The sequence below is a fragment of the Kogia breviceps genome, chromosome 8 (assembly GCF_026419965.1).
Source record: "Kogia breviceps isolate mKogBre1 chromosome 8, mKogBre1 haplotype 1, whole genome shotgun sequence".
In the NCBI taxonomy this organism is placed as follows: Eukaryota; Metazoa; Chordata; class Mammalia; order Artiodactyla; family Physeteridae; genus Kogia; species Kogia breviceps.
The window spans coordinates 1,204,007-1,264,954 of record NC_081317.1 but is presented as its reverse complement, the minus strand read 5'-3'; the positions used below and the strand labels follow the sequence as shown (position 1 = coordinate 1,264,954).

Genomic DNA, 60,948 nt, shown 5'->3' with positions numbered 1-60,948 from the left:
ATTCCACTTCCCAGAACCTCCTGTCCCAGGAACGAAGCATCCAAACTCAGTGAGGAAATCTTGGGTTCACCTTTGTGCCTGGATAGGCCAGGCCCAGGGGCAGGCGGCACTTTGCAGTGGAAGGGGGTCACCGGACTCTCTGTTAAGCTGGTTTGGGGACTTCCCCGGTGGCGCAGTGGTTAAGAATCCTCCTGCCGATGCAGGGGACACGGGTTCGAGCCCCGGTCCGGGAAGACCCCACGTGCCGCGGAGCAACTAAGCCCGTGCGCCACAACTACTGAGCCTGTGCTCTAGAGCCCGCGAGCCACAACTACTGAAGCCCACGCGCCTAGAGCCCGTGCTCTGCAGCAAGAGAAGCCACCGCAGTGAGAAGCCCGTGCACCGCAACAAAGAGTAGCCCCCCCCCACAGCTAGAGAAAGCCCGCACGCAGCAACGACGACCTGACACAGCCAAAAAATAAATAAAGTTTAAAAAAAACTTTTTTTAATTAAAAAACCAAAATCTGGTTTGAAGCCACTGGCCTGGGGGTGGGGCCAGGTAGAGAAGGGGTGGGCTCAGGTAGAGAAGAGGCGGGGCCAGGTGAGAGGAGGGCCCAGGCCAGGTGAGAGGAGGGCCCAGGCCAGGTGGGACGAGGAGAGGCCCACGTGGGCGTCTGATGGCCCAACTCAGGATTCCTGAGCCGATGGTTCTGGCCAGCCTGCACCCCTTGGGGTCACCCCCGTGGTGCCCCTGCTCGGCTGTTCCAGTGGCTCCCCCCCTGACCTCACGCTAGGGTCTGGACTCCTTCCCGTGGCATCCCGGCCCCTCCCTGTGCCCCCCTTTCCCGCAGCGGCCCCCGGGCCGTGGCCCCCAGCCTGGTCAGTGGTGCCTCGCCCTGCGTGGCCCAGACAGTTGGGAGAGCCCAGAGCCTGGTGTCGGGCTGTATGTGCCCGGCTCCCTGCGGGGTGTCTGCCTCCCCGTGGTAGGCAGGGGACACTGGACACCTTCCGAGCGCACAGAGTGACACCGGCGCCCATGGGCCAGGGCTGGGCGGTCTCACCACCGCTCTCCCATCAGGAGGTACTTCGGAGCAGATTGCCCCGTTCTTCCTCCCTCTCAGAAAGCAAGCCAGCACCACAGCCGAGTTTAGCAAAATCTGGACGACCGTCAGAATCATTTTTATTGCAAATCAGCTAACAAAAAAGATGAAAAAAAATACATCATTTTCATCACCTGCAGTTTTGCATGTAGATAACTTTTTTAAAAAGTTTCCTTTTCATGTAAACTACACTCTATTTTATAAAACACGGTAAGAAGCAACATCTTAAGAAGTGTCTGGTCATGCCCACCAGGGGTGGCCCAGCACTGCGCCCGGCGAGGCCTGCGCAGCTGCCCGAACACCGTGGGCGGCCGGACCCTCCCTGGCTTTGCTCTCAGGAGCTACGGTTCGGCAGCTGCAGGTCCGGTCGGGGGCCTGGGTTCTGACATCCCTTACCAACATGACCCCTGACAGATTTGTTCAATCAGATTTCTTAAACAAAATCCCCCTTTAGAAATGTATTTACAGACGTTTACTCTGCCACAGGCTTATACTTGACAATGTAAGAATCTGCTCCCTCCCCCGGGCGCACGCCCCACCCCGAACCGGGAGGGGCGCCCCAAGCGCCCCACTGAGCCGCGCCGGGGCCCTGGCACGAGGGTCTCTGAGCAGTGAGGCTGCCCACGTTTCTCCAACTCTCCTATAACGACAGGGCCCATCCGCGCTCGGGCCCCAGGAGCACCAGCCCATCTTCCGCTGAACCCGGGAGACGCAGTTCAAGTCGAGACGCCTCCAACGGGGTGGCCCAGGCAGTGTCTTTCCCCAGAAAGGGGTAGGCCTCCCCAACGTGGGGTCCAAGGTGGGTACCACACCTCTGACTTCTCACTCCGCACGATGCTTAAATATCAGCGGGGGCCCGGGGGGGCCTGGGAGCCTCCAGAAAGAACAAGAACTCACAAGACCATTGAACAACTACATAATACTGAACCCGAAACAAAGATTCATGATTGGTACCATGAAATGTACCCTTGGTATACCCCAAGAACACATTTTTAAAAGCATGTTTTAAAAAAGTCATTTAAAAGAACACCGAAACGCATAAACCACATCATTTCACGTTACTTTCCTATTTTAGATGCAAATTAACCCATGTGCCAAAGGAGCAAAGGGTCTGCTTTTCTCTCTCTAGATGCATCTTCTCGCAAAACGCAGGTGGTCCCGGGAGCGTGCGTCGGGGGAGTGGTCCGGCTTTGGAGGAGGGCTGAGGGAGCTGTCTGGGGAAACGGCAGCAGGCCCAGGCACCCCCGGAGCTTTTTGAACAATGCTGGCTCAAAAACCTCCCTTCTCTGACATTTCTTTTCGGAGTAAAAAAAAAAAAGAGGAAATCAATAAATAAATGGCATTTGGAAATCATGAATCTTTGTTTATATTTTACAAACACCTAGGAATCTTTATCCTAAGCCGGGCAATCATGATTGAGAACTAGTTTATTTTCTTGGAGCAGATAAAAGTTGCTACCTGGTGATATACAAAACAGTACATATAAATAAAAAGACAGTGTTTCCAGGTAAAATAAAAGTACATAAATAAATACTAAAAAAAAAAAAAAAAAAAAAATTAAAAATCCTTGTCCTCTTATTTTGTATAAAGACACATTTCTTGAAAAAAGCTCCTTTGGTCGGCCCCGACATCCACGGAGCGCACGCGAACGTCCAGCAGGGCTTGGGAAAGGAAGCACAGGGTCCCTGGGGGCAGCCGGCTGTTTACTTAAAGGCCTCAGGAACGTGGGCGATCTGGGACGGCATGCTGGTGGGCGGGCTGGAGATGCCCTCGGACCAGTCGGAGATGTTGGAGCGCGGCGACGAGCTGGACCACTGGTCGGGGGACTCCGGGGACGGGGTGAGGAAGGGGTGCTCGGGCACCTGCAGCTGGTGGCTGGGGGTGTTGTCCACGGGGGAGGAGTAGCTGTGCTGGGAGGGGGGCGTCAGGAACTGGGCGGTGGTCATGGGCGGGGCCAGCGCCGCCGGCAGCGACGTGGGCAGGACCTGGCTGTCCTGCGGCAGGACGGTGTGCGCCGCCAGGCTGCCGGGGCCCAGGGGCTGCACGTCCGCCTGGCTCAGCTCCCCCGCCAAGAAGCTCCGGCCCATGTGGCCGCCGGTGGCCGAGCCCACACCGAGGTGTGGCTGCGGTGCCTGCGGCTGCATGTTCGGCGGCTGCATCTGTAAGTTCTGCTGTTGCTGCTGCGGCTGCACCAGGTGAGGCTGGGCGGCCAGCCGCGCGTTGGGCAGGGCCTGGTAGCTCATCATCTGGGACAGGGCGGTGGCAGACAGGCCGCCGTGCAGCGGGCCCACCACGCCGCGCTGCAGGGCGGGGGCCTGCGGGCTCAGGGTGCCCGGCGCCACGCTCCCTCGCAGCGGGTTGTACTGGTTCGGCACCAGGCCGTTCTGCAGCCGGGACAGCCACTCGCACTGGCCGTTCAGGCCTGCGGCTCCCCCCACGGTGAAATTCACGGCCCCACCACAGCTCCTGCTGCCGCCGGCACCCAGGACCGTGCTGGTGCCGGAGGCCACGGGCAGGTGGGAGAGGCGTGGCGGCCCCGCCTCGAAGGCCAGCCGGCCGCCCCCACTCAGCGCTGCCACCTCGGGCTTGGCCGCCACGCTCAGGTGACCGACACCCAGGTGGGCGTCGGGCATCCCGGGCAGGTGGTTGAGGGGCACAGAGGGAGACTGCTGGAAAGGGGAGGGCAGGAGGGGCGGGGAGGCTACATCCGACAGGTAGCCGTGGGGGGACTCCAGGGAGTCCACGGGCGACAGCGCGCTCGAGCCGTCCAGCAGGCAGCCCTTGCCGTCCTGGGACTTCTTCCTCCGCGCCTTGAGGTCCTTGGGCTCCTTGCCGCCGCAGGCCAGGCCCTTGGTGCTGGGCTTGCGGGCCTTCTTGCCCTGCACGGCGGGCTTCAGGTTGCCCAGGTAGCCGCCGGGAGAGCAGAGCGGGGGCGACAGGGTGGGCGCGCCGTGCAGCGGGGGGCTGCGCACCAGGCTGTACTCGTCCAGCAGCCGCACGATGTCGTGGTGCATGCGCTCCTGCGCGACGTCGCGGGGCAGGCGGTCCATGTGGTCCGTGATGTCCCGATTGGCGAAATGGTCCAGCAGCACCTTGGCCGTCTCGTAGCTGCCCTCCCGGGCGGCCAGGAACAAGGGCGTCTCCTCCTGGGGAAGTGGACGGGGGGCAGGTGAGGAGGTCACCTGTCACCAGAGGGACCGGTGGTCGGGGCCCCTCCTCCCGGCCACGGGGGCGTGGGGGGGGCACTTCATCTAGACCCTCCCCAGCATGCTACCTTTACCTGGCCTGTTAAGTCTTAACACAAAAGGCTTTAAATACATCTTCTGAGACCCACCCGGAGTCGGTCTGCGGGATCCTAGATTCTAAATCAGTAAAGCTTCACCTTTCCGGGGGTCATAGGCCCCACAGGAAATCTAACAGACTGTGGCCCCTCTTCCCTCCCTCCAAACCTGCACAGACGCAAACCCTGCCACAATTTCAGGGGCTCGGCGATGCCTAAAGTGCATCCGTGGGCACCACACGGTGCCCCAGGGACCCTGACATCTTCGCTCTGTCCCTGGGTCTTGGTTTACTCATCCGTACGGCGGACGTGCCGCGTATGCCCCCGAGGCTGCTGTTGGGCGGGGGTGGTGGGGGGGTGAGGCCTCGTGGCGCCTGCCTGGTACACACAAGGCCTCGGCCACGGTCGCTGCCTCGCCACAGCAGTCCCTTCGGCCACAGCCCCTCCGTCTCCGAGGCTGAGTCTCCCCAACGGGAGGTGGGATCACGTCTCTGCCCCCCGCAGACTCAGGAGCTCCTGGGCCCAACACCGCCCCCTGCGCCCCTCCCCCAGCACAGTCTGAAATGCAACCAGGGCTCCGTGAAGTATGGGGTGGGGCTGGACACGCAAAGGAGCCCAGCGACAAGTTTCAGGAGACGTGGGGTCAGACTGGGCTGGGGAGGAAGGCAAGCGCCTCCTTAGCCTCAGGGCACAGACTGCGGCAACGCTGAGGGAGACGGGGGTGGGGGTCCAGGCGCAGAAGGTGGCCACTCGCGTTGACACCCGGGCGCCTCCCAGCACGGAGTCCCCCCATGCCCACCAGCCTCCTGACTCAACGTGTACCATCTGGGTCACCCCACCCCGCCCAAGGACCGACAAGGACAGGGGTGGGGTCCAGGTCGGTGACAGAGAGCGGACAGCTGCGGCTGCTTCCTCGCTACGCTGGGACGCACGCCCTGCGCTTGAGAGGGGACCCGTAAATACGGCAGGAAGGAGGGCGGGAGAGCCAACGACACACAGGCACTCGCTGAGGGGTCCCCATCTGTGTGCCAGGGGCTCCTGCTGGGACTTTACAGGTTAGGGAGCTGAGGCCCAGGAGCTGAAGTCACCGGCCTGGGGGTCTGCCAGTTGGAAAAGAGTGAGGTTGGGGGATGTGACTCGCCAGCCCAGCCCACCTTGTTGTTCTGCATGTCCTTGTTGGCCCCGTTCTTCAGGAGCACGACGGCGGCCTCCACGTTGTTCACCGCGGCGGCCCAGTGCAGGGCGGACTTGCCTGCGAGGGAAGCAGAGGGCGGGTCAGGAAGGAGCAGGTGCCCGCAGGCACCCCCGCGGGCTGGGCGCCGCCTGGCTCACCCAGGTCGTCCACGGCGTTGACGTCGGCGTGGGAGTTGATGAGGTCCTCCAGCATGCCCTCGACGGCCAGGCGGGCGGCCAGGATCAGCGGAGTTGTGCCGTCGTGCATGCGGGCGTCCAGGTCCGTGGCTCGGTTCCGGATCAGGATCTAGGCGACAGGGAAGGTCTCAGGCTCGGCCAGTGTGAGTGCGAGGCCCCCACCTGGGACAGATGCTTGGGATCCGATCCCTGACGCGGAAGCAGCCCCTCCTGGGGTCTAAGTGGCCCCAGCGAGACTGGACGGCCATGGAGTTGGGGAGGAGGGGCACCACCGGCCGCCGCTAGAGGGGCCAGGGCCAGAGCATCCGTGAGGACGGTCACCGTTTGCTCGTGGGTGAAAGGAGCTGGGGACCAAGCCACGTGTGGGACGGGCCTATAACTCCTGTGAAACGAGCGCCTGTGGGAATTCATGTCTCTAAGCGCCAGAGAGACTCTGCCAGAGCAAACTCGCCAGGGCCTGCCTCCAGGGGCTCGTTTAAATCGTCCTTGATCTCTTACTTCCATAGAAAGTCGACGCATCAAAAATTACTAAATTCAAACCCCCATCTGTGCCCTATTTACCTGCCCGTCTGTGCAGAGCAGCACTGCCCAGAGCCTGGTTGGTCTGCGGCAGGGGGGCCAGCCGGCGGCTTTCAAAGCACCCTCTGCCAGTGACACTCCCCAGAGGCCCAGGCATCCAAGTCCCTAATCCACCCTGGTCCTGGGACCCCCAGCAAGGCCAGAGCTCCCGGTCCACAGGCAGCAAACAGCAGCCTCCAACCCTTCTCCCCACCGCCAGAGGCAACGCCTCCAGCCAAAGCACGGAGGGAGGGGCAAGGCAGGTGGGGGGGCAGACGCAGGGGACGGAGCCTGTCTTGGGTGAAGGCGAGGAGGCCCCGCTTCCCGCAGGCCCCCACGGCCTCCTGCTGGACCGCGGCTAGCCGGGCTCCCCGGCGAGGACGACACGGGGCTTTGATGCCCTACCCGGCCTTGGGCCCCCTTCAGGGTGCAAAGGCTTGAGACAGGGAAGAGGGGGAGACGCCAGCTGCCCCTGCTCTGGCCACGCTTGGAACGAGGGCTCCGGGGCCCGCCCACAAGGAGGGAAGGCGGGCGCAGGCTAGCAGAAGGGCGCGGGCACGGCTGCCCACCTGAAAGACCCCCTGCGCGTCGGCAGCCACGGCCGCGTGCAGCGGGGTGCGCCCCATGTTGTCCTGGATGTTGGCGTCGGCGCTGGCCTCTAGCAGGCGCTTGGCCGCGTCGGAGCGCGAGTAGCGGGCAGCCAGGTGCAGGGCGGTCTCGCCGGTGCGGTCCGTCTGGTTGTGCAGGCTGGCGCCCTGGTAGATGAAGTCCGAGATGACCGCGGGCGCGTCCTCCTCCTCCTCGCTGTTGCCCGTCTCCAGGCCCCCTCCACTGCAGGAGGCTATCATGAGGGGCGTGAAGCCGTCTGCAGGGGCGGGACAGGGGCGGGACAGGGGCGGGGCCTGGTCAGGAAGGCCGGCCCCCAGCAGCTGCTCGGGGACTGTGACAACGGTCCGCAGCGGGCGGGCGGGCAGCCCTGTGGACACGCGGCCCACGGAGACCACCCTGCCCGGGGCCAACGCAGTCCATCCAAGCTCCCCGAGGGCAGAGCCAAGTCCAGCTCCAACGGGCCGGTGGGCGACAGAGACGCCCGCCGCTCGGCTTCCTGACCCGCCCGAGAGCTTCACCAACAGCCCACCCAGGAGAGAGGCCGTGTAAGAAATGGGTGGTTAGGAAACCAACACCTTGGGGTCTCAAAAGAAGCGTTTGGATCAAGAAATTAACTCGGAGGGCAGAGTGAGTTTTGAGACCGTCACCCCGAGAGGGGGGAGCCAGCGAGGAGGCTGAGCGACTCCCCGGGGTCCCCACCCCCTCCAAGGTCTCATCCCCGCAAAGCTGCGCTTCCAGGTACTGAACCCGAGGGCTCAGGGGAGGGGGGCAGGCAGGTGACGAGGTCAGGGAAGAGCAGGCTGCCCGAAGCGGCTAGGTGCCCCAGGGTGGAGCCCCGGAGGGCGGTGCGGGGGGCTGGCGGCACCTACCCGGCCCGCGGACATTGACGTCCATGCAGTCGGTGTCGGCCTCGCCCTGCGGCGGCGTGGGGGCCATGGCGGACACGCGGAGGTCAGCGGCGTCCAGGTGCTGCTGGGTCCACTGCCGGTGGTCTGTCTGGTCATCCGGGTCGGGAAGGACCACGGGCTCCTCGAACTATGGAAGAGGGTCGAGCAGAGGGCCACGTCCTAAGGGGCCGGGAGGGCTGGGGGCGGGGGGGGGGGCCGGGGGCGGGGCCCTGGAGCGCCAACTCACCCGGAACTTCTTGGCTTCCAGGCCCTCATCGCCCCACGCGTTCTGGCTGTCGTCCATGAGGGCGCCGTCCGAGGTGTTCTTCAGGGGCCTGGGAGTGAGGGGGTGGGGAGGCGGGGCTGAGCGGGGCTCCCAGGAGACCCCCGGGGCCCTGCCCGCGCCTGGCGTCTGAGGCGGGGCCCGCGGGTCCACAGGAGGCAGCCCCGCCTCCCGCACGTCCCCCAGATGCCGCGGCCACGTCCACTAACTTGAGGCCCACGGAGTCCTCGCCGAGGGGCTCCCGCCGCTTCTTCTTGCTGGCCTCCGACACCTTGAAGCCCTCGGGGAACCAGAGCTGGCCATGCTGCCGCCGGCGCTTCCGCGACAGCAGCACCCCGCAGCCCACGAAGAAGAGCAGCACGAAGGCCACCACGGCCACGTACATGAAGTGCAGCGGCGGGGGCGGGGGCGGCTCCACCGTCTCACCTGCGGGCACAGGGGCCGCGGGCGGGCGCCCGGACATCAGGCCAAGCTACCAGGCAGGCTGGCGGCCGGGGGCAGCGCACTGGCTCCGCGGCCGGGCGCCTCCTCGCCCACTCTCCTCCATCCCGCCCCCCAAAATAAGGTCATTTTCTACGCGATTAATCAGAATTGCAAACTATCGCTAAATTCTCTCCTGCACCAGCCGGCTATCTGGAGACGGCTTTTACTTTTTTCTCCTTTAAGGGAGAAGGATTAGCCAACTTCAAATCACTGCACTTGCATTGAGCTGTTAAGACAAAGGATTTAGGGGGATTTTCGAGATACAAACTTCAACACTTCACATGACACCGATCAATTCTTTTCTCTCTCCCTCCTTTTTTTTTTAAAAAAAAGCTGTAATGATTTTGAAATAATACCCAACAAAGAAAAATCAGGAGGAACGGGTGGGGCGAGAAAAAGGCTCCCACTTTCTGGTGGATGTGCTGGTTCCCCTGGGCCAGCCTCGCTGACAGCTGTCACCGTGGGGAGGGAGAGAGTGCGGGGCGGAAAACGCCAGCAAAGCACTCCCGAAACTCTGGATGGCGTGACACCCCCGTGGGTGGCAAATGGCACGGAGACGTGAGCATCTTGGAGGAGAGCTGGGAGGCAGCCCCTCCCAGGCGGACCCCTCCCAGTACACACACAAAAGCTCCCGAGGGAGGGTGGCTGCGCGAGCAGGGCGGGCCACTCACTCTGCACGGCCTCGATCTTGTAGGGGATGTTGAGGCTGCCCAGCGAGGCGAGCGCGCCCAGGAAGGCGGCCACATCCGTGGCGCTCTGGAAGCACTGGGAGGACGACTGGACGCACTGCCGGTTGTCGATCTCCAGGTAGACGATGGACCTGGGGGCACACCGGGGTCAGGGGGCTCGGGCCCCGGCCTCCTCCCTGTGTGTCCACCCAGCCCACTGCCTCCAAGGACCAGCTCTGGCTCCGGTGGCATCACCCTGATGGCCGGGGTCTGAGGCACTCCCAGAAGCCGAGGGGGCAGCCTGGGGCGGCGGGGAGCTGGGTCTGGACGGGAACAGCCCTGGAGGTGGACAGCGCCGCTGCCGGCCCACCGCGTCCGCCCCAGCAGGGCACACGTGGCTGCTCATCACAGACTCTCCTCAGAGAGCTTGCGCGCCCACCCCCGGCCCCGTGGCTCCCTTGAGCGCCACGAGCATTCCTGTTCCTCATCTCGGAAGGAAGGAGATGTTAAGAGCCTGATCCTTCCCCGAGAGCTGCCCCCAGGCTCCAGGGCATGGGCCATGGGGTGAAGAGGCCCCCCAGGGGCAATGCTGTCTCTGCCCCTCACCCCTCACGGGCCCCGTTAAGTCCTGGGTCTCTTTCACCATGTAGTGGGAAGAGCGCTACGCTCGGCGTGGGCGTGGCGTGGCGTGGGGGGCGTGGTGTGGGCGTGGCGTGGCGCCGTGGGGAGGGCCCTGCCGGTCGGTCGGGGCGGGGCCTGGCCTGCGGGGGTGGGAGGGGCCCCGCGGGAGCGCACTCACCCGCGGATGTCCATGGGGTCCAGCTCCCTGCGCCGGCGCCCGCCCCCACTGCCCGGGAGCAGCGAGGCCCCGGCGTCCACAGAGCGCCTGATGGGGTGCTTGCGAAGCTCCTCCTCGCGGCCGTAGTAGGGGAAGATCATCTGCTGGCCGCTGGCGTCGCGCTTGAAGACCACGTTCGTGTGCAGCAGGCGGCTGAGCTCGCGCAGGAAGTGCAGGGAGTGGTTGCGCAGCTGTTCGGGCGGCATCAGCACCACCAGCACCAGCGTGCCGGCCGCCAGCCGCTCGGGCATGTGCTCCGCGCAGTCCAGCCCGTCCCACTCGCACTCGGCGCTGTTGCAGCCCTGGTCGCAGTGCCCGTCCCTGAAGTGGTCCTTGCAGTACTGGTCGTACAGGGGGCTGTGGGCACGGGCACGCTCAGGGCTCCCTCCACGCCGGGCCCCCGGGGACCCTCGGCCAGCACCTGCCCGCCCGCCGCCCTGCCCGCGTGCTCAGGGTCCTTCCTCCGCCCGCGCCCCGGGCCCTCCCCCTGCCCGTGAGCGGACGGCTCCCTCGTGCTGCCCCGTGAGCCCCGGGGCCCCCGCGGTGCAGAGCGGCCGTCCCCGTGGGCCTCACTTGCACTGGCCTTCTGCGCGCTGGCAGTCGAAGCCGTCGAAGAGGCAGCCGGCCGAGTTGCACTGGCTGTCGCAGCGGCCGTTGCTGAAGTACTTCCAGCACTGCAGGGACTGAGTGCAGTTCTGCCAGGGGTCGTTGAAGTTGAGGGAGCAGTCGCCGCCGTCCCAGCCGCAGGCGTGGTTGTTGCACTGAAGGCTGCAGGCCTTGTTGCCGGCCTCCTCGCGGCAGCCGGGCAGCTCGCAGGCCTCCTCGATCTGCGGCGGGGGGATGTCGAGGCCCACGCCACCGCCGAAGCTGTAGTCCAGGATATGGCACAGGAGCCCGTTGAACTTGGCGGGGCACAGGCAGCGGTAGAAGGGGCTCTCGGACGTGGGCTCGCAGCTGCCCTGGTTGTAGCAGGGGTTGCCACCCATGCAGGGGCTGCTGACAGGGAACTGGCACTCGGGGCCGGTGAAGGGGCCCAGGCACAGGCAGGTGGGGCTGCGCGGGCCCGAGATGCAGGTGCCGCCGTTGAGGCATCGCAGGCTGCCGCAGCTGCGTGCGTCGTTCTCACACGTGGCACCCTCGAAGCCCTGCCGGGAGGGGGCCACACGGGGGGTGTCGGGGTGGGCCGGCTCCCCAGATGCCCGGGGACCCGCCCAGGCCTGGCCGTGCCTCTGCATCCCCCCATCCCCCTTTCCCCGGGGAGCCGGACCCTTTAAAGAAAGTCAACATAAAACGCTCAGGGGTTCCCAGGGGTTAGGAGTGAGGGAAAAGGGAGCACAGGGGGAGCGTGGGGCAGTTTTAGGGCTCCGACAAACCCACGTGATCCTGCAGCAGTGGACGTGTGACACTGCACGTGTGTCAGACCCAGACACCACAGGAGCGCAGACTTGACTTAATGTATCAGTGTGGATCGTTTAACAGTGTATCAATGCTGGTGGTAAGTGGTAACAATGTTCCACGTGAGGGCAAGTAGCTAACAAGTGGGAAACTAGGTGTGTCGAGGGAGGGGGTACGTGGGAACCCTCCTTCTGCACGATTTTTCTATAAAAGTGCTCTAAACGTAAAGTTTATTGACACAAAACACACGGTCTCGAAGGGAACGAGGAGGCTGGAGTCCAGACACTCAGGCCACCCTTTGTCCTCCGGCACGTGTGTGGGACGGGGGGAGGCGGGGTTCTCTGGCCACCTCGGTACCCCAGGTGCGCCAAGCGGGCGCGTCCTTCTGTGACCTTCAGAACAGGGAGCCCTCCTGGCCGCACAGGACCCTTCCCACCGCCTGCCCGGCTGTACCTACCGCTGGGCATTTGCAGATGAACCCGCGGGCGGTGTTGGAGGCCACGGCACAGCTGCCCCCGTTCTTGCAGGGCCTGTCCTTGCAGCCGTTGATGACCGACTCACAGCGGCGCCCTGGGGACGAGAGCAGGTGTGAGGGGCTGACCCCCACCCGGGCACGGCTCCCTGCCCCCGGCCGGCGGCACCCACCGGTGTGGCCGGCGCGGCACTCGCAGTGGAAGGCGTTGACGCGCTGCACGCAGTTCTGGGTGCCGCGGGCGTCGCAGGGGTTGGACAGGCACTCGTTGACGTCACCCTCACAGCGCTCGCCCACGAAGCCGGGCGGGCAGGTGCAGCTGTAGCCGCCCACCTGGTCCACGCAGGTGCCGTTGTTAAAGCACTTGGGGCCCCGGGACACGGGGTCGATGGGGGGGTTGCAGTCATCCACGTTGATCTCACAGTGCACGCCTGCAGGCCCAGGCACCGTCAGACCCCGTGCGGCTGCTGGCTGCTCCCCGCCCCCGCCACAGGTGCGCCCCCCGGCCAGCGGTCAGGACCAGGGAGCCTGGACGCCCAGGAAATGGACGCCGGCCACGGCCCGCACGCTCCCTCCCGGGTGCGGCCTTGCCTACCCTGAGTGCCCCGGGGGCAGGAGCACTTGTAGGTGTTGGTGAGGTCGATGCAGGTGCCCCCATTCCGGCACGGCTGGGACAGACACTCGTTGACCTCCTCGGAGCAGTTCACCCCGTGGTAGCCAGCCACGCACTGCAGGGGGACGGCGAGGGGGCGGGCCTGTGGCTCAGTGAGCCCCCCGCTCCCTGTGCAGGCTGATGGGGCCCACGAGCTGCCCTCTTGCCCAGCAAAGCTGGGGGTTCCTCCCATTTGGCGGACCCAGGTGGAGACCCCGGGAAGGACCCCAGTAAGCTGCAGTTTACTACCGGCCAAGGTGGGTGTTAGACCCGGTTCCCCACATAGAGGTGGGGGCCTTGGGGCAAATCTGGGGGAGGGGAAACCCCGTCCCGTTTCCTCTTCCAGGTGCTGCCGTGCCCCCGCCAGAGGACAACTCCTCTGGGCAGTCCTTCCTGATTACCGAGCCCTCCCTTAATAAGACTGAACGTTGTACAGGTGTACGGGCTTGGTCTTCCCGGCTGCACCGGCTCCCGGCCCAGGGCCCCGCCCTCGACGACACCCACACCAGACACGCGCACCCTCACCAGGGACGGGTCCCCACCTCGCAGGAGTAGCCACCAGGGTAGTCGGTGCAAGTGGCCCCGTTCTGGCAGGGGCTGGGCGAGCACTCGTCTACCTGGTCCTCACAGTAGCTGCCCGTGTAGCCCGCCTGGCAGTGGCAGTGGTGCGTGTTGCCCACGTTCATGCAGAGCCCTCCGTTCCGGCACAGGTGGGTAACATTGATGCCTGCAGGGGGCAGGGCGGACGGAGCATGAGGCCTGGGCTCCCCGCCTGACAGCAAACCTCCTGACCTCAGAGGACAGACACCCGGGAGTTGCGGGGAGACCCGGGCCAGGTCGGGACACGGCCGGTTACCTTGCTGCCATGCGGCCACCTCACAGGAGACGCTGGGCACGTCGCAGTAGAGGCCGGTCCAGCCGCTGTGGCACTCACAGCGGTACAAGGCGTTGGTCTGCCAGCACCTGCCGCCATTCTTGCAGGGCGAGGAGTCACACCAGCGCACGAGGTTCTGGGGACGGCAGGGGGCAGCCTCGCTCACAACGCCCCCACCCGCAACTCCCAAGGGGCCCATCCCACCTGGCAGGGGAACACACATGCGCCAGAGAGCCTCTCACCCAAGGTGGCTCGTGACCCCATCCTACAGAAATGGACCCCGAGGCCCATGGGCCCCCTGCTCAGGAACCGCCAGGGGCTGGGGCGAGGGTCTCTCTCTTGCTCCGGGCCCTCAGTGAATCCAGACCACCAGCTGCCCTGCCCTTTTTTTTGGCGGCGGCGAGAGGGGGCACGCCACGCACCTTACGGGATCTTAGTTCCCCGACTGGGGACTGAACTCGCGCCCTTGGCAGTGAAAGTGCAGAGTCCTAACCACTGGACAGCCAGGGAATTCCCAGCTGCCTTTCCTTGAAGGAAAATTTTTCTTAAGAAGTAAACAGCTCTTTTGTAACTGAGGTTTTATGTGAAAATCTCCAATGACTATACATCTTTAATAGCTTTACGTATTTCCTATGAAAACACTGGCTTTTAGCCGTCTTCCCCCAGATCCGGTGGGCCTCATTCTTGCTCCATAAACCTCTGCTACCTGAGTTCAAGTTCCCCTCTGACTCCTTATCTGGCAGCTCAGCCCAGGGCTGGGCCCCAGGCCGGCAGCCCAGATCTCCGGGAGCCACCCCCGCCCCCTGAGCCCGGCCCTCTCACCCGCACCCCAGGCTGGTGAAGCCGGCTGGAGCGGAGGCGAGGGGGATCCAGCGGGGTGGCTGTGACGCCGAGTGCTGGGCACTCACCTGGCAGTTGAGGCCAGTGTAGCCCTGCGGGCAGGTGCACTTGTAGGTGCCATAGCTGTCGTGGCAGGTGCCGCCGTGCAGGCAGGGCCGGGAGTCACACTCGTTGACGTCGTGCTGGCAGTAGCTGCCCGTGAAGCCTGGCGGGCACAGGCAGGTAAAGGAGTTGATGCCGTCCACGCAGGTACCGCCGTTGAAGCAGGAGCTGGAGGGGGGGGGGCGGCGGGGGGGGCGGCGGTGAGCGGGGGTGGGGGCAGCAGGACCCTGCCGAAGCAGGTACCTCCACGCTGGCGTCTCCCCCTCGAATCAGTGCCCGAAGGGGTCTGAGTGCCGGGACAGGCCAGCAACAGCCTCCCTGAGGTCAGCCGACAGGAGTCCCGGGAGGTCGCCAGCACAGGGCCAGGGACCTCAAATTCTCACACCATGTCATACTCCCCTCCTTTGCCGTCTTGTAACTCACGCTGAGAGGAGCTCCATCACACACGCGGTATATAGCGGTTAATATAAAAATAGGCAGAAACCGGAATTGCACAGACAACACGGGAGACAGTTATGTCAGAAACCAGGGATGAGCTTCCACACTGAGCTTCCTGGCAGCCAAGGCAAACGAGGAAACAAGATGGGTTACAAGGCCCTCGGTCTAATAGAAGGAGGAACACCAGTTCTTCAGGATAAACCACCAGGGTTCCTGCTTCTAAGTCACGCGGGTCAACGGACAATAGCTCTTTCAGGAGGAACAGCATCTGAGTCAACCCGACTGGCACCGTGTGCCCACCAGGCAGACACCTGCTCGGCGCGCAGGTTGCCGGACACCGTGCGGCCCTGCGGCCCGTCGGCCTGCCCACGTCCGCCTGAGGCCCGGCACCGCCCTGCACGGCGCCCACACCGGTGGCCGCAGCCCCCACGCACCTCTCTGTGCAGTCAGGCGTGTTGTTCTCACAGTGGATCCCACTGAAGCCCGCGGGGCAGGTGCAGGTGTAGCTGTCCACGCAGTCGGTGCAGTTGGCGCCGTTGCGGCAGGGGTTGCTGGCGCACTCGTTGATGTCCTCCTCGCAGAAGGCGCCCTGGAAGCCGGGCAGGCAGTCGCAGAAGGCCGTGTTGATGCCGTCTGTGCAGGAGCCCCCGTTGTGGCACGGGTCTGGGAGAGGAAGGGAGGGCAGGCCTGATGGGCGGGCACCACCCCCGCTGCCAGGGCAGTGGAAGCCGCGGGGACCCTGGCACTGTCCCCACGGTGTCCGGCCAGGAGCCCCTGACCCGGCAGGCTGCGTCACGGGCTTGGGGTCCACCCCCCCGCCACGTGTTCCCGGTCCCCAGGCCACAAGGACGAGGAGAACACCCGGGGTTAACAGTGAGACCAAGCAAGGCTGCAGTCAGTCTTCCCTGCTCGCCAGTGACACCAGATGAGATACTCGGCTTCTCCGGACGCCAAGGTCACGTGAACCAGGGGTCTGAGAGCCCCGCTCCTCAGGGGGTCGCGACAAGAATAAGAGCCACGCCGGACCTGGGCAGGGAAGGCCCTGGGGGAGGAGCCCTGGAGTCCGGTGGGGAGATGCCGGGATGGGCTTGAAGCCTGCAACCTGGCTCCAGAGCCTCCAGAACCACGTGGGAACACCTCGCTGGTCAACAGCAGCCACCCCCCCAGCACCTCCTCCGGCCCCTGACCAGGCGCCCTCCTGGGGGGTCCAGCTGGCCAGCGCCAACCCCGCACCCGGGTGCCGCCCCGTCCACCCTCCCATCCGACCCCGACGAGCTCCCTGCCCCGAGCCCCCCGTGGGGAAACAGGTCTGAGCATCTCCGAGGTGGACGGAGCACGGCCGGCCACTCACTGGGGCGGCAGTCATCGACGTCCGTCTCGCAGTTACGCCCGGTGTAGCCGGCCTGGCAGTGGCAGCGGTAGCCACCGTTGGTGTTCTGGCAGGAGGCTCCGGTGCGGCACGGGCTCTTCACGCACTCGTTGATGTCGATCTCGCAGGTCTGCCCTGGGGGAGGGGGAGAGGGGGCTGTCACAGCTCAGCCCCCTCCCCACAGGACTCTCCCCCGCCCCCCAGGAGCGGGGCCTCCGCAGCCGCGGGATGGTCCTCTGGGGGCGTCCCGGGAAGGAGGGGCTCTGCGACTTGCTGTCCCCCGACGTGGGGCCGAGCCAGGACGCAGACGTTCGAGGCTGGGAGGGCTCTGCAGCCCGCTGGCTCATCTCCGAGGACGGGGAGCTCACTACCTCTTGCTCTACAGATGCCCAGGCTCCCCGGGACTCCCACCCTGCCCGTCCCAGCGCCTCCTGGGCTCGCTGGCTCTCACCCTGCCAGCCCACAGGGCAGGCGCAGGAGAAGCTCTGGTAGTCCTTGGACTCCTTGCACTCGCCGCCGTTTCTGCAGGGGCCGGGGGCACACGGGGCCAGCACCGCCTCGCACGCGGCTCCTGAGGGGAAGAGGCACAGGCGGGGAGCCCCGGCCCGGAGGGTCAACGCCCCGAGGCACCACCTGACGGAGACCACTGCGGCCGCCGCCTGTGGGTGCTTCTACCGCCAAAGCACATTCGGTTGCCCCGCAGGGGGGCACACGGAGTGGCACTGGAACCCCCCCGTGAGCACCGGGCTGAGTCAGGACCCGAACACAAACCAGAGAATCCCCTGCCCCGCGGCAGGTGGTGGGGCAGGGGCTGGGCTGGGACCGATGCCCCCCACAACGTCACAGGGGCCTTGGACCTGCTCTCGGCCTCACGCCCCCTCCTCACCCCCTGGTAGCAGAGGGCCCTGCACTGAGCCGGCGGCCTGGGGGCCGATCCAGGGGCTCTGTGTCAAGGGCAGCAAGCGCCCAACGCAGGAGGCCACTGACCAAAGGCTGTGACAGCAGGGGACGAGCCCTCGCTGCCGGGGACGTGCCAGCCTCAGCCCCGAGCACGGGCTACTTATCAGGGGAGCAGCGGGTGAGGTGTCAGGACCCCTGGGACGGGGATGGGAGTCTCGCTAGACCCCCGTGCACGCTGGGTGACTTTTCCTCCCTGAAAGCCCTATGCAGGGCTTCCTGTTTACAGCCCACGGGACTGAGTCCTGAGGCCTCGAGGAAGCGTTATCTTCCCCGGGGTCCATTATCTCCCCGGCCCTCGGGTGTGATCGCCCAGGGCCTTTCTTTCTATCGGTTTCCACGGCGACCGGGGCAGGCAGGAAATTCGCTAGAGTTTCCGACAATTGTGCAGCGGGAAGCAGGAAGCGGGCAGACGGGAAGCGGGTCAGCACAGGCCGGCTCCTCCCCGCCGGCTCTCCAGCCCCCAATGTCAACGTGTCCGAAAGGGCCTCGGGTGAGCCCTGGGCGTGGAAGCCCCTGGGCGGCCACCAGGGGAGAGTTTCCTCACCGGTGCCAGAGAGAAAGTCCAGCTCCCCAGCTTTGGTCCAACACCGCTCTGGCCACGGGCCGCCCGATGGCGTGAGAACCGCAGTCACGGGCCCCACCCCGCCCGCCGGGGCGCTCTCAGGACCGCTGGGGGCCACAACCGTCCCCAGTGGCAGCACCCTCTGCCCATTCCCCGTGGGGCTGGTGGCCCTAGTCGCTGTGGACTTTTCTTCTTCAACACTTGGCAAATCTCTGCTGAGGAAGGGACCATATCTCGCGATCCCCTTGGCCAGGCCAGTGGCAGAGGCTGAGATGCTCGGGGACGAGTCTCCCGCTGCTCTCAGCGGGAACAGAGGGCTCCTTGTTTCCCCACACAAAGAGGGCCCGCCATCAAAGGAATCCCTCAGGCCCGGCCAGCGGACGGGGAGGGCGGCCTGGCCCCCGGGGGCCCGAGGCAGCACGGACGTTGGGCCGTGGAGGCCAACAGCCCGGGCCCAGCTCTGCCACCAAGGGGGCCACGTCACCAGATAAAATACTTGGGACCTACGTACGCTAAAACTTCCTCCCAGGCACCCGGTATTTTGTGGGCTAACCTGGCAATGACACCTGCAGGGCGAGGCCCTAATGTGGCCAGGCCCAAGTACAGAGCAGAGCCTTCGGGATGCCCGCCGAGCAACGCAGACGAGGCCAGCCCCGAAAGCCACTGCGCACCCCTCGGGCCCCGCCCCCATGGCAGCCCAGGCCCCGCCCCCACCTGTGTAGGGCAGGAGGCAGTTGCACTTGTACCCAGCCACGTCGTCTATACACGTGCCCTGGTTCAGACACGGGTTGGACGCACACTCGTTGATGTTGGTCTGGCAGTTGGGGCCTGCAGAGGGAGGGACAGCAGTCAGTGTGGCCGTCACCCTGGGTGCTGTGGCCAGGTCCCACCTGGTGTGGAGGAAGGGCCCTGCGCTGAGCCTGGGGCCTGGAGTCAACGCCAGCGGGCACCGCCCCCCCCCCACCAGGGAGGGAGCCGCCACGGGTCGCGGTGGCTGGAGCTGTGTCCCGGCTCCGTGCTGCCGCCCCGGGGGGCCCGCCCTGCGCCAGGAGCCCCACGCCACTCACCACTGAAGCCTTCCCGGCACGCGCACACGTAGCCGCTGGTCATGTCCTTGCAGGTGCCCCCGTTGACGCAGGGGTTCGACTCACACTCGTTGTTGTTGATGTCGCAGTTTGCCCCGCTCCACCCGGGGTCACAGTCACACTTGTACCTGCAGAGGCGACCACGCGGCAGCTCAGGTGTGGCCCAAGAGGGGAGGGCCTAGGCTGGGGGCCCTCCCCGCTCCGCCACCTTCCTGTGATCTGATTGGATGGAGGCGCCAGTCTGCTCTGACCCTCGCGGTCCTTTAGACACCTTCAGATAGCCCACCTTGCCCAAGACGGTGGTGAGGGTTTGTTAACCTAGATTGGGGACAGTGCCCAGTTCAGGGCAGTGGTCAGAAGGCCCTCCACCCTTCACTCGCTGTGTGGCCCTCAACGGTGTGCTTACCCTCTCTGTGCCAAACGGGGGCACGGGGTCGCTGCCCATGTCCACGGCCCCATCCAGACAGAGCAGTGCCAGGCACATAATGGGTGTCAGAAACTAAAAGTAAGCTTCTCCACGCTCTAACGGCGACGCCACGTATGTAGGGGGTTTCCCACACCACGCAATCCTCCAGCTCTGGGGACACCAGCGGAGTATCCCACAGTTCATTTCTGGCACTAGCTACCTGGAGTCGGCGCAGACCCCACAGATAGGGCTCGCTCCCACAGGACCGGCCCCAAGTCAGACACTGACCTGAAGTCCCAGGTTGTCACCTGTACTTCTGAGCGAACAGCTATGAATCGGACACCTTCCTTGTTGCTAGAATGGCTCACAAACTCAGGAAAGAGTTTACTTACAAGATTCGTGGTCTATTATAAAAGGTGAAACTCAGGAACAGCCCCATGGAAGAGATGCACAGGGCCAGGTACGGGGAAGGGCTCAGAGCTGCTCCCGCCGCCCTGCACCTGTTCACCGACAGGGGAGCTCTCTGAACTCCTGCACTTTGCATTTTTATGGAGGGTTCCTCACACAGGCGTGACCAATTTAGATCACTGGGCTGTTGGTGATTAACTCACGCTGCAGCCCCTCTCCCCTCCTTGGAGGTCAGGGTGGGGCTCAGAGATCCAACCCCCTCATCACACGGGTCCCCCGGCACCCAGCCTCATCCTCAGGTGTGCCTGAAAGGGGCTTTGACGAATAACAAAAGATACTCCTTCCGCTTTTATAGATCTGAGTGATTTCAGGAACCAGGACAAAGACCAGAACAATCACCTCATCACGCCGCGATGTCACAGAAACCCTGCCTGAGACCACGACACAAACGTGTTTGCCTGGCGAGCGCACACTGCGGCCCGCCCGCCGGCCCGTGAGCACACAGAGCCCAGGGCAGCGCTGGGCTCAGACCAGGAGCTGAGCGAGCGCCCGACGGCACATCTCAGGGCACCAACGGCAGATCCGTTCTTGAGGGGCGCCCACCCACTCAGCCCGGGGCCCAGCGCTGGCCAGTGCGGGGCTTCGCGACTGCCCCTCCCTGGCCCGCCAGCCGCCAGCCCCCGAGCAGGCCGCCTCCCTGGGGCAGGGCTCCCGAGGATGCAGAGTGTGGGGCGGCCCCATACCCGTTGAGGCTGTCCCGGCAGGCCCCATGGACGCAGGGGTTGCTGCTGCACTCGTTGACCTCGGACAGGCAGGTGGGGTCGTGGTAGCCCTCGGGGCAGCGGCAGGTGAAGCTGTTGACGCCGTCCTCGCAGGTGCCGCCGTTGTGACAGGGGTTGTCCGCGCACTCATCGACGTTGATGTGGCACATGCTCCCTGCGGGCGGTGGGACGGGGTGGCGGCTCGACACTCACGCCCACCCCCCCGTGGGAGGGAGAGTGGGAGGGGACTCGGGGAGTGGGTCCCAGCCCTCGGGGCCTCAGTCTCCCCCTCCGTGAAACCCCCTCCCCAGGTCCTTCCGAGGCGCAGACTCCCACCCACACAAACTCCCCTCCCCGGGCCCAGGGGCCGAGCTGGCCGGCGAGGGCTGAGGCTCAGGAGGCCCCGGACACCCTCAGGGCAGAGGGCCGTGGAGAGAAGCACGTGTGCCGGGAGCCTGGCTCTGCTCCGGGCCTGCCGGGCCGGCTCTGACCAGGAACGAGAGCCTCAGGGATGCCTGTCCGGTGCCGGCTGGAGCCCCGATCCTTCCGTGGTCTCCGCCACCGTGGCCAAAGCCGGTGGTCTGCCAGCTGGGCCCTGGGCGGTAGGCGGCCTACACCATCCTGCCCCCACAGTCCCCAGACCTGGCCCGTCCCGGAGACCCTGACGTGTGAGCGCAGCCTGGGCCCCAGAAGCGAGGCCGTGACGCGGGCTGGGGGGACAGAGCCCTGCGGGTCCCCGAGCCCCGGGCAGCTCACCTGTGTAGCCCGGCTCACATACACACTCGTAGCCGTCGATCTTGTCCAGACAGGTGCCCGAGTCACAGGGGCTGCTGGCGCAATCGTCCAGGTTGACCTCACAGTTGGGTCCTGACGGCGGGAGACAAGAGGCGGTCAGTCCCCGCCCCCGGCCGCGGCCCCGGCCGCAGCCCCATCCGCGGCCCCGGCCAGGCACCTGAGGTCCCCTTGAGGCAGAAGCAGAGGTAAGCGTTATCGCGGTCCTGGCAGGAGCCGCCGTGGCGGCAGGGCTGGCTGTGGCACTCGTTGATGTTGGTCTCGCAGTGGTGGCCCGTGTAGCCCGGCCGGCACAGGCAGGTGAAGGTGGCAACGCCGTCCTTGCAGGACCCGTAGTGGCAGGGGTCGGGGTCGCACTCGTCGATGTCTACCTCGCAGTGGGGCCCCGTGTAGCCTGCGGGGCGGGGGGGCCGAGAGGCTAAGTGGGGCTGCTCCCCGGGCACGCGGCCGTCCCATCCCGGGACACCACCAACCAACCCAGAGTCACTTGCGCTCCCGCCGGGGGAGACCGGGGATGTCTGGGGACGTCCCCCACTGCCCGGGTCGAAGCCTCACCTTGCTCTTGGCCCCGGGACCAGAGGCCCCAGAACGAGGGATCCCTTCCCAGCCTCAGCTCCCGGCTGCTCCCCCTCCCCGGACCCTACACGCCTGCTCCCCCTCCCCCGGCTCGGCCTGGCAGTGGGGCGGCCCGCACCTTCCGTGCACGCGCAGGTGTAGGTGTTGGGCCCGTCCAGGCACTTGGCGCCATTCCTGCAGGGCGTGCTCGCACACTCGTCCACGTCGTACTGGCACAGGTGCCCGGTGAAGCCTGCAGCCGGGGAGAGGGACGGCGGTCAGACACGATGGGCGCAGTGGCCCCACAGCCAGACGGGGGCAGGGAGTGCCTGGGAGGGCCCCCCGAGAGTGCTCTGGCCGGGGCCGGGCGAACCCCCCATTCTCTTCTCGTCCCCTCTCAGCTCCCGCCTTTCGGGTCACACGCCTCCCGCTCCCTCTCACAGGGGCCTCTGCCCCAGACTGACTCCGGTTGCTATGGCTACAGCCTCGTTGGGCTGAGAATCGGGTTCCCGGCTCGGTGTCTGGAACAGTTGCTTTGCATCTCAGGAGATCCAAGGCTCTGACCCACGACACCTCCCCGGGGCCCGGCGTCCCCCAGCCCCCAGCCCTCCCCTGGGACAGACTCGGGCCCCCAAAGGCTCCTCGGGCCCTCCTGGCATCATGTCCACTGCAGGCTGGCGGAGATGGGCGGCCAGGGCAGGCCAGACCTCCTCCCGTCGAGGCCCCTCGGGGGTTGGCAAGCACTGCTGCTCCCAGGGACCCGCCGGCAGGAAGGGGGGGTCGCTGGGGCCCCGGCTCCCCAGCAAGGTTGGGGGCCAGGACCCCCGGCCCGACCCAGCCTTGCCGCTGGGGGAAGCCTGAAAACACCCCACCCACTCCCGAGGTGAGAGTCGGCAGCCTCCCACCCAGCCCCTGGGGGACCCAACCCGGCGGCCCTCAGGGACAGTGGGGCACCCCCGCGGGGGGCGGGCGCGGCTGGGGCCGGCCTCACCCGTGGGACACTCGCACACGAACTCGTTGATCTTGTCCAGGCAGCGGCCGTTCTGGAGGCAGGGGCTGCTGGCACACTCGTCCGTGTTCACCTCGCAATGCACGCCCTCGTAGCCTGCGGGGACGGGGCGGTCAAGGGGTGCAGGGGACCCCGACCCGCCTCGGCGGCCCTCACCGCAGCTGAGGGCTCGGGATGCGGAAGGGAACGCCCTGCCCCCTCCACGCCGGCTCCCCGGGGCCGGCCCAGCCGCCCAGCTCTGGCCTGCTCTCTGCTGTGCCCTACGGGCCTGGCTCGGTCTCCCCAAACACCCGCGGGGGCCGCGGCCTGGGTGGGCACGGAGGCCGGGGGCAGAGGAGGTGCGGCCGGGGTGCTCCCTGGGGTCCGTCGGCCTTGACGCGGCTTCCCCACCCCCGCCTGCCGGGCGGTGCCCCGGATGGTCGGACGGGAGGCTGGCCGCGTACCGGGCATGCAGATGCACTGGAACTCCCCGATCTGGTCCAGGCAGGTGGCGTCGTTCTGACACGGGTTCGACACACACTCGTTGACGTCGATCTCGCAGCGCGGGCCGGTGTAGCCCTGCAGACACTGGCACTCGAAGGAGCCCAGCGTGTTGATACACTTGCCCGCGTGCTCACAGGGGTTGGCGCCTGGGGGTGGGCGGGCACGGCATGGTGAGGGGCTGCTCCGGGAACGCTGGCCTCCAGAACACTCTGGGGTGTGCCCGCCCCCCCATCAGACTCTTTCCACCAGGTTCCCCAGCGCCCCGGCTGCCCCTCGGCTGCCCGTACCCAGCGAGCACTCGTCCACATCCTGGCTGCAGGCCGGCCCCGTGTAGCCCGAGGGGCAGGTGCAGATGGCCTTGCCGTTGACGGGGTTGGTGTCGCAGTTGGAGCCCTCGTTGCAGGGGTTGCTGATGCAGGCATCATTGAGGTGGCACAGCAGACCTGGATACGGGGCGGCGGTGGTCAGCCGAGGCGCCGCCCCCTGGCCTGGGGACGCGCGGGCTGCCCACAGCCGGGGTCCACCCCCACCCGGCTATCCAGGGAGGGACCGGGACCCATCCCCCACCCCCACCCCCACCCCACGTACTGTGCCACTGCTAGTGATGCTGTGGACCGTCCCATGACGCCCGAGTCACTCTGGGAGGTTCACTGCCAGCAGCCCTGACGGCAGGCGACGCCCCAGCCCCGGCAGCCCCTTCACCCCAGAAAGGCCCCTTTTGGGGTCACCCTCACAGGCCCCCCCCCCCCCACAAACCTGCAGTCCGTGTGTCTGCGCAAGGCCACGCACGCGAGCCCTGACCCGAGGGGGCCCACCGCCGGGCGAGGGCAGAGAGAACCCGCCTCGTCGGCGCTCACCTGTGCGGCCGTGGGGACACTCGCAGTAGAAGGAGGCCACGCGGTCGTGGCAGGTGGCGCCATGGAAGCAGGAGGCGCTGGCGCAGTCATCAATGTTCTCGCTGCAGTCCTCGCCGGTCCAGCCGTTGACGCACACGCAGTTGTAGCCGCCGTGGGCATTGTGGCAGGTCCCGCCGTTCTGGCAGGCGTTAGGCATGAGCTGGCACTCGTCCACGTCCTCGGTGCAGTGCTGACCTGCGGGGGCCGGGACCGTCGGGCCGGGCGGCGCCTCCGGACCCTCAACCACAGCCGAGGCCCTCCCCCTCGGGGCGCGGGGCCCCCTCCACCAGGAAGCCTTCCCTCATGACTCCTCCACCTGCCGCCAGCCTGAATGACTCCTTCCCCTGCACCCCTGGCGCCAGAGGGGGCTCTCATCTGGCTGCTGTGCAGGCACAGGTGCACCAGGGTCCACGCTCGTCTGTGGGCGGGGCGGGCGTCCTACCGGCCAGCGTCCCCGTGTCTTGCCCAGCAGCTGGGCTCAAACTGGGGACCTGATTCTGGCTCAGGGCTGCCCGGGGCCAGGCTGCAAAGGGCCCACACAGACCAGCTGGTGCCACATCCGTGCTGGCTGCTGGGGCGGAGGCCTGAGAGCCCGGCGGCGGGGCAGCCCCAGGTCACTCCGGAATCCTTCCCGGCCTGGACCGGGTTCTCGGCCCCGCTCCGGCCCGCCACGTGCGTGTGCTGCAGCAGCAGTGGCGCCCACCCAGGCCTCCCCGGGCGGGCACCTGTCCACTCCGGGGGGCAGCGGCAGTTGTAGGTGTTCACGCCGTCCACACAGGCGCCTCCGTTCTTGCAGCTGTTCCCTGGGCAGTCGTCGATGTTTGCCTCACAGTTCTGGCCGGTGAAGCCTGTGGTGCGGGGAGGAGCCAGGGGCCCGGTCAAGCCCCTCCCCGGGGCCGGGCAGCGTGTGTCCCGGCCCTCACCGTCCTGCCACGCTCAGCCTGGCCTCTGGCATCTTCCTCGCTGCACCCACGACACCCTGCTCTGGACAGAGAGCTGCCCCTCCATGGCCTACCCTGTGATGCCCGCCTCACAGCCCCCGGAGTGCACGCCCCACCCTTCCCACTCCTGTGCCCGGGGCAGGCGACACGTTCCTCTAAGGAATCCTTTTGTAAAGAGCCAGCTGAACAAACAGGGACCCAGGATTACAGGGTTCTAGAGGTTCTGCTGTAAAAGACGTTCTGTGTAGTGGCTCCGGTAACTGGGCACTCACTGCCTGCTGGCTCGCCCCACGCTGGGGGTTCTCTGCAACACCCACGTGTGCGGCCACAGATACCCTGCCTTGCCGGGGCTGCACTGGGCCCAGGGGCCCCCCAAGCAGGGAACCGGAGAGGGGAGACAGTGGACCCAGGTGGGCAGTCCTGGGGGGACTGCAGGCGTGGCCCTTGGCTTCCCAGGAACAGAGGCGCGGGCAGGGCCCACCTCCTCCCCCAGCCCGGGCCCACCTCTGCGGCACCAACTCTGCGGCCAGCCGGTTAGCTATTAATCCATTCAACTCCCACTGGTTCAATAATCAACCCAGAAAGGGGCGTCCGGCAATAGCCCAACCTGCAGCCAGTTACTGATTAATGTTCCTCCCGGGGTGCCTTTGGACTCCCTCCTGCCCCTCCCTCTGAGGCCAGCGCACGGGAGCCTGGATCCCTCACTCCAGACCCACTGGTATGTGGTGGGCCGAAAGTACTGCTTCCCCCTGGCCTTGGAGGGTGAGTTCTAAAGCAGGATGGGTCTCGCCTCCCCCATCCCAGGTGGGGCCCGCACCTGCCCCGGTGTGCAGCACCCTCTGGCCGGCCCCCCACTCCGCCCACCTCCACGGCCCCGCTTGACCCACGTGGCCAGACACAAGGTCCCAGGCCTGGGGTCCCACAACCACCAAGAAGGCATCTGAACCCAGAACCGGGGGGGCACGCCTGGCCCGGCCCCCTGTAGACAGCTGAGCAGGCCAGCAGCGCCGCGGCAGGCAGGCAGCGAGGGGGGCGCCACTGACACGCAGGAAGTGCGTGCGCCCGGCGTCCGCACGCAGAGGCGGCCGCTGCAGTGACAAGGCCCGGGGCTCATGGACATGGGCGGGCAGAGCACTTCCTCTTTGCAGGGGCCGAGCTGGGCCGCGGCAGCGTGGGGGCTGGGGCAACCCCCGGCTCACCCCTGGGCCAGCCAGGCCCTGGGCTCCCCTCCAGCACCCAAACCCCAGCCCCACCTCCTCATCCCCCGCCCCCCTCCTGAAACACCCCTCCCTTCCTCGTTCCTGCCCAACTGCCTAACCGCCAGCGCGCAGCTGACAGACGAGAGATCGTCAAACCTCTCTGTCTTGTTGTTACTAGTATTTTTAGATCACCAGCAGCAAAACTGACTCAAATGAAAACGACGGTGGCACATCTGGGACACACAACAGGGAGAGCGGAGCTGCTGGGGGGTGGGGGGCTGTGCTGTCACTGTCACCCCACCGGCGGGAGGCCAGCGGGGCCGGGTGGAAGGGCCCCCGCTGGGGCAGGCGACGCGCGAGCCCCAGCCTCCCTGTCCCCACCTCGGGGAAACGGGAAGCCCGGGGGCCGCTGCCTGCTGCTGCGGAGAGCTCTATAACGTGCACGTGGTCCCAGGGAGCTCAAGATTCAGGGCTTCCTGAGTGGCCTGGAGAAGGCCGGTGGCAGGGGAGGAGCACTGGGGGTCACAGGCCCAGCTGCCCGGTCACGACGGACCGGTGCCCGGGCAGAAGTGGGTGGGCGGGTGCCTAATGGGTGGCCCCCATTCCAGACCCGCCCCTACACCACACCCAAGGCTGCCCTCCAATCACCCGCGCTCAGTGGACGTCCACCCCCAGGCCCGGCCTGCCCTGCTCCAGCCCTGTGCTCCCTCCACCCTGGGCACCCCTGGCCACCCCCAGCTGGGGCCAGCGAGCGGTACCTGGCAGGCAGGCGCACTCGTGGGCGGTGTCCCCCGTGGGGCGGCAGGTGCCCCCGTTCTGGCAGGGGGAGGGGCTGCAGGGCACGTAGGGCAGCTCGCAGTGGGGGCCGGTGTGGGTGGCACGGCAGGCGCAGCGGTAGGAGCCGACTTCATTGTGGCAGGTGCCGCCGTGGTGGCAGAGCCCGGGGTTCTGGCTGCACTCGTTGATGTCCTGCCTGCAGGTGGGGCCATGGAAGCCGGGTGGGCAGCCGCAGATGTACGAGGCCTCGAAGGGCAGGCACTGGCCACCGTTGGCACAGGGGTTGGAGGCGCAGGGGTCGGCCTGCTGGCATGTCTTCCCTGGGGGGAGGAGCGAAGGGGGTCAGCTGGCCTCCCTGCTCCCCGCGCCGGGCCGCCCCGAGAGCCGGGGGCGGCCTCCGGGCACCACGGAGGAGGTGCCAGCCGGTGATGGACCCCACGGCGTCGGCTCCTGACACCTCAGGACCCCGACAGCTTAGGGGCTGAGTGACCGTCGCAGGATATGCACGCGGCAGGCGCCCCTCCAGAGCCCGTGTTCTTAAACTCTGGTGCCCGCAGTGACACCACGGCTCCTGCAGGGGGGCCTGCGCTCCTGGCAGGAGGGAGCTGGGAGTCTCTCCTTTGCTCACAGAGGCGGGCAGGGGTGGGGCCCTCCAGGGCTGCAGGGGGGCGTGGGGACACTCGGTGGCGGGGCGGGGGGCCTCTGCGCCACTTCTGGATCATGGACCCAACAGCCGAGCAAAGCCTTCCCCAGCCACACAGGCGGGGCCGGAATCGGCTGCGTGGGCAGCTGGGGGAGGGCCGGGGCCTGCCCACCCCTCTCGAGCGCCACAGCCCCGTCTCCCGCCGGCATCCTCACCTGACCAGCCCGGGGGGCAGAGGCACTTGTACTCGGTGAGAGTGAGCAGGTCACAGGTGCCACCGTTGAGGCAGGGGCTGGCGAGGCAGGCGTGGTCGCGGGGCGTCAGGCACAGCGGTCCCGAGAAGCCCAGGCGGCAGTGGCAGGTGTAGTCCACCAGGCCGTCGCGCTCCACCATGTGGCACGTCCCGCCGTTCTTGCAGGGGGCGCTGAGGCAGGGGTTGGGCGCCTGGCATCGCTGGCCCACAAAGGCCCCGCTGCAGCTGCGGCAGACACACCGGGGCAGTGAGCGCCCGCTCCCCGGCCAGCCGCCTGCCAGCAGCCCCGGCGTCGGTGGGGCCCCACCCCGGGCAGCAGGCACAGCCGGGGGCGGCCCCTCGAGGAGCGCGGGGAAGTTCTGGGACCCGAGGGGGCGGTGGCTGCCCAGTTTCACTAGCGTGCCAGACGCCCCTGAACTGTACGCTTCTAAGTGGTTAACTTTACATTAGCTGAATTTCACCTCCATCGAGAAAAGGGATTACGTTAACTGGAGAAACCAGAGACCAGAGTGTTCGGTGGGCGCCGGCGTAGGTTTCAGAACTCACGGAGGCGTCTGTCTGCACCCTGGCAAGCCACCGAGAAGGGGACCACACGGGCAGGCACGGCCGTCCTCTGCCGAGGGGAACGGTGCTCTGTAAAATCCTTAGTTTCGGGGGCCTGCCTGCTTTTTCTCCTCTTTAGCTTTTCGGTAACAGACGTGCGCGTTATTTGGTTAATAGAAGAGTTCACAGCTTTTTTTCTCTCAACGCCGATAGGATAGCAAACGTGGAAAGGACTGCCAACAACGTGGCCTGGCTTCCCATTTTCTCTGCGACGTGGAGCTCTTTGTCAGGGGTCTGATGCGCCGGGGACCCTGCTGGTTGGCACCCATCCCCCCCCACCCCCACGTAGCACCCAGACACGGCTTTTCCATCGTGCGGTCAAGCCTTCGCGACAGGTGTCCGCACCACGTCAGCCAGCAGCAGAAACACCCGCTGCCCAGCTGGAGAAGCCGGGCTCCAGGAGGAGCGCCGCCCTGGCGGGCCGGCACGCTCCCCGGGTACTCACTGCCCGGGCCGTGACTGGGGCGGGTGAGCCAGGAGGGTGGCGACCTGCCTCCCCTGCCCCCAGGGCCGCTGCCACGCGTTCCCTGCAGGGAAGGGCTCAGCGCCTGCCATCCCCACCCCAGGGCTCCCTCGGCCACCCGTCGCTTCGGCTTCTGGGGGCTGGGCCATGAACGGCTCCCGCGAGGTCACCTCGCGGCCCTGCACTCGAGGAAAAGTCTCAGGAAAGCTTCTGGGAGCAGCCAGGCACCGCTCTTCCCAGCGGCAAAGCCTCTGAGGTGGAACGCTCCTGGCCTGGCCCCCAGCCTGGGGCAGCCTGAGAAGGCAGCCCCGACGCTGGGCCCACAGCTCTGGGCACCTGTGGGCGGGGCCTCCTCCTAGCCGGCGGGGCAGCAGGGGGCGCTGCCAGGAGCCTGGGGTCCCCTGGATGAAGGGAAGGCCCTCCTGAGCGCAGACCATCCCACCTTCCCGAGCCAACCAGAACCCCTGCCGCCAACAAATGCCAGGCCCCCACTCCCTCCCCTCCGGCCTGCCCTGGGGGCTAAAATCAAAGCTGCACAGGGAAGAAGGGGAGGGGCGGCCCCTGCAGAGGCCCTTCCCCAGGCTTGGCGGGTGGCAGTCTGCGGGGGCCGGGGTCTGTGCGTTTCTCAGCAGCTGGGCTGCTCCCCTGTCCCCGAGGCCTGGGAGGCATCTGTCTCCCTGAAGCCTTTTATCTGTGGCTGGGGCTTGGGTAGGGCAGGCGGGGAGGACGCAAAATGGCCACTCCGGCCCACCATCTGTTGCCAGAAGCCAAAAGTCCCAAACCAACTGGCTTAAAGAAAGCCAGCCGCCCTCTGGGAGGGGTCCAGGGGAGGTAACTCAGGCCTGAGCCAGCCCGCTCAGGGGGTGGGGGGCTGGCTGGCTCCTCGTGAGGGGCACAGACCCCAGCACGCGGCCCCCGTGCCGCTGGCGCCCTGGCACCTTGGCCCCTGCAAGGCCACACCCCGGAGCCTGGGGAAGGCGGTGTGACCCCCACTGTGCGTGGATCCAGTTACAGGCCGCCTGGTCCCCAAGGCATCTGGTACTGGGAACCCAGAGCCCTGGGGGTGGGAGGGGGGAGACCCAGGAGGCAGCACCTCCGCCACCTCTCAATGCCCTCCATTGTCAGGCAGGAGCTGCCCGCAGCTCCCACTTGGAGAAAAGGCTCTTTTTTCTTTCCCAGCTACTGACGGAGCAGGCAGGCGGTGGGTGCTGGACAGAGGGGGGTGCTTGGTCATCAAAGCGGGATGGGAGCCAGTCCTGTCCACGCCTCCCTCTCGCCTCTGGGCCCTGCCCCCACCCCGCCAGCTCCAACGGGAGGCAAGCCCACCCGCACGGGCAAGATGAGGCGGGCCTGCCCCACGGCTTTGAGGGGAATCCACACAAGGCTGCCCAGTACCGTCCTTCTTGCAGGCGAGGCCTCCATCATTGGTCCCGGGGGTGGTGGCGGGGGGCACCCCGGGACCTGCCCCCACTAGAGCAGTCCCCTGCTCAGCCGTGTTCCCAAGCGGACCAGAAGGGCCCACTCGGGTGTACGACCCTAGACCCTCCAGCCACGGGGCAGTGTGCCCGTGAACCAAGCCCCCTCTGCCCCGTCCTGAATGGGAGGCCTAACGTGGAGGACTGTGGGAGAATCCCCCTGGACCGGGAGCATCCCGGCCGGTGAGGCTGTGTCACGCTGGGCCGGCGAGAGGGAAAACGCACCCAGTAAATGAGGCGTCGGCAGCGCGGACAAAGGGCGGCCGGGGAGCAGGTGCGCCTGCGGCCGGGTACGCGGGCAGCAGCTGCTGCCAGCCCGGGCGCGGCGGCCGCCAACCCGTGGGCGGGGCAGGAGCCAGGGGGGCCCCTCTGTGGGGGAGGCGGCAGCTGAGGGGCCCATTGTCCTCCCCACTCCCGCCCAGGCCTGGTGGACGCTGCCGTGAAGGCATGCTGCCCATCCGGGCCGGCTGCGGGGCTGGGGCCGGGCCCGGGCCGGCCGCCGTCCACCAGCACCCCAGGCAGGGGGTGGGCAGGGCCGGGGGGAGGGGCAGCCTCCGGGGGTGGGGCTGCCGTGTGAGGTACGACCGACCGGGGTCTGGTCAGGAGCCTCAGCTGGTGGGGAGGAAGCCCTGAGCCAGGCGGGCAGGGTCCGGGCCTGGGGCGGTGGGGGGTGCTGGGGGGCGGCGGGGCAGCTTTCAGCCAGTCCCGGAGGCCACTCCCCAGCGCCCGCCCCCCCCCGAGTTATGTCCCTGCTCTGGCCAGCCCCCAGCCATGCCCCGTCTGTCCCCTAGACCTGTCTGCACCTCTCTCCTACCCTGGCTGTAGCGCTGGGCTTCCTGGGGAGACGCCCACGGCACCCGCCCGTCCCTAAGAAGGCGGAGACCCCGTAAGGCTGCTCGGGCATGGCCAGGGCCACCAGCACCAGTGGGCAGGCCCCTCACGGCCATTCTGTCCTCGACACCTGTCCTGGCAGGTCAGTGTAGGTGCCCGGCGGGGACAGGTGCCCGGGCTTGGAGAGGGGAGTCACACCCAACACCTGCCATGCGATTCCAGGCCAGGGGCCGTCGGGGGCCACGTGGAGAACCCAAGACGGGGGGGGGGCACGAGCCTCCTGCAGACAGGATAGGATCCACCCCTGGCACCCTGGGGCCCACGACAGCTCCCCGTTCCTTGCTCCCCTCCTGAAGGAGGTCACCCCAGCCCCTGTTCCTCCGCTGGCCTTCTCCCCCACACACACCAGCCTGGCCGCCTGGGCGGGGTGACCTGTCCTGGCCCCCCTTGGCCAGCGGCAGGGGAGTGACAGGTCGGGCTGAAGGTCCCAGGAGAAGGGCTGCAGAGGGGCCCGCCCCCCCCACCCCCAGAGGAGGAGTACCAAATGGCTGCAGTCGTCCGTTCCCCACCCCCCAGCCTGGAGCTTTGTTCCCGCCTCAAAATTTCCACTGTGCCGACGCTCGGCCACACCCCGCCAGCCCGCTGCTCCATAGAAATGCAACCCCGGAAAGAAGCATCCCGAGGCAGATGTTACCTCGACCTTTCACCCTTTCACCCGGGACTAATTCTAAATTGTGCTGTTTTCCTTTCTAATTTAAGCAGGCCATCTGCTTTCCCCAGGGGACAGATGACAGCTCCCTTCCTCCCCTCAATTCCAAGGGGGAGGGACTCAGTACTGAGGAGGGATTTACTCAGTTCTGCCCTCAAGGAGTTTATGGTCCAGGGGGGGCCAGAGCCAGGGGTGAGGCACAGGCCCTGCACCCTGGCCGGGAGGGGCGGGGGGTCAGTGACATGCTGCTGCCCTCCTTCCTTCTGCAGGAGGGACACAGGGGCCCCAGGGAGGGGCATCCTGGGGGCGCCCCCAGTGGATACGTGAGACACAGTTCGGTCAAAGGGACTTTGGGGGCCAAGGGGGGCCTCGTTCAGCTCTGCCAGCCCCGGCTCTGTGGTGTGCCCCGCCCGCCCCGGGCCGCGGTTTCCTGTGAGCGCGGGGAGGGGCTCGAGGGGGCAACCTGGCCACGTGAGCAGAGGAGACTCTCGCTCTAGCCAGCGCTGCTGGACTTGATCTGCACGCAAGTCACCGACGCGTCCCCGGGAGCGTGTTCGCTGCACCAGGGGAGGTGCGCCTGTTTAAGGAAAGCTGTGAGGGACGCAAGGGCTCCCCAGGCACAGAGGGCCCCGCCCCGCCCCACCCCACGCGGCCTGGGGGCCAGGACGGGCAGGACGAGCTTGTGACCCCGGCCGGAGGCCACATCTGCAGGTCCCTGGGCCCTGGCACCCCCACAGGCAGCCTGCACCCTGAGCCCCAGGGGGAAGGGGCCCCTGGCTGATTGCAGCTGTCCTGTTCTCACCTGGCTCCACCTGTCCTCGGAGCAGCAGGGAAGGCAGACCCCCCGCCCGCCCCTGGGACAGCCCCTCCACCAGCGTCCGTTCCAGCCCATCTTCCCGCAGCCTCTGAAGTCCAAAGTTTCCTCTGGCCGCGGAGGGCAGCGTGGTTACTCACAAGCAACAAGGGGGTGGGGGTGGGGGGTGCGTGTTACCCTTCCCAAACACCCGCCCCCAAGCTGGGGGCCACCAAGCCGCCTGCTCCCAGGGAGGCCGAGTCAGGGCCTGGGGTCCCGTCCCCAAGTGGGGGGTCCCACAGCCGAAGGCCCCTCCCACCCCACAGCCTGGCCCGGCTCCGCCTGCAGTGGGTTCCGGCCGAGAGGCCCTCTCCCCACACCAGCACAGCCCCCTCTCACAGGCCTTCTGCCCAGGACCCTCCCACCCACAGTGTCACCAGGGCCCCTGATGACGGGGGCCGGGGAGCATGGATGGCTCATCCTGGTACCCGCGTTCCTCCCCAGGGGTGGTCCGTGGTGCTGAACAAAGAACACTAAGGCCCACCGCCAGGCAGGCAGGCCCGCCCACCCCTGGGCAGCTTGGCCGGGAGGTTCTGAGACCCCTGTCCCAGCCCAGGCGACTGGGGCCACCTGCAGACTGAACAGGGAGACTGAGGCCAGGAGGGAGCAGGACAGGGAGGTGCCAGACTCTGGGTCCCCAGCTCCTCCCCCAGAGGGGGCGGGGTCAAGAAGCCCAACTGTGTTCCTGGCAAAGGCGTGGGGGGGCGGTCCCGGGCTCCTTTGGGGAGAGGCCAGTCCAAGGCCCCCCATATCCCAGTTGAGGGGTCACACCTTCCAGGAGGCACCGGCTGCTAATGGATGATACGCTCACGGCAGGTGTGGGTGCGTGCTCGGTGACACCTGCTGGCCACCCCCCACTGCGCCCACCCGGGGTCCTGGGGTCCTTCCTCACTGGGAACAGCCAGGACCACTCAGCCCTGGGGAACAGAGCCCCCCGGGGAGACATGAGAGCCAGGGTGAGAGGGCGCCCGGTGACTCCGACGGCCCCTCGCCCCTCACCTCCCCAAGGTCCCCAGGAAGACGAGCCACAGCCAAGTCCCCAGGTTTCTTTCAAGCCTGCAGGATCCTCTGTCCAGATACCTGTCTGAGGGACAGGCTGGGTCCCAGCTGTGAACCTGCTGTGCCCGAGGGGCACCTGGGAGACGGCCCTCTGCACTCCCCTCATCTCTGCATCAGGGGGTACCCACCCCCCCCCGGCACGGGTCAGACGGGGTGTGCCTGGGTCAGCCCGGAGCGTGGTCGGCCCTCCGTGGGTCTGGGGGCTACAGTGTGGGACTGCTGCCCCCTTGCCCGACCTGCCGCCCCACTGCCCCGGGAAGTGACTGCAGGGGGCCCGGCCAGCACCTGGCTGAGCTGTGGTCTCCCTCAGCCTGTGCAGCCGCCGGGCTGGGGCAGCTCAGAGCTGCGGGGGCTGGGGGGTGGGGTGGCGGGGGTGTCCCTGCCCTGGCTCCCAGGGCCTCGGGAAGGAGGAGAAGGGCAGTCAGGGCTGCAGAGGGACGAGGACCCTGGAAAGGGACCAGCCAGGTCTGGTGCAGACAGACCCCAACCCCGAACAACAGCGATCCTCAGCCCAGAATGGCGGCGGCAGCAGCGGGCGGAGGAGGAAACCTGGTCCCGGGCCGGTGGGGTGTGGAGAGCACTCGGCCCCAGCAGCCGTGCCCCCAGCACTCTCCGCTCTTTGTCTTGAATCTTTCTCCCAAGTTGCATCTTTGGATGGTTTAAAATATGCTGGAAATAGGAAGTGCCGGAGCACGGGGAAACGCTTTGTGTGTGGGACGGAAGCCGTCCTCCCGGGAAGCCACCTTTCCCACTGCAGGGAAAACAATGCCCTCCCGTGGCTCACGGCCCCCCGCAGCACTCAGAGCTGCCCCACCCTTGACGTGGGAAGTGGCTTGCCCGTCTGAAGGGACGGAAGGGCCGGTGCAGAGGTCAAGCGGCTTCCCGGAGATGGCCCAGCTGCAGCGGGCAGAAGGCAACCCAGACCCACCCATGGGGCAGGGACGGCCGCTGCTTGGCCAGCCCCCCCCTCCCCGACACTGCAAAAGGCACAGGCGGCAGGGCCAGGGTGTCCCCGGAACGGGCTGTCCCGAGAGAGCCCCGGGGGCTGTTGGGCGTGTGAGAAAAGCCTGCTGCCCCCCAACACCCCCACTCTGCCGGGGGAATTTACCAACCACCCCCAAAAGACGGAGCCTGAAGCTGGAGAAAGGCTGGAACGCGCGTCCTTCCCCGGGCTCACCCCAACGGCCCCCGGAGACCTACGTGGACAGCCTGCCGCCCCTACTGCCAGGGGTCCCCACAGCTGCCGGGGGTCTCTGCTCCCAAGCAGCACGGAGCCAGACCTGCGTCCCCAGACGCTCGGACGCCATGAAGGGATGGATGCGCGCGCAGCCTGGCGCCACGGGGAGGGCTTAATCCAAAACTCGATTAATTAAGTCAGCAACTGCAGACCGAGCTCCGCACCAAAACCAGAAACCATTCTGCAACTTCCCACCTCTGCTCTCAGGAGCAGATGCCGTCCCGGGGGTTCAGGAAGAGGGAAGGGTGGCCCGGAGGCGCTCCTGTCCTCTCCCGCTGACCAGGGCAGACGCTGGGGGCAGCCCCGCTTGTGTCCAGCGTCTGGTCGAGAATGCAGGGGGAGGACGCCAAGGACCCCCTGACATGGGTCCCAGAATGAAGAAAACTGTGGACACCCCTCCCCAACTCCCGGACCTACTTGGACTCTGCCAGCTGTATCCCGTCTTACTCTCGAAACGGCCCTGCAAGGACACACCGGGTCCGTTTTACAGATGAGAAAAGCAGGGCTCAGCCAGGTTATGCCCACGGCACCGCCTGGATTTGAATGCAGCTCTTAACCTCTCCTGCCCCCAATGGTGGCCTGATGCCGGCCACCAGGGCGCAGTCAGAGCACAGCCGCCCCCCTAGAGGCAGCTAAAGGGCGAGAAGGAGCTCCCTGGGTAGAGAAGGAATGTGTGGGTCCCCTGCACCCCAGCTGTCCCCCATCCCCTGCCCCCCGCAGCCTGGATTTCTTGCCTGACCGCCTGCTCTCCCCAGACCGGGAGGGCCGGGGCAGACAATGCATTCTTACAACCCCACAAGATCAGCTGAAACTCAAGACCCCAGATTGGGGGGGAGGTGTCTGGGTGAGAAGCCTGGGAATTGGGGAGCCCCCAGCCGGTGGGTGGGACCGCTCTGGGCCCCGGCTCCCCCGCACCCCTTCCGGGCAGCAGGAGGGTCCCACCAGTGCCGGACACCTGTCACCACCCTCACCCACAGTGCCTGCGTGGCCTTCCTTCCTGTCTTGTCTGGCTCTGGGGACGGAGGGGACGGAGGCCACAGCCAGCCAGCCCCAGGCCAGGCCAAAGGAGAGCTGGCCCCTGACTAAGCCGCAGCCCAGGGCGCAGGCTTCCGTGGGATCCCAGGGCCACCCCACCAGCGCCCCTCTCTCTGGACCCTTCTCCCAGCTCAGGCAGGCCACCTGCCCACTGCCACCCACCCCACCCAAGGCAGACCACCAGGTTCCCGTGCCCCCCCCCCGGCTCCCGTCCCCCGCAGGCTTGCACACGGGCCCATGGTACCCCTGGCCATCCACTTATAGCCCTTGCTCTCACCCCAGGCCCAGCACAGTCCCCAAGGCACCGGGGGACACAGCAAACACCAGAAGATAGAATCCTGCCAGCTGCACGCAAGCCTGCGTGGGACAGGCCTGCACTGTCACACCCTGGGGCCAGCCGGGCATCCTGGGCCAGTTGGCGTGGGTCTAGGGCCGTCTGGGGGGCTCTTCCCTGCGGGGAAAGCAGTAGGTTCTTGGGTGGGGCATGACCTTCTGCCCTTGCGTGACCTCGCCCAAATGCTGAGCTCGGCTGGTCTCTGGAGGAGGCCTCGGAGTATTAGGAAGAAGCTCCAGCGTGGAGTAAAGCTAAGCCGACACGTCCCATCGGGGTCAATCCACGGGACCGCCACGTGCGACCGATCTGTGATACTTCTCATAGGGGAGCTCAGAGAGGTGAGTGAGCAGCCCAAGGTCACACAGCCCAGCACAGGCCGTGCTACGGATGACCGCACCATCCCAGCCCGGCCGGGCGGGAGCAGCGTGCTGGAACGGGGGAAGCCCAGTGCTGGGCAACCGGCTCAGATCGAGCCTCCCTGTGTCCTGCAAGCCGGGCCTTCCAGAAACCCGGATCTGCCCACCTGCCTCCACTCCCTGCTCCGTGCCCACGGCTGCAGCCCTCAACCGGGCGTGCACGCCACATACCTGCCGAGTGCCTACGCTGTGCCGGCCCTGGACCCTGGACCACCCGGGAGGACGCCACCGTGGTCTGGGCCCCTGCCGTGGTGGATGCCGGGACACACGGCCCTGCCTGGCCTCCCCCGACTGGCTCTCAACCAGACAGGCCTGGGGCCACCCTCATCCTGACCCCTGAGGAGGAAGTGAGGGGAGCCCCGCCCTGTGGGGCCGCCCCCTAGGAGCCGTACCGGCCTGGGGAGCCAGGTAATGAGGCCCTCGGCTGACGCAGAGGGCCCAGAGGTAGTCACCTCCCCCAGCCCTCTGGACGGTCGGACGGGAGACGGGAGACGGAGGCCCCAGGGGGCGGAAGTGTGGCCAGGCCCCTGCCTGGCCCCGCCTTTAGCTCAGCATTGCTCTTACTGAAAAGCTCTCAGGGAAAAACACACACACTCAAAACTCTGGCTTGTCCCCCAAACCTCTCATTTCCAGTAACTGTGCAGTTTCCGCTTATCAACAACTGAAACAGAGAGGAAATGGTGGGAGGCAGGTCCCCGCGCCCCAGGCCCTGCTGCTGGGGCGCTGGCAGATCTTCCCAGAGGCTGCCGCCCACCTCCTCGCACACGCGTCCCCCCGTGGGCCCTCGACGATCTGCCGGGGCGGCCAGGGTCCAGGGCAGCGCCACGACCTCCCAGCAGCTTCTGGGGCCCAGCAGGCTGGCCGATGCTGAAACGGGGCAGGGGGCCTCCCCGGGGCCCGGCAGAGGGGCCGCCGCTCGGCTGTGACGCGTGCTGGCCCGTGATCGTGGGGTGAAGGAGGCGGGAGGCCGGGAGGGATCCCCGGAGAAGGGGGCGGCCCCGGGGCCCGAGCGGCACCTTGGCACCAGGCCCAGAGCCGGGGCTCTTCCCAGCCTCCAGCTGCCCGGCCCCATCCAGCGTGCCTCGGACCCTCAGCCCCTCTCCCAGGCCACCGCCCTCACACTAAGATCCACGTGACGACGCGGGACCCGCCTGCACGGGGCCTTGGCTGGGCTGGGTGAGGCTGGCCTTTCGTGCCACCTGTGCGGCGAGAGTTTGTTCAGCAAATCACAGTGTCAACAGAGGGACAAGGGACCGTTTACCCAGCTGAGAAGAGCAACCAATTCAAGCCCTTCAGAGACACACGACTGACACCCAGCCCGGTGACAGGCGGAGCGGGCTGGACGGGCGGGGGCGAGGCTCCCGCGCCCACGGAGCCGGGCCAGACCGCGCGCAGCAGGGTCGCAACGTCGCCGTTTCTTTGGCCAAAATCCCGACAACAGAGCTGGGCCTGGGCCTGGCCTACTGCCGTCGAGAGCGGCTCCCACCCGGCACCCACCGGTCCCCGGGCAGCCGTGGGGTGGGGGTGAGCTCTGTGGGTGCAGGTTCTGGAGCAGCATTTAGGCCTGGCGCCTGCCCCACGAGGACTCCCAGGTCAAGGCTGGCAGGGGCTGGCGGCCCGCCCGCGACTCTCAGGTTTGGGAACCGCCGTGCGGGCGTTGGAGGTGAGGCCTCCCCAGGGCATCCCCCGCCCCCGTCAAGGCCCGCTGGGAGCCAAGACCCCGGGCACTCCTTCCAGGAAACCGTGAGGGCCCCAGAGGGCTGCCGCCGTCGCTCAGGCGGAGAGAGGCTCCAGGTCAGACCCCCAAAGACGGCCCCCAGCCCCAACCCAGGAGGGCCCAAGACCTCACAGTGCAGCACGTGGCAGGGGCCCCGGGGGGCCCGAGCCGCAGAGTGGGGCGCGCCGCCCGGCAGGAGAGGCCGGGCCCTCTGGAGGTGTCCTCACCCGCCCCGATGGGTGCCCACTCGAGGCAGCAGCTTGGTGTCAGGACGGGAGCGGGGAGCAGGCAATGCTTAACCTAATGCACTCCAGAGTGTGGACGACAGGATGGTGGCCCCTGCCCCCAAGCCTGGGGGAGTGGACGGCAAGGCCGAGGGCCCCCTTTCCCAGAATGCTTCCATCGCAGGGGCAGAGGGCGCGCGTGGGGAGGAGAGCCCCAGCAAGAAGGGACCGCTCAAAGGTGAAACCCTGGGAAGGGGTTCTGTTCCCGTGGTTCCACGCGTCCCAGAGAGGCACAGAGAGCTACCCCCACCTGAGATGCGGGCACCAGCTCGACCCTCCCCACTGGGGCTGAGCAGGTAGCCAGATGCTAACACCGTAGGAGGGCCACTTTCTCAAGGGCCCGCGGGCCCCTGTGGTGTCCTGTAGGAAACATGGAGCCTCCCTGAGCCCCGAAGGCCACTTCGAGGGGAGCCACCTGTGGCTAAGAGCAAAGGGCCAGACCCCTGGCCCCCTCTCCTCTCACACAAGGCTGAGTGCCTCCCGCTAGGGGGACACCCGGTAACCCTGAGCTGACCCTGAGGGTCCAGGGAAAGGCCGGAAGCAGGCAGATGACGTGGGAAATGGCCGAGGGTCTCAGCCTGCTCCCCAACACGTCCAAAGCCGTACGCCCACCCCGCTGCCCCTAGCGGCTCCTCTGCCTTGCGGCGGCGCTGCCTGCCGACCTGTCCCAGGCCATCTGCCCTCTGTCCCCACGGTGGACTCACTCCAAGGCCGCGGCAGGCCTGGGGCACCCGGGCGGGGTGTGCCCGCAGCACTGGCCTCGCACCGCAGGCGGTTAAGGCGTCTGCCCTGAAGTCTGGCTCTGAAACAACGAGCCTCCTTCTCCTCCACAGGCCGGGCCTGCGTCTGCCTTGCCCGCCCAGCCCCAGCCCCAGCACCTAGTACGTGCTCAATAAAAGTCCGCTTTCCCCTTGCATTCCTGACGCCGGGAGCCCTGTGTGCCCCTCCTCTGGGCTCGCTGGCGCTCAGCCAGCGCCAGCCAAGGCCCGGGGGCAGGAGCCGAGGCCGCAAACTGACGTGGAGCCCCGAGCAGGCTGGCGACGCGGGCACGCTGGGCCATCCTAAAGAATACACCCAACATGTGCCGGGCCCCACTCGAGGGGGCTCCGTGGCTGCCGGGCGGGCGGCCACACAGGCACAGAAATGAGTACCACCTCCCCCAGGAAGCCCTCCGCACGTCCACCCCCCAACACCCACCTCCTCCGGACTTCTGCCCGAGGCCGCATAAGGACCGGGATGCTGGTGCCGCCGCCAGCCAACCCCTGACAGTCTCAGGCAGGTCAAGTCCAGTGCCCAGAGGGGCGAGGCACGGACGTGCCCACTGAGTGAAGGGAGACGGGCAAGAGAGAGGAGAGGCGTGACTCCACGCGTGTGAGACGTCCAGAACGGGTGACGCCAGAGACAGGGAGGAGGTGAGCGCTCGCCAGGGGCTGGCGGCGGGGGGAAAGGGGCGTGCCTGTTTCGTGGGCGAGGGATTTTGTTCCGGGGGATGAAAAAGCTCCGGAACGAGATACAGGTGATGGTTCCACAACCCTGTGAATGTATTGAATGCCACTGAAATGTACACTTTAAACAGCTAAAATCATAAAACTCAGGGTACGTGCAACTGACCACCAAAAAGCAAGTATCGATGCCCCCCCCAATCTAGTCGTCGGCTCGCTGTGTTCTCAGACGGCAGAGTCGGGGAGGGTGGCAAGGCCTCGAGAGAGGAGATGCCGGGGGCGAAGCCAACAGAAGCCACTCTGGCAAAGGGCCTTCCTCTGCCTGCCAGCCCCTCCTGTGCAGTACCTGTCAATCACTGCTCCCTCTCCAGTGGGTGTGTCCCCAGCCCAGCGGGCCGGGCGGTGAGGACACCAGAGCCCAGAGCTGGCCCCAGACGGGCAGCAGCTGCCCTGCTGCACAGCCAGGCCTGACTCCTGGGCACCCGTCCACCTCTCTCCCGCCACGCTGCTGCCCACTGCCACCATCCGGGCAGCTACAGGCCCATCCCAGGGTCCTGCTGGGATGCAGTTGGAAGGGAGCTCCAGGGGCCACCTAACCCCACACCCTCACGTACAGAGGAGGAACCCGGGGCCCAGAAAGGAGACGCGAGTCCGAGGGGGCACAGCAAACCAGAGCCAGCTGGCTCTGCCATCTGCTAGATCGTCTGCGGCGGGGCACGAGGTGGGGCCCACCAGAGACAGCCCCGCCAGGAGCTTCAGGCCCGTCAAACACATCCTGACCCACCGTCGTGAGGCCCCGAAGCCAGCCGCTCATGAAAACCTCTGGAGAGAGTCTGAAAGGTTCTGGATATGCCCGTACGTGAAGGCAAAAGCTGCTGCAAAGCTGGCCTCGGACCCCACCCGCTTTCCCAGCCTCTTTATCTCTCAGCCTCAGTTTTCCCCACCTGGGGAAGCCGGGGGTTTAGAAAAAAGCAGAGCTGGCCACCACCCCAAGGGGGTATGAGCCTGGTGAAGAGAAGTCTGCCGGGGGTTTTACGAGGCCGGATAAAAGCAGCTGTCTCTGTGTGGAAGCATTATCATTACATTATTGAGGAAAGCAATCAAGAAGCTCAATCAACTCTGCAAAGCCACATCCTTTCACTATTTATAGACAAGACACGAAGCAGGAAAGGTGCCCTCCCCACCCCGGGAGGGCGCAACCCGCCAGCCCAGCCCGGCACTGCCCAGTGGGCCCCACCTGCCAGCGACAGCCATGGTCACCCGTCAGAGTCACAGTCAAGGAGGAAGAGAGCCAGTCCCAGTTCTCATGGGACCTTCGACTGCCACCCAGCACTCTGGGAGTGGAGCCGTGACACCCTCTGCACCTGCCCCCCGCCCCTCCACTCCAGCTTCCCAGGGTCCCAGCACCCAGCCCCCGCCCCCCGCCCCCCAGACCCCACTCAGCTGTCCCGATGAAGAGCTTCTCCTCCATCAGCTGTCTGCCCTGCCCCACTCGCTTCCAGCTAAGGGCACAGTGTTCTTTTTTTCTCTCTGTTAAAACACGTCACTATCATTTTCTCAATGGAAAAAACGTTGGCTGCTGTACAGGGGCAGGGCCAGGCCCCAGAAGGCACCTTCCTGCAGGGATCGCATGCTCCTTGATGTCCCTCTGCAGCCAGAGGCAGGAGGTGAAGCTTTCTAGCTGACGCTGTGCGTCTGTGTGTTTTTCTAACCCTGCGTCCTTGGAGCCCGGGCTCTGCGTAAACAGAGGAAGTCCTGCACAGACCTGGTTCGCTCTCAGCCCAGGAGTGAGGATGAGAAGTAACCTGTTCCGCGCACCCCCCACCCCACGCCCCGCCCAAGGCTCGCAGGTGACTCACTGGAAACAGACGGACCAGGTGACAGAGACGCAAAACGTTCCATCCCTCTGCAGCCGGGCAGCCGGGCCACTTCCACCCGACCCTCTGAACCTCCTCTCTTAAGGGAAGTTGTCGTCCCCGCCCTGCTTCCTCACAGAATGGCCAGCGAGGGCCCGGGGCAGTGCAGGCAGGACGCGGCAGTGGTTAGGAACACACGCTCTGGAGAAAGAGCTGGGGCTGGGCTCCACTCCGCGCTGTGTGATGCTGGGGCCGAGCGTCACCTTCTCTGTGCTCCGTTACGTGCCTGATCCCCATGGTTACGGGGTTGCTCCGAGCCCCACCGACCGTGCTCACCTCCACCTGACACGTCACATGTCCATAGGCTGCCTCTCCTGCCCCCACACCGGAAAGTGGACTCCACGAGGGCAGGGGCTGTGTCTGCCCCGAGCCCACGGTGCCCAAGTCCAGAGCAGAGCCCAGCACACGACAGGCGCGCAGAACCGCAGAAGCAAACGAGGAAGGCACTGATGGGAGCCAAAGTGGGCCATTAAGTCCTCCGAATTGGCCAGCCCCTCCCAGGCAGCACGCTGGCCCGGGCCCAGCGGGCTGCACCTTTCGGGTTCTCTGAATTAACTCGTTAGCCAACGAAACACTCTCAAATGAGGATCCTGAAACCAGCAGCATCAACTCAAAAGGAGAAGACAGGGAGGAAATGGACCCTTGCCCTGTGCCCGCTGCGTGCCCCTCTTACGCAACCTTATGCATCACCGAGAGATCAATCGGGGGTCAGCCCCGAATGACAGACTTGGGGGCGGGGGTCTGGATCCAGGTCACCGACGACCTGAGGTCACGAAGCCACTGGGTGGTGGCAGAGCCGGGCCTCAAATACAGGATCGTCCAAAGCTGAGGACCGCCACGTGCCGGCTGGCCAGACCCCCCCCCCAGGTACTCTGGGTGCGACGACGGTGCACCCCGCTTCTGCAACCACCTGGATGACGCCCCGGCAAAATGCTGACTTTCTCACAGGCAGGGGGAAGCATCTGAGCCATCCTGGGGCCTCAGCTCCCAGCCCAGCACCCCCCCCCCACCCACCAGCAAGCCTTTCAGACGGAAAATGCACGCTGACCCCACAGATGGCAGCCCCCAGAGAGAGGCCTTCCCACACCACCACCCCAATCAAAAGGGAAGAGGGGGAGCCCACTTCGGTATTGATGGGGCGGCACGGAGGCTGGAGTCGCGCGGAGGGTCGCAGAGACCCGCCTTAGCCTGCCCCCCAGGCCACCAGCCCCTCCCCCCCCGCGGCAGCCCCTGGGACCCCCACACACAGCCACTGTCCAGAGGCAGCGCTCCGCCCACGGGGACACACAGCCTTCCCGCCGCGGCCACCGGCTCTCTGCGACTTCCCGGAGGGCCTTCACACCAACACAAGCCTCTTTTTCCCATCCCGAGCCCCGTAGACACCTGACTGGCGGCTTCTGGGGAAGGTTCCTTCTCCTCGGGGTGGAAACACATGAGTCACCTGCTATTAACGCGCCTGGCACAACGACACCACCGTTTCCCACGCCCTGGCCACGCGGGAGCCAGCAAATCCACAAGAAAGTCAAGGAACTCTCTGAGGGTCCTGGCTGGCTGCTGCCGGGCCGGAACTCACAGCCAGGCCAGCAGGGCTCCAGAAGCCCGCATCCTGACGCCTTTGAGGAAAGAAAGTGGCTCCGCCTCAGCTGGGAGAGTAGGGCCTCCCCCCCCCCGCCCCCGCCGGCCCGTGAGCAGACCTCCCGGGGCCTCCGTGCAACGGTGGGTGATGGGCGAGAGCAGGAAGGCTCGGGCCCCGGGGTGGCCACAGCGCCCCCCAAACTGCCCGGTGAGCCTGGACCCACGCCTCTGCAGGGCAGGGACCGGCCGGCCGCTCGCGGCTCTGATACCCTTGCCTCCCACCCGGGGTGCCCAGTGGTGCGGCCTCCGAGGACGGCGCTTCCGTTCATCTTCCAAGTGGATCTGTGGGGTGCGCACAATGGGGTCTCTGTGTGCCGAGCCCGGCCGGGTGCCAGGCCAGACAGGCAGGCTTCCCGCCAAGCGGGGGCAGGGCGCCGGGCCCAAGGGAGGAGAAAGGCCAACACCACAGCCCTGATCCCTGGCCCTCGTGGGGGGGAAGGACTCCCGAAGTGCCCAGGCTTGGGGAGCTGGAGAGCGCGCCCCCGTCCCCTGGAAGTGCCTCACCCTGGGGCCAGCGAGTAAGCCGCAGCAGCCTGTACCCCGAGGCACCCCCTTCCCCGCCCAGGCAACACTCAGCTGGAGCTCTGGCCCCAGGAGGCCCCGGGCTGTCCCGGCTCCCCACTCACACAAGAAGAGACTGCTCCCACTTTCCCCAGCACAGCACTCCCCCACCACCCGCCCAAAGCCCTCTGCAGAGACACGGAGGCTGCCCCCCGCCCCGGCCCCTACACACAGACACACACACACACCCCAGTGAGCTGAGCGGCCAAGCTGTAGCAGGAGCTCGAGGGGCGGCAGGGAAGGAGTCTGCATTCTGGGAAGCCACGCATAATTAATCACCCAGCATTAATCCACCTCCCCAACAATAGCCACTGCACTTCCACTGAATCCCAGCTGTCGGTCTCTGAATGAAAGGAAACAAGATTTAGGGCATCAAGCGTCGGTGAGGCTTCTGCGGGAGAAAAAGGCCCCCAAAAAGCAAGAAAAAAAAAAAAAAAGGAGTGCGCATTCATTAGCGTCTGACAAAGACACAATGCGCTTTGTCCAGTAAACTGCTCACAGACCTGCTTAATTGGCTTCAGTCTGGGGAGGGTGGGAGGCAGTGGAAGGAGGGGCCGCTCGCCCACTGGCTGCAGCAGCGAGCCCGGGCTGGGGGTTGTCAAGGGAATGGGTCCTCAGCAGTTGGAATGAGGGCACGCCACTTCGGCAGCCTGGGGAGGGGGGCGTTTCTCCAGCCACCAAGCACCTCCTCGTTATTCCCATCAGGGAGGAACTCAAGTTGAAGGGCATCAGCCACAGCAGAAGAGCTTCCCTAAGGCTGAGCAGTACTCCAGAGGCAGGCGACCAGGCAGTGGATTCTAACCAGATTACCCGAAGACAGACCTCAGTTCACAGCTGAGGACCCAAGGCTGGGAAGGTGAAGGGTCAGCCTGTTAGGAGGCCGGAGCTGCGGACGCCGGGAAAGAAAGCAAGTTTCTGGCAGGCACTCCCACCCCCACACCCAACGGAGGTGGGCACAGCCAACAAGACGGCTTCCAACGTCCGTTCCCCCACCTCACCTGAGGCCAGAGGGAAGTGGGCAGGGAAGGCAGAGGGCTGGGAAAGGTGGGCTCGACTTTGAAATAGTCACTTTCTTGCTGAGAGACATCACCTGCCCAGGAGAGGTACCGCCCGGTTGGCAGGGCGGTGAGGGCTGGCCCTCTCTAAGATGCTCCAAAGCCTCCCTGGCAGGTCAAACTGTTTCTCGGGGACTTCGGAAAGAAATGGGGTACCAGCGATTCCCACCTAGCCCCCCGGGAGCCTGAGGTGGCCCACAAAGGAGCGCTCCAACCTCTACGGGCCAGGCCAGCTCCACACGCAGCATAATTGCTGGTGATTAAGTAATTGCCAGACTTTGTCCAATAAAACTAGCACGTGACCGCGCCCAGCCTTCTGGGCCATCTCCAGAAGACAATGGCCTAGTGTTCTGTCCCTGCTGGCCCGCTGCAGAAGGCAGGGGCTCTGCTCCCGACAAAGCAACAGGTCCCTGCAGGGGCGCATACTCACACACAGGCCTCGGTGCCGTTGGGGAACACTTCACACTTCCCGCCATTCAAGCAGGTCTCGCCAGGCTGGGAACATCGAAGGCCTGGGAAGAGGCAGAGGGAGACCGTCAGCCTGGCCAGCACCCCAAGGGGCACTGCCCACCCCTCTCCTCCCGTCACGAGGTTGCTGGGGGCCGGGGACCCCAGGAAGCCTGGCACGAACCCCAAGGGGATTCAGCTTTCCACCCAGACTTCTGGGGTCAGCAATGGAGGGAGGAGGAGCCCGCTGATGGGTGGCTAGGTCGTGCTCAAAGTGGAGGCGGGATGGCCTGAGACACCTTGGGGACAGCAGTGGAGGAAAGCTGGGATGACCCCGGGCCACGCTCCCCACCCCGTCGTCACTGTGGACCCTGGCTGGGCCGGGGCCCCTATCCAACCACCAGGATTGTCTTGCTGTTCAAACAAGTTCTTCGAGGGGGCAGCGCTGAGTGGGGGGTGGGCAGCCCTGGCCACACTCAGCTCCTCCGCTCGTGGGAAAATGCGACAGCTGCAAGGCCCGCTGCCCCTCCCGCCAACAAAGCGCCGGCCGGAGGAATCAGAGCAGCCCATTGTCGCGCCAGGGCCGCCTCCTGGGGCACCCGGACACCCTGGGGACCGGGCCGCGCCTCCACGCCTCCGCCGACACCCAATACCAGCCCCCCAGGGCGGGCATGTTCAGTGGCAGCCCCCCCCACACACACACACACCCAGGGGAGGGAGATGAAGATGCTCCATTTGGAAGGAATTCGACCCCATTCCCTGGAAGGGGTCAACTAATCAAGCCCCTCCCTCTCCCTCTTATCAGGGCTATGTAAATTAAGCCCCCCGTGGGGGCCGGGCCGGGGTGTGACACCGAACCCTATCTTCAGGAACCGGGGAGCTAATACTCCCTCCAACTTTTAGGGGAAGAGAAGAATTAATCACCATCCGATTCCTCGGAGATCCTCTTGATGTGAAGTGGAGAGAGGAATGCCCGCCCCCCCCACGCCGCCCCCCCCACAAGGTTTCCAAACTTGAACTCCACAAAGTGAAAGTCCCACCAGTAGCAGCTGTCTTCCGCACACAGCCCCCCCCCCCAAATTGTGAGCCGGGATGGGGGCAGAGAGGCGGCGTGGGGAGGGGACGCCGCGGGCGGGGCGGCCGGGAGCCCGGGGACGCCTGGGTCCGCGCCCCTCGCCCCGGCCCTGCGCAAACTCTCTTACTCGGGAAGGAGGCCGGGCCCGCGGGGCCCGCCCAACTCCCCTGAGCCCACCACGCCCGGCGGCCGGGTCCGGCAGTGCGGCTCCGTCAGGACCAGCGCGGCGCCCCGGACCCCACGCTCCACGCTCCACGCTCCACGCTCCACGTCCCAACATCCGCCCCCGGCGCGGGCAAGAGGCGAAGAAAAAAGATAAATGGCCCCAAAGCAACAGGAAACCAAAACCGACTCGATTCAAATCGAAAAGTAGTAGGCAGCCCGTCCGCCCGCCCCGGCGGCGAGCCCCACGCGTGGCTGGCGAAGGGTGAGCCCAGGACTGGGTCTCCCGGGCCCCAAGAGGCCCACGCCCGGCTTCAAACCCGACTTCAAACCCGGCTCCAAACTCGGTTCCAGGCGCGAGCCGCGTGAGTCCGCCCCGAAGGGGCAGGCGGAGCGGGGGAGGGTCAGTCCTTCTCCCCGAGCCCGGGACTCCGGCCCCTACCCTGCCCCAGGTCGCCCGGTACCCCTCCCCACCCTGGCCGCCCGCTCCCAGCCACCCGGGGCGCGCGCCTAGGGCGCCGCCAAAAGTTTCCGAAGGCGCGGAAAGTTGCGGGCTCGCGGCGGGCGGTCGCCTACCTCGTGCGGCGAGCGCGGGCAGCAGCGCTAGGCAGAGCAGGGGCGCCAGGAGAGGCGGCATGCCTGCCCGGCGGCTGCCCGCTGCGCCCGGTGGCGGCCTCCTGCGCCCGGCCGGCGGGGCTCGGGCGCACACGCGCGTTCCGAACTGTCCCACGGGCGGTGGCGGCCCGCTACTGCCCTCTCCTTCCTGGCTGGAGGGCGACGCTGCGCTCTCGCGACCTCGCCGATCCGTCTCCGCGCCCGCGACCGTTCCTCCGCTGCGCCCGCGCCCCGCGCCCCGCGCCCCGCGCCCCGCACCCCTGCGCTCCCTCCCACGGCCGAGGCACTAGTGAGGCGCTGGGCCGCCGTGCGCTCCGCCCCCGCCCCGCAGGCCCCGCCCCCGGGTCCCGCCCCCGCCGATCCCTCCGCAGCCGTCGCCCCCTCGCTGGCCGCGCCCCTCCGCGCGCCTGGACCAGCCCTGCGCCACCTTGGGGTGGGGCGCGCGTCCCGAACCCAGGTCCTCTGGGGTTGGGGGCCGCGGCGGTGCGGAGCGGGGTCGGGACCCGGCCCTAGGGACTACTTCTCGTTCGAAAGTTTTCGGAGGCCAAAAGTTTGGTCCGTGGCTGCGGAAGGATCCGGCTCTGTCCTCAGCCGCACTAGGCGACAATTGACAACGATTTGCATCTCAATAGCGGAGGAGGCGCGGGGCGAGTGGGGAAAGGGGAGCTTGCGGTAGGCCGTGCCCCGCGAGGAGCTGGGCCCCGGCAGGTGGGGAGGAGCCGAAGCCCCGTTTGGGGGACCCTGGGAGGCGAGCTCTGGGAGAAGTCGCGCCCTCGGCAGTCCTGGGTGCACCCCTGGCCCGGGGCTCCAATCTCAGGAGCCCGTGGTCGCAACTTTAAGCCTCTGAGAGATCGAGCCCAGACGCCCGTGGCTGTGAAGGTCGGGGCACTTGACCCTGAGGGATGGTGGCACCAAGGCCGCAGCCTCTGCAAAGGGGGCCCTGGGTGCCCCAGGGAAGCATCCTGGGGCCAATGCCTGGCCAGACGGATTGCGCACCAGCTTCCTCAGGAGGGACCCGCTTCTAGACGCCCCTTGGTCACTGTCCTACCCCTTCCCGGGCGCTTCCAGCCTAAGGAGCCCGGCAATGCACCCGTGGGCCGAGCAGACCTGGTGCTATCGTTCACGCAACCCTGGGCCCCTCCCACGTGCTCCTTCCGGATGATTTATTTCTCCACCACGATGCCAGATTTGGACATCCTGTGCCAGCCAGGGTTAAGTGCTGGGCGTCCAAAATGCCTGCCATAGACCCTACTAAACCAAAGTGTACAGCCTCGCACTGGGTACAGGCACTGCCCTGCGTTGGGGGTGGGGGTGGGGGCTTCCTGGAGTAGGTGATACCTGAGGGGAGCCTTAAAGGCTGAGAGGGACCTAGCAGGGTAAAGGGTCCCGGGGCAGGAGAACCCTCAGGAATGCAGAGATCCCAGAGGCTGGCTGAGAAGCAGCCCTTGCCAGGGAGGCCCAGAGAGGTGGGCAGAGTGGGGTTGCCTGGTCGTGGGCAGATCGCACACCTGACCCCAGCCCGCCCTTCTTGGCACACCTGTTGCGGGGCACTGCTGGCAGCTGGGCTGCTGCTGGGAGCACAGGAGGGACAGCCGGTTCAGGCCCCCGGCAGCTGCCACCGGAGCCACCCTGGCCTGCTGCCTCCCAGAAACTGGCGGCGCTTCTCAGAGCCTGGGGTAACTTCTCTTGGGGTCAGTGCCCAGGAGAGGAGGCATGTGGAGACAGCAGAGATGTTTAGAGAACTGCAGCCAGGCAGCCTGGAGGAGCAGATTTTCCGTAGAAGGAAGAGGGGGGTTGCGAAGTCCCTCCATACCTCCCTCCAGCTCGCAGTCTCGGGGCTCTGCACACCGCAGCCCCTTCGTCTCCTGGGCATGGACTGAGGACCTCAGGCCAGGTACTCCTCCGGGGCCATTGCCTGTGTGCCCTCCGTCGGAGCTAGCGTCTCTGCCGATAGGCCGCAGGCCGAAAGGGAAGGCCCACCCAGCCCTGGCTTGGGAGCAAGTTCTCACCCTTCCGTCAAGGGGCAGCCCTGGCGGAGGGTGCTCGGGAGGAGGGGAGTCTTACCTGGGTCCGCCCGGCTGTGCCCAGTACCCTGGGCCTCTGCCCAGGAGCTGGGCGCTCTCGTCAGCCCGTGGTACAGACAGCGCAGCTAGGCCTCCCAAGCTTCTAAACCCTGTGCCACCTGCCTCCTGGGATATCCCATGGGCAACCGGGGCCCCCGAGGAGACCCTGGGAAAGCCAGAAGTGCCTGGGGCTGGGGAGGGGTTTGTGTGAGGCCAAGGAAAGGGCCTGGGCTGGGCCTTCCTCCCCTCCAGGCCCTGGCAAGTGGGCACAGGAGCTTTTTCGTTCACAAATTCACAAATTAGGCCGGGGATTTCTGGCCTCCCCTTCTCCTCTCTTTAGCAAGCTTCCCAGGCCAGGGGGTTTGAGGGAGGAGAGGTCTGGGGGTCCCCATGGCCTAGATCCTGGAGACCTTCTCTTACAGGTTGGGCAGCCTAGGGGCAGCCCTGCTTGGGGGATGTTGGGGAAGATAAGGAGAAACAGGGAGGGGAGGGGAATTTGGGGCGCTGGCCGCTTCCAAAGCCCAATGGGAGGGTGGGGCCTGGGACGGCCAGAAGTTGAATCAGGGTACAGCAATGGGACACCACTTTGGGCTTCCTGCCTGGCTTATGTTGGGCCCCGGGGCCAGGTTCGCAGGGAAGTCCCCTGCACAGGCCGCTGAAGGAAGAGCCCCCAAGCTGTCTGAAGAACCTGGGACCAGTGGAGGTGAGGCTGCAGGCCCAGCTCCCAGAGGTGAGTGTCCAGCGGCCACTTTCTTCTCCAGGGTCCAGCTTGCCGGGCCCCGAGGGGGAAAGGCCCTCACGCTCTACACCCCAGGCTGAGCTGGGTCAGTTCCCCTGCCTCTTGCCTCCAGAGATACAGGGATGCCATCGTCAGGATGGGCTGAGCTGACGTTGGCCCATTCCTGCCACGCAAAGAAAACCCACCTGAGCTCCCCCCTGCAGGGGTCCAGCATGACTTGGCCTGCTCGGTGGGTGGGGGGAGCATGTTTAAAGCTCCCCCCGATTCTAAGGCGCAGCCGGGCTGAGACTCCTGGTCCTGGCGCCCCAGCTCCCCTCTTTGCTACAATGGTTGTTCTTGGCACTTCAGATGCGCCCCTGCGACCCCCATGGGGTCGGGACGGCGTGATGCGTGTGACTTTTCCGAGACGCCGTGACGAGACTGGTTCTGGGTCCCCCAGGTCCCCGCCTGGCTCTTCATTAGGCAGATGGGCCCTGGAAGCCTGTGGCGGGCTGTCCGTGACCACGACAGGGCTGCTCCGGCCCTGCCCTCGTGTGCTGCTCCACAGCTTGGTGTGGGTGACGGCGGCCCTGAAGCAGAGGAGACAGGGTGTCGGGAGGAGGGGTGAGGGCTCGGGGGCGGGCCTGAGAGTGGGGGCCTGTGGTGGGTGCACCGGCCTGACCGGGTGGGGGGCGTAAGCAGCCAGGGCGGCCGTGGGGCGATTCCAGAACACCAGGGGTAGGGCTCGGCCACCTTTGGAAGTTAATTGTCAAACGTATGTGAACTGCTTGCGAAGAGAGAGCCCGGGGGCCTGAGGCGTGTCCAGCCTCCTACCCCACCACAGCCAGGCCCGGGCCCGGCACCGGACTCTGACCAGCAGGCCCACTGCAGGACCATCACTGCTCTCTGGGCTCAGGCTCCAGAGATTTCCAAAGTCCTGTCTACCGTTTTCTGCTTGAAACCCAGCCAGAACAGTTCCAGAGGTCTGAGCGTGTTTCCCGGACGTGGTTTCGGTGGCTGTGTGCCGTGGCTTCAGGTGGACGGGCCAGAGCTGGCTCCCCAGCCCCCCGGGCTGGACCCCGGGCTGGGCGTCCCTGTGCGCTTGCACGTGGAGGCTCCGCTAGTTCCTCGATGTTCTTTCCCAAGGTTGGATTCAGGCCGTCGTTGGAGGGCTTCCCCTCATCCTGAGAAGGGAAGGGGCAGGCTGGGGTCTGGACTTTGCTTTCCTGCCCGCCCTCGCCCCCAAGCAGGGATCCACTGTCGCCCAGGCCCGGATGTGCACCCACCTGTCTGTGCTGGGAGTGGGCCGGCTGGGGCCACCTGCAGGTGCCGGCGTTTCCCCTGGGCCAGCTTTGCCAGGCCTGATGGGGGAGGCCTCCTGGTGTCCTGCATCCCAGGCCACCTGCAGTGGGTCAGTTTCCCCCCGCTCTGCTGTCTGCCTGTCGTGTCCGCTGCTGAAACGACGCCACCCTCGTCGGCCTTCACCTCCTCTGGGAAACTGTCACAGAGCCCCTGGGCCTCCCAACTCCTACACCATCATCCGGTGTTCCTTGGGGGGTGCGGTCCCGGGTGTAGGGACCTGTCACTGTGTGTCCTGCCCCCTCCAACAGATGCGGACTGACGCAGGGCTCACAGACGCTCCATAACGCAGGACCCTGCACCAGGCCCTGCCCTGCTGGGGGTCCTGCCCACCTGTCACCCACAGTGGTCACTCCTTGGAAGCCCCAAGGCCTCTTGGCAGCTCAGGGCCAGGAAGCAGCTTGGCTGTGAGCCCCCCTGCTGCCCACGAAGCCCAGGAAGGAAGGTCAGCGTCCCAGAGGCGGGCACAGAGGCTGGGGAGCGTGTTGCCCGGGCAGGTCCCCTGACAGGCAGCTGCAGCCCCGAGCAGGTGAGCCGACGCGGCCCGGCTGGCGCGGGCTCCGCCGGCCGCAGGACTGGCCCTGGTCCTTGTCATCTGAGGAATGGGCTGCGGGGCAGCCAGAGGAGCACCGGCCCCGGCAGAGACCACCTGCTTCTCCCCAGGAGCCCCTGGACTAACTGCTCAGGGCACTGACCCCAACGGCAGGGGGCCCTGGGCCTGGTCTCCCAAGCTCTGAGAAGGAGGGGCCCTGCCTGGACCTCGCCAGGCCCCCCGAGCCCCTCAGCTGCCCACAGAGCCTGGGCGGAACTGGGCCTGGGGTTGGATCACTCAGGGTTCGGTGGCCCACCTCTGGGTGCCCCACCTCTGGGTGGCCCACCTCTGGGTGCCCCTGGGGGACAGCCGGCCTCAGAGGAGGAAGAGCCTACCCAGCCTCCGGGGGCATTCTGTGGAGCAGGCTGGCCCTGCTGAAATCCACGCGGGACACCGGTGGGGCGGGGCGGGGCTCCCAGCTGACCTCTCCCGGCAGGGGCTGGCAGAGGGGCTGCAGCAGGGATGCCGTCATCGTGCCCACTTTATGGACACCGATGCTCTGAGGGGGCTGTGGAGCCCAGCCCGGGTCTATGTCTCCCCCTCCCACCCCCACCCCCCCGGGGGGATCCTGGGACCCCTGCAGAGCCGGCTGGGAGTGGGGCTGGCTCTGGGGAACTTCCACCCAGCCTGGCCCTGCTGGCCGCAGCAGCTCAGAACTTTCTCCAAAGAGAGAGGGCCCCGAGGGGGGTGGGGGGGCGGAGGGGGGGAAACTGCTTGGCCCCATCCCTCAAGCCTCGGTAGGAGCCTCTGCAGACCTGAGTCACTCACCCAGGCAAGAGCCGGCCAGGCTCCCTCCTCCCCCGTCTCCTCCCTTTCCCCTTCCTTCCTTCCTTCTTTCTTCCTTCCTCCGTCCTCCCTCCCTCCCTCCCTCCCTCCCTCCTTTCCTCCTTCCCTTTCTTCCTTTCCGGGGTTAAAAATAGCTGGAAATTACCTTCTAAAAAAAGTCCATTTTTATTTTTACAGGGAAGGTATAGGCTTCTCACAGCAAACTCTTTCTGCCCCAGCGGGAATTGCTGGAGGGAAGCCAGGAGTCCCCGCAGACGTTTGTCCCCCGCACTCTCTGCACCAGGCCCCCATCCCCACCGACCGCCCTGTCCCACCCCCCACCCCAGCGGGGCCTTCGCAGGGAACCTCAGCTCCTCAGCAAGTTTCTCAGGGCCGCCTGGGTTTCTTCCCATTTGCTCCGGCCACATTTAAACATGTCTAGGGCTTCCCCCTCCCCCATACTCCCCCGGCGGCCCCTGTCACAAAGGAAATGGGCTGGAAATCAGGGTTTGGGTTACGGGGAGCACAGACATTAACAGGTACGGCACATCTGCGAGTGATTTCCACGTCTCCGGGGGGCGGAAAAACCCCACAATCCTTAAGTAAGACCAGAATTCTTCTATATTTCTGCCTTGACAGCTAAGGAGAAAATTTGCCAAAAACCAGAGGCGCTGCTGAGTGTTGGCGTGGGAATGTTAGTTTAGTCAGAGACTTGCTCTGGGCCATTTAAATGAAAACAGGCACTTTGGTGGCAAATGCCAGTGGGCCGAGCCCGCGAGCCTGCACTGGAGCTTCTGCTATCCAGAGGGGGTTTTGCAATCTCCCTCTCGCGCCCCTTCCCCGCCCCCCACCTCCGGCCTTTCCAGCCTCCTTATCATCACAATCAGCATCTCGTGGGTAAACATTCGTTGCAATAATTCTCAAAAATCAGCAAGGAAGGCCGTCTTTCACGTGGCCCCAGCTGGAGAGAGGACGGCCCAGCCGTCGGAGCCCGCCCCAGGGGCCTGCCGCAGCTGGAGGGTCTTTGCACAGCATAAATCAGACCGACTACCACTCAGGCACAGGGAGGATAAACTGTGGGAACCAGCAGGCCGTGATGGGATTAGCTTGCAGGTTCCCAGGGGCGCGGGGCCTTTGGGGGGGCCGCCGTCCCTCCTCGCCTCCATGCGGGACCTGCCGGGGTGTCTACTGTGCGCTGAGCGTCTGCGTGTGCTCCGTGAGGCTGGGGGGAAGGGCCTCGTGGGTTTTTTCCCTCTTTGGTTCCCATGCCTGTCGTGGAAGGAAAGCTGGTTCCCATGCCCGTGGGCAGGGCTGAGAAGGGGCGACAGGGGCCCAGGGCTCTGCTAATGCCGGGGGAGTGTGGGGGAAGTTCTCCCTCGGCCACCCACCCTCTGTGCAGGGCACTGGGGGAGAGGGGCGCCTCAGCCCCTCCCTGGGGGCCCTGACTCGCGGGCCTGTCCGTCCTCCCTTCCCCAGAGCCGGGGGTCCTGAGGATGCTTGGACTAACGTCTACTCCTCACTTAGAACAGCAAGGCTTGGGGTTAATTCAAGGGGAGAAACGTGACGCAAAGCAGACGCCATCTGTGTGGAGACCCCCGTGCTCTGCCCCCGCAGCCTGGGAGCCTGGCAAAGCTGGGGGCAGGGAGAGGCCTTGTGACTCCGACACCGACCCCGGCGGCTGCAGGGGGCCGGCGGGTCCCAGAGGACCTGAGGCGGTGTGCCGAGCCACCGGCCCCAGCGGCCTGCCGTCCATCCATCCGTCCATCTGTCTGTCCCTGTGCCCCTCACCGGGCCGGGGCTGCGACCCCCAGGCGGCAGTTACGCACACGGTGTCGGTGCTAGGAGGCCACCTGAGCCCCGACCTCTTCCAGCGGCTGAGCCTGGCCCGCGGCCCAGCTGACCCCCAGCTGAGAAACGGGCCCGCGTCCGGAGCACAGGATGTCATGGCAGGGGCTCAAGCCGGGGTTTGAGGGGATCTCGGGCTCTGCGCTGAGCAGGACGGATGCCCACAGAGGCGAGAGGGCCTTTCGTGGGCTCAGAGGACATCGCCCCTTCCCAGTTGTGTGACGGGCTGGCGGGAGGCGAGCGCTGGGTGCCGCCGGGCGGGGTCAGCTCGGGAGGCTTCTCTGAGGCGGCGACGGGGATCGGGGACAGAGACCCCAGGGAGGGAGGGACGTCTGGGCAGAGCGGCCCCCGCACACCCCGCGCTGCTCCCACGGGGACCGGCCCCGGGTGCCGAGGGCCCGCGTGTGCCTTTAGCCTGGCGGCCCACGGCGGGCCTTTGGAATAAAATCGGACAAGTGCGACTTCGTCCGCCGGCCCAGCCTCCCACGCTGTGCCCGGCTCTGCCCGCCGGGAACAGCTCCTCGTCTGTCACTTGCCACTCGTGGGTGTTACGAGCTGAATCGTGTCCCCCGAAGATGCATCGGGTGGTTTCCTCCTGGAACCCATGGATGAGAACTTACATGGAAATAGGGTTTTTGCAGATGTGATCAAGTTAAACTGAGGTCAGACTGGAGTATTTGGGGCTCCCATCCGGTGACTGGAGTCCTGAGAAGATGGAATTTTGGACCTGGGAGCGGGCCCCGTGAAGACAGACGCAGAGATCAGGGTGATGCAGCCACAAGCCCAGGAACACCGAGGACTGCCAGCCACCGGCAGGAGCTGGGAGAGGCAGGAAGGACCCTCTTCTAGAGCCTCCAACACCTCGATCTCGGACTTCTGGCCAGGAGGCGAACACAAGGGGTTTTAACTCAGAGAAAAACGGCGTTTGAACTTCACAAGCTCTGCGCACGGCTGTGTGAAGTTGGCAAAAGGGGGGATGGCGGCGAGGTGAGTGGGGACGTCTTGGGGTCCCGCTCCCTCGGGAAGGAGCAGGTGAGGTCTGCCGCGCCTGCCTCCATGCCCACGGGCGGGCACGTGGCTACAGCGGGTCCCTCTTCAGATGAAACAACATGATGACAGGCCTTGCTGTCCGTTAGATTGTGGGGTGGGACTCGGCTTGTCGCAGCTGTGGCGGGGAGCGCGCCGCTCTGGTCCCCGCCCCGGCTCTCTGGTGGCTAAAGGACTCTGCTCTGTGTCCACTGGTCCATGGCGCCGGACCTATCCCTCCTCAGGCCGGGAGATGACCCGCCACCTCCACAGGGTGCAAACACTCTGCTAAAGTGCGACAATGACGCTGAAACTTGAACTTGCTCTGTCCCCAGACGCACACTCCGACCGGCAAACCGTGCTGCGTTTGCACCACCGCGTACATCCAAGCCCGTGGGCTCAGCGTTTCCGAGGAAAGGACCAAACAACCCAGACAGATTAGTGTGGGCTACAAACATCCCAAGCCGGCTTTAAAGTGGAAACTAAATCAGGGCGGCTTCAAGTTCCCTGCGACTCAGGTGAAAAGTGAGGGTGGAGCGTTTCTCCAGGGTCCTCTGAGTCCTTTCTTCTGGGCACTTCTTCCCAAGGGAGACGGCTGAGGGGTCCTCAAAGGAGCCGTGCTTCCGGTTTCTGCAGAATGAGGAAAATGGCTGCTTCTGGAATCTTCTGGGCCTTGCTCGGGTCCCCAGGCGGCTGACATCGGTCCTCGCGTGCGACTCCTCTATTTAACCGAAGGTGCGGTAAGGGAGCTGGGTGCGCGGGGCACACAGCCTGCTCTTCTGAGACCCAGTGTCCCAGCCCGACGAGCGGGGACTGAGACCACATCTTGGCCTTTTCTCAGTCCGTTCATCTTCTCGTGCAAAGGTGGGCGATTTGGGTTCCAAAGGAGACTCTGGACCACAGGGAGGCGGCCCCCGTGGAGTGGCCCAGCCCCTGCTCACAGACCCCGCAGCGGGGCAAGGGTGGCCTGTCTGGGAGGTTCTGGAAGAAGGGGCCCTCCTCCCCTGCCACACACGGCCCAGAAAGGCACCAGCTCCAAGGACATGTGCGGGACCCGGGGAGACAGAAGGACAGGCCTGAGATTTGGACCAGCTTCCCACTGGGAAGGACCAGCTGGTAGGACCAGCACCCGTCTCCCCGAGGCCCCTGTCAACGCCCCACACCGCTGATTTCCGTACTCCACCCCCTCACTGCTGCTCAGTCCTGAACTGGGCCCCGGGGTGATGGACAGCCCTGGCCTGTTGTCCCGAGAGGTCCCCCAAGAAGGGAGGTGCTGTGAGCTTCAAGGAGGCCAGTCGCGGCTCAGCTGCACCTGGGCGGGGGGCGGGGGCAGCCTTCCCACCCCACGCCCAGCGGGAGGCCCCATTTCCTTGGAGCCCAGAACCAGGAAACGGCTTCGCTCCATGGACCCCTTCCAACGGGACAGACCCAGCCCCCTGGGGACCCTCGTCCAGACACGGCAGGGGCAGGAGGGCAGTGATCCTGAGAGCCACACTGGCCGGGGCCGGGGACCCAGGGACCTGGAGGGGCACAGCCGGAGAGGGGCCCAGGGAGGGCCAGGTCTTCTGACCTGGTATCCTCCTCTTGATCGCAGCTGAGCCGGCGGCCTCCGAGCTTCCCAAGAGGGGAAACCAAGGCAGAGAAGCGGGTCGCAGGTGGCCTGGGCCTCTCTGCCTCGGTGGCAAAGCAACATTTTTTTTTTCCACTTCGAGGCCAATGGAGGAAAAACACAATGTTTATGTTTACTGGTTACATCTTTTCACACAAGTGAAAATGCCTCACCCCCCACCCCGTCACAAAAATTCAGACAAAACCAACAAGCGTAGCGAAGGAGGTTACGTTGCGGGCAACCCCAGCAGAGGCCGTGGGTTTTTTTGTTTGTGATTTGTTTTGTTGTTTAATTTTAAAACACGCCGTGTTTTATTTTTTTTAATTTTATTTTATTTTATTTTTTCGGTACTTGGGCCTCTCACTGTTGTGGCCTCTCCCGTTGCGGAGCACAGGCTCCGGACGCGCAGGCTCAGCGGCCACGGCTCACGGGCCCAGCCGCTCCGCGGCACATGGGATCCTCCCGGACCGGGGCACGAACCCGCGTCCCCCGCATCGGCAGGCGGACTCTCAACCACTGCGCCACCAGGGAAGCCCAACACGCCGTGTTTTAAATGCACCTGGGGGCTTCTTTCCACCTTTGTTAGATTCCACAGCGTGGACTGTTTTGGGGTGGAGGCCCCTCCTCTCTCGGGGTTCCCCTCCTGGGAGCCTCCGCAACCCCGCACCCCGACCTCTGGGCCTGCCTTCGTGGTTAGACATCGCAGTTATTGCCAGGAGTCCTCGCCCACTGGATCGGGACTTGCTCCTGAGGACAGGGCTTGGGGGGGACCGTTTGCCTGGGGTCCACAGAGCCTGACGCAACGTAGGTGCTCAACCCCGGAGCGCCAGGCCTGCGAACGAGGATAAACTGGGGATTTTCTGAGCCAGCGCACAGCGGCCCCCACCTCCCACCCCGTGGTCCGCTCGCCGGCACCTTACCTGTGCTCACACCCCTGTAGCCCAGGTGCTCTGCATCTCGAGGTCAGGAAAGCTCTGGGTTCTGGGCAAGCTGGATGGAACAGGGAACGAAAAACCACGACGAGCTGTGTCCCGAAGTCCTTGAGTCTCTTGGGGACATCCTGTGACCCGGCTGCGGGGGAGGGCCCTGTGGCCTGGCTGTGGCCGTGGTCAGAGTCCCCCTGGCCAGGGTGAGTGAGGGCACACGTTGGGGAGCGGTGCTATTTTCCTTGGACGGTGGAGCTCCTCTGAGACGCCATGCCCTCGGGAACTGGCCCAAGACACATGGCTCCCTCAGTGGAGGCTGTCGTGGGCCGGAGGGGACCCCGAGGCCCGTGTTCCCCATCCCATTCCCTGGACCTTGGGCGTTCGATTCCAGCATCTCCCGGGCAACCTGGCATCCCAGGAGTTGAGGGCAGACTCCTGAGAGCCTCACCCGAGGTGCCGTGGGGTGCCAGGAGCAGAGGCACTGGGGCATTCTCCAGGCCAAAGCCCACTGTAGCTGTCCTGTTGCACGAGCGTGTGCGTTCACATTTCAAAACTGACTTTAGGGACTTCCTTGGTGGCGCAGTGCAACGAAGCCCGTGCGCCTCAACTGCTGAGCCTGCGCTCTAGAGCCCGCGAGCCACAACTACGGAAGCCCGCGCGCCTAGAGCCCGTGCTCCGCAACAAGGGAAACCACCGCAATGAGAAGCCCGCGCACCGCAATGAAGAGTGGCCCCCGCTCGCCGCCACTGGAGAAAGCCCGCTCACAGCAACGAAGACCCAACGCAGCCAAAGTGAATAAATAAATTTTAAAAATAATAATAATTGAGTTTATATTTGTTTTAGAATTCAGGCACACCTCGTTTCATTGCACTTCTCAGATATTGCATTTTTTACAAGTTGAATGTTTGTGGCTACCCTACATTGAGTGGGTCTATCTGAGCCATTTTCCCGACAGCATTTGCTCACTTCCTGTCTCTGTGTCACATTTTGGTAATTCTCGAAATATTTCAAACTTTTTCTTTTTTTAAATTTAAAAAAATTTTTTCTTATATTTATTTATTTATGTAGGCTGCGTTGCGTCTTCGTTGCTGTGCGTGGGCTTTCTCTAGTTGCAGCAACTCTTGGTTGAGGTGCGCAGGCTTCTCATTGCGGTGGCTTCTCCTGTTGCGGAGCATGGGCTCTAGGCGCGCAGGCTCCGTAGTTGTGGCGCACGGGCTCAGTTGCTCCGCGGCATGTGGGATCTTCCCGGACCAGGGCTCGAACCCGTGTCCCCTGCATCGGCAGGCGGATTCTTAACCACTGCGCCACCAGGGAAGCCCTCAAACTTTTTCATCATTATTACATTTGTTATAGTGACTGTGGTCAGTGATCTTTGATGTTATTACAACTCCTGCATAGTTTAGCAATAAAGGTTTTTTTTTTTTAATTTTTTTTTTTTTTTTTTTTTTTTGTGGTACACGGGCCTCTCACTGTTGTGGCCTCTCCCATTGCGGAGCGCAGGCTCCGGACGCGCAGGCTCAGCGGCCATGGCTCACGGGCCCAGCCGCTCTGCGGCACGTGGGATCTTCCCGGACCGGGGCACGAACCCGTGTCCCCTGCATCTGCAGGCGGATTCTCAACCACTGCGCCACCAGGGAAGCCCCCAGCAATAAAGTATTTTTAAATTAAGTTCTGTACCTTGTTTATTTTTAGGCATAATGCTATTACACACTTAATAGACTACATTATAGCGTAAACATGACTTTTAGTTGCACTGGGACCAAAAAATTCGTGTGACTAGCTTTACTGAGGTACTTGTTTTATTGTGATACTCGCTTTATTGCAGGGTCTGGAACTGAACCCACGGCATCCCCAATATCTTCCAGTTGCCCTTAAGTAAGACCCTGCTCAGAATAAAAAGGCTGTGTTTTGTCCCATGGGTTTTGGCTCTTCTTGTGCCCAAGAAGTTCAAGAAGCTTCACCTCAAACGTCAACCCCAAATAGGAGGAGCCCCGGGCGGGCAGGCCCTGGCACCAGGGTGATGACTGACTTCTGTATTACCAAGGTGTCCAGGACCGCCCCTAAAGCCCGCGGGAGAGCTTGGGGGTTGCATCTTAGACTTTGGGGTCAGGACCCCCTGATCCGCACCTCCTGGCCACAGTCTAGCAAGCTGGGTCGGCTTGCGCAGGTGGCTTTCCTGCTCCGAGCCTCAGG

General features: G+C 65.6%; 1 protein-coding gene across 3 annotated transcripts; it reads right to left on the bottom strand.

Moving 5' to 3' along the window:
• Positions 1 to 1,125: 1,125 nt before the first annotated feature.
• On the bottom strand, positions 1,126 to 48,100 carry NOTCH1 (notch receptor 1). 3 transcript variants are annotated; one of them, XM_067040262.1, is made up of 34 exons: positions 47,814 to 48,100; positions 45,984 to 46,065; positions 27,891 to 28,153; positions 27,014 to 27,352; positions 24,841 to 24,963; positions 24,077 to 24,310; positions 23,507 to 23,662; positions 23,180 to 23,365; positions 22,719 to 22,832; positions 21,867 to 21,980; positions 21,333 to 21,566; positions 21,137 to 21,247; positions 20,363 to 20,555; positions 18,788 to 18,933; positions 18,435 to 18,548; positions 16,650 to 16,769; positions 16,181 to 16,333; positions 15,264 to 15,492; positions 14,358 to 14,559; positions 13,432 to 13,585; positions 13,118 to 13,302; positions 12,519 to 12,678; positions 12,097 to 12,354; positions 11,909 to 12,021; positions 10,630 to 11,201; positions 10,018 to 10,413; positions 9,222 to 9,370; positions 8,277 to 8,493; positions 8,032 to 8,119; positions 7,767 to 7,932; positions 6,858 to 7,153; positions 5,692 to 5,839; positions 5,514 to 5,611; positions 1,126 to 4,225 (listed from the first exon to the last, which is right to left on the bottom strand). In XM_067040262.1, exons 1-34 carry the CDS (start codon positions 47,872 to 47,874, stop codon positions 2,783 to 2,785), a joined length of 7,617 nt encoding a protein of 2,538 aa, XP_066896363.1. In that variant the 5' UTR covers positions 47,875 to 48,100; the 3' UTR covers positions 1,126 to 2,782. The 3 variants fall into 3 exon arrangements, with proteins under 3 accessions (XP_066896363.1, XP_058928857.1, XP_066896364.1); XM_059072874.2 differs by having other exon boundaries at positions 12,519 to 12,651; XM_067040263.1 differs by having other exon boundaries at positions 12,519 to 12,651; positions 13,193 to 13,302.
• Positions 48,101 to 60,948: the final 12,848 nt, after the last annotated feature.

Excerpts from the sequence above, each read along its gene's own strand:
- NOTCH1 (XM_067040262.1), bottom strand. The coding sequence starts at position 47,874 with ATGCCGCCTCTCCTGGCGCCCCTGCTCTGCCTAGCGCTGCTGCCCGCG. Across the intron at positions 28,154-45,983 it reads AACGGCACCGAGGCCTGTGT|CTGCAGCGGGGCCTTTGTGG; the intron begins GTGAGTATGCGC and ends TGTCTGCCGCAG. Across the intron at positions 27,353-27,890 it reads CTGCCCCCCGGGCTGGTCAG|GGAAGACATGCCAGCAGGCC; the intron begins GTGAGGATGCCG and ends TCCTCCCCCCAG.